Genomic DNA, 72,089 nt, shown 5'->3' with positions numbered 1-72,089 from the left:
AAAAAAGTTAAAAAGGCCAAATAAAGTACGAAGTTGAAGAGCATTGAGGACCAACATTCCTAAATGTTTTGCCAAATGCAGCTAAGATAATCTGTTCCTGAAGCAGAAAAGTCTAAGCATTTCAAAAATTCAAAAGTTTTGTAAACACTAACTGGATTTATATATATGACCATATCAATGATAATTCATGTCAGCACAGAAGTGCTGACTTCTGGGTTGGTGATACCCTCGGGGAATTAAAACTCCACCAGCAGTGGCATCGATCAAGTGGTTTTAAATAGTTTATACATATTTGTCTATGGTATCGTTACTTTTTTTTTATAATCTGGTGTTTATTTTATAACCCTTTAAACCTTTATTGATATTTTTCATGTATGAGCCTCTGGATATTTTATCATTAAGCAAGACCAAATTTTTCTTTCTGTCTCTTTTTTTTTTGGAGCTCTTATAACAAGCTTTCAGATAAAAAAAAAAAAAAAAAAAGGAAAAAAATGGGGTCACCGAAAATAAGGTGTGTTTGAGAAATTACATCCGCAATATTAATTATGATAAAACACGCAATTTTTCCATATCTACATCAAAAGTCTTACACATAAATTACATACTACTCTCAAAATTGCACATTTCATTTAAGATCTAGACCAGCGTTATCTGCTATTTCAACATCCAGGATGGTGGAAGACATCCGAGCCTCTTTAAAAGATAAATTTAACCATTTTTTTTTAACAATTTGCTCATCAATTGTGTTATAAGCAGATATTGTCAAAAAAAAAATTATCAGCAAGACAGGATCTATAAATAGTCCAACATAGCCGAAATCTTCTGTTGGCTACTTATTAGATTAATTGCCCTTTAATGACAGTATTTGTTTTTGTCTATGATCTTTAAGCTTTAATAGAGACATAGAAACTTTAATTTAGGAAAAAACTATCATCAGGATAATTTCTATAAATATATAAACATAAATAAAGACAACAGTAGTATACCGCTGTTCAAAACATGACATAGTACCGTCATAAGAATGAATTTGTTTAACATAGATTATCACTTAACTCCTAATAGAGTGATTCCCCTTTAATGTTGAGTTTTACTGTGTTGAAGATGCAGATGAAAAGTTAAATAAAAATATCAAGGAAAAGTCAAAACAGAAATTCCTTATAAAATGGAAAAATCAAAAGCTCAAACACATCAAACGAATGGAAAACAACTGCAATAGTTCTAATTGCTACAGATATTTCCTTATGTAAAAAATGGTGAATTTAATCTAGTTTTATAACTAGCTTATCCTCTGACTTTTGTGGCAGTCGCATACCATTCCATTATATTGACAACGATGTGTGAACAAAACATTCAGACAAAATTGGTAACAAATGTCAAAAATAAAGGTACTGTAGTCAACATTGTGTTGAATCTTAATTTCTATAAAAACAAACTTTCAACAAAGAAAAACAAAAAGGCATGTAGACAAAGCACACAAGTAAAACAAAAGACAAGGATACAAAAAATCACCATAGCATAACTACACAATTACCGAACCAAACCAAAATGATATTATGAAAAAGGACTAAACAGTAAAAGACAAAAAATACAAAGAAAAATAAAAGAACACTATTTGTAATTAAGGTGATAAACGACGTCAGAACTTATAATCTGTACTTCAAGACTTGTGTAGTTGATACGAAATGTCATCAACAAGGCCTTTGTTTCTTCCGATGAACTTTGTTTTAGAAAAAAGAACGAGCCGTTCTTTTACACAATCCTGGTTCATCAACCTTGTTCAGACACTGGTGACGTTTTATAACGTCTGATTAGCAGCTGCACGCCCTTTAATACCGTGACAGTTGTATCTTTAATTGGAGGATATATTCATGGAACCCAATCAGAAAAGTTAAATTGTTAGTCAGAGTTCATATTATTTTGTTCAAAGTATATTAATATATTTACTTCATAGTACTGTCATAAGAATGAATTTGTTTAATAAACGTTGGCAATATTAGAAAAAAAAACTAACATTTAAAGTCCTGTCAAACTGTTAAACTGGTTTTTTCATGAACTTTATGCAAATTATCATATTATTATATTATATAATGAAATAAAATTATGAACATTTGAATATCTCGTGAAAAACAAAGACTAAAATTTTACAGTCTAGTCAAACTGCGAAAATTTGTTTAAGTATACATGTATTATCATATTATAATATGAACTAAAACTATGGACCTTTGCATATCTCCTGAAAAACAAAGACTTTCCATTTACATTCCTGTCAAACTGCGAAAATTGGTTCTCTTGAACTTTATGTATATTATAGTATGATATAATGAAATAAAACTATCGACCTTTATTATATTTTTTTTTATTAAAACAAGCAAGATCTCTAAAAGTCACCTGTCCTCAGCTCAAAAGACTGTTTCAGTACCAGAAAGATTTGTTAATATAGGTTTATCTATTACAATGTCATTAACAAGTTTAATACATGATATTTTATTATTTAAACAATAGAGGATAAAGTGGTTGTCATCTTCTATGGTTTTCAAAATTAGACATGTTCTTTGGTTTCGTGTTCAGAAATATGCCATTTTCTACAAGTATAATAGGCCTATTTAACATATTTTGATTCGAGCTTCACTGATGAGTCTTTTGTAGACAAAACGCGCGTCTGGCGTAAACATAAAATATTAATTCTAGTACGTATGATGAGTTTATGTTCACTGATTCTGATTTTCGAAAATAAATGTCCAGTTTCAATCGGGTATCTAAGATCAAAGTTTTGGTCTTGTTTGTCCATTTAGACTTTTATAAAGGAATCATTTTTTATTTTCGTTTAAACATTTTATCATTCAATTTTCAAGTAACTCTGAAAAAGTTGATTGAAATATTCTTAATCCAAGTCTTTAGTTTTTCTACGTCTTACATATTTTAACAAGAAAACATTTTGGTATATCAATTTTCATTTCTTGTGTACAATCTTTGATTAAAAAGGTCAAATAACAAAATCTTTAAGGACAATCCATAACAGAAAGTCCCTTACCAAATGACAAAATCAAAAGCTTAAACACACGAAACGAATGGAAAGTGGACTATTTATATACTCCCAGTGTATCAAAGTGTTACTTAATGTTCACGCGTATAACTTTCTTTTAGTAATAAATTAATGTTTTCAGTATTTAATCTAGCCATATAAGGGATTGCTTGCGTTTTTCATTTATTTTTCTGGAGCATATATTAATGGAACTTAATCAGAAAAGTTTGGATTGTAAATGAGAAGACCATCATCAATATATATAAATATGAATGAAAAATTTAAATATCTTGCATCTTTGTTCTCACTTTTTTTGACAAGTGTCTGAAGGATTTCCGACTTTTTTGAAAAGAAGAAGAGATCACCAAGGAGATGTGCACAAATCTTTTAAATTTAAAGTCTTCATCCAAATTCAACAAATATGTTGTTGAAAAGAAACTACAGCATACTGAAAAGAGTAAAATCACAAGAATACTGAACACCGAGGAAAATTTGAAACGGAAAGTCCTTAATCAAATGGGCAAACATCAAAAGCTCAAACACATCAAACGAATGGATAACAACTGTCATATTCCTGACTTGGTATAAAGGCATCTATTATGTAGAAAATGGTGGATTGAACCTGGTTTTATAGCTAGCTAAACCTCTCACTTGTATGGCAGGCGCATCAAATTCCATTATATTGACAATAATGCGTGAACAAAACAAACAGACATGATAGGTAAAAATGTCAAAAAACTGAAAGGGGTACAGCAGTTTATTAATCCTAATCACAATAAAAGAAAACACATTTTTATCAAAGAAGCACAAAAAAGCATATCTCAAATTCAACAAGCTCATTTATTGCTTTCTTATTTTTGTATTTTATTGATGCATGTTAAATTCATCCATAAAGGATTGAAAAATTTGAAGTACTGGGAACGAATGATTAGATTAACATAAAAAAAAAAATCAAAAGAAATTATTTCAGAGAAAGCTCGAGATTTAAAATTATCCAAAGTATTTTAGAATCTACTTATGGTTATGAGATTACATGATATAAGGTGGTATGTGAATTTATTGAAAAGTTGCTTGAGTTTTTTTGGCTAAATCTGTTAAGCTCTCATTCAGATTTGCAGTATGTCATGTAAGGATGCCCAGAAATTTTCGTTTTTTACAGTTGAACCTATAGATCAAATATTGTTTTTCTTTGTTGTATGATCATATTTAAAAAAAAAATGGTATCCTAACATGACTGCCCTTTTTACAGTATTTTGATTAGTTATTGAATCGTCTTCATTTTCAGATAATATATGAAAATGTCATAAATGAAACGTAAACATACATATGCATTACATATAAACATGTATATAATTCATATACACGTATATGTTTATGTTCCGTTTTTATTTTATGCGACTGTCATACAAGTGAGAGGTTTAGCTAGCTTTACTACCATGCAGGTTTAATCCACCATTTTCTACATAAGAAAATACCTATACCAAGTTAGGAATGTGACAGTTGTTATCCATTTGTTTGATATATATTAGCTTTTGAGTTTGCCATTTGATTAAGAACATTACTTTTTGAGTTTTTCCTTAGAGTTCAGTATTTTTGTGATTTTACCTTTTATGACATAAGTCCAAGTTTCGGGGATTTCATTAAATATACTTCAGTTCTTGTACAATCATTTTAAGTCTTATGTAAAGGTACATTTCGTTTAATCAAAAGGAGTATCTCGTTCAATGTAAATATTACTGCAATGCCTCAAACAACAGCTTCTTGTATTTCTACACAAACCTATAAGATAACTTGAAACACAACATAAAATAATTTCAATTATGAAGATATGGTATGAAAAGAATACTAACTACAACAAGATTCGATTCTTTTTGCTCATAAAAGTTTACGATTTTTATATGATTTGTGTTATTTTTTCTTCGTGAAGTTTGATATTTTCCCACTTGTTTTGTATCCTCATTACGGTCAAATATTACAATAGAAATATATGACTTCTCTGACTAACGAGAATAGCATTTGAACTCAAAATCTTATTTTTGCTTCCTGTATATTCAAACAATCATATGCATTCCGTTAATGAGCGAGCCCGGTTAATAAAAGGGTGATTTCACATTCAGTAAAAATATAACAATTAGGAATAGGACGCAATCGATATAATTACAGATATGACAACTATGCTGGTGAGTTAAGATCAACTGCCGCGAAACCATGTCACTCGTGAATTGAAACACATTTTCGGTGAATCAATTTGTGATAATGACCGTTACATTAATGTACTCTCAATTTTAGTAGTTCTACCCCATAAGTATGTTGCAGCAGTTTTTGTACAAACCTATGCATAAACGAGGAAAGAAGGAGAGTGTTTTAGCTACAAATGAAACTTACACGTGGTCATATGTGACAACAATTTTTCGGTTGCGTTAAAAAACTTTCAAGAAACTTTCAAAGAGATGAATTAAACTTTACGAGAAGAACATTCAAGTTATTTAGTCAGTGGTTATCTGTTAACGCGATCTTTGCAGTTATCAAAAGACTAAATTTACTGCCCTTCGCTGTCGATATTAAACTTCATGGTTTAGCCAAAGTCTTCATAAGAAACTCTATGATTTGTACTTCATCAAACATTTAAATCTGTTCAGTTTTACCCACGAAATTCATGAAAGTTGGTATCCCAACACTATCGATATATCTACAATATGTGTAAATGCCGGCATAAAGCAGACAGTATTGTATTTGTAATAACAGGTCACAAAAATAGACATGATAAACAAACTTTGCATTATTCAGTAAAAAGACATTTTCCTATAGCAGATCATAAAATTCAAAGATAACTCAAATGAAAAATGGAGCTAGCTTTGACAAGTGGATGAGCATAATTGGTTTCGCCTGGGAATTGCGACTGACTTCTTGTTTTGGGTTACAATAATTCATATTTTGTGAAGAATCTAGAAAATATACTGAAGATGATATTATCAAAATGCTGGACTTTTTGATCGACAATATATTTGTTGAGTTTGGAGGATTTATATTTCAACAGACAATCGGTATTCCAATGGGTACTAATTGTGCACCCCTTCTAGCTGATTTGTTTTTGTACTCGTATGAAGCAGAATTCATTCAGAACCTTCTAAAAGACAAAATGAAAAAGCACCTTGCGAAATTCTTTAATTTTACTTTCCGATATATTGATATTCTATCATGAATAACCCATACTTCAGCCAATACTTACATCACATATATCCCAGTGAACTTGAAATTAAGGATACTACTGATACTAGAAGGACTGCTTCATACCTTGATCTTTTCCTCAATATTGATGTAGATGGACGACTTCACACGAACATCTATGACAAACGGGACGATTTCAACTTCCCAATTATCAATTTCCCATTTCTCAGCAGTAACATACCATCTGGCCCTTCGTATGGTGTTTACATATCACAATTGATACATTATTCACGTGCTTGTTCACACTATACGGACTTCATATACAGGAGTGTGCTCCTTACGCAGAAACTGCTCCAACAAAGTTATGAGGAGGACAGATTAAAATTGACACTCCGTAAATTTTATGGACACCATCACGAATTGGTGGATCCATACGACGTGTCTTTAACCAAACTAGCTAAGGATATTTTACCACATGGTAGATTGTGGTTTGTCATTATGTCGTCTAATCTTTTAATTACCAAACGTGACTTATTCCCGATTGTGACTGTTTTGCTGAGTGTGAATTCGCATTACTATAAGACGTGTTACGGTACTTGTCTATCTCGAATTCATGTATTTAATTTAAATGTTTAATGCTATATTTGTAATTCTAATCGGATTTTGTCAAATGTGTTGACGTCTTTTCTATTATATTTATGTGTTATGGAAAGAAAAAATAATCACCGCCTTCATTTATTAGATTTAATTTTGGTCAACGTAATCTGTACGATAATTTACGTTTGAAGTTGGATTCATAACAAACTGGACATATATCATATATATTATAGTTAATTGCTATTAATAAGTATTGCAATATATGCATTGTGTTTAAATGCAATATCAGTATTTAGTTCTATTATAATCTTTAATCAATCCTAATTCTATCTTACTTTGAGATATAGTTTTTCATATGTGACGTCATTTTTCTGCTGTTTCAAAATTTCATAAATTCAAATGTGACGTCATTTTTGTGCCTTTTCATCATTGTATGTGACGTCATTTTTATGATTAATGCGTTGAGGCCTGGACTGAGTCGGGTGTGTCTATTCTGTGTTGGTCTTTGCATTATGTATTCGTGTTTGTTTTCTATATATATGTATATCTGTTATATTCATTTGATAAAATTTACTGTTTGCAATAGCATTAATTGTTCTAAATAATAAGGATGTTCTTATCCCAAGCATAAAAACACAGCCGTATTTGACACAACCTTTTTCAACTTTTGATCTTCAGTGCTGTACAACTTTGTACTTTTTTTCACTTTCGATCTTTTATATCTGGGCGTCACTGGTGAGTCTTGTGTGGACGAGGCGCGTTTTTTAAACCTGATGCTTTTTGTTATCCATTAATTATGTGTTTCTTTGTCTAATACGTTCTCCTATTTATTTGTATTGTAGTCCTGTAATATTATGTTGTCATCTCAATGTTATGTTTAACATTGCCATTAAAGTGCGAGGTTTGGCATGCCACAAAACCAGGTTCAACCCACCATTGTTTCCTTTAAAAATGTCCTGTACCAAGTCAGGAATATGGCCATTATTATATTATTGTTCGTTTCTGCGTGTGTTACATTTTAACGTTGCGTCGTTTGTTTTCTCTTATTTTTGAGTGTAATTTCACATTGCGATAAGACGTGTCACGGTACTTGTCTATCCCAAATTCATGAATTTGGTTTTGATGTTATATTTGTTATTCTCGTGGAATTTTGTCTGATGCTTGGTCCGTTTCTGTGTGTTACATTTTAGTGTTGTGTCGTTGTTCTCCTCTTATATTTAATGCGTTTCCCTCGGTTTTAGTTTGTTACCCCGATTTTGTTTTCTATCCATGGATTTATGAGTTTTGAACAGCAGTATACTACTGTTGCCTTTATTTAGACAAACACGCCTTACAACAGACACAACACATACGCTGTCAATAAAACATACAATCATCTATAACCCTTTGGTAAGTTTGTAAAATTTCGAAGATTATGTGACGAACAATTTTAACGATTGACAGACAAGGACAACTACTCAAACCATACACTTCTTCATTTTTCGATGTACCAATCTGACGTTGACAAGAAAAAAATATTGATCTGACCATAAACATCTACCGGGCACCCGGAAATCATAATCAGATTTCTTCTGGACAACCCTCCATTTCTTGTGGGATCTTTTTAAGTTCCAGGTATAATTTACTTTGATCAGATCCTTGTTAAGAAAAAGTGGAAATAGCAAAGTATTGTTTTGAAAAAGAGATTTCACACTCAATAGAAACACCAAAGATTATATCATCGACATGCTGTACATTTTAATCCACAACGTATTCATCAAATTTGTTTGATAGATTGATATTTGAAAGAAGTCGATTTTCAAATGGTAAAATTTGTATTTATTCCCTTCTGTATGACTTGTTTTTTTTCTATGAAGTAGAGCTCGTACATCACCTTATCAAACATTTTAAAAGCTAGACGAACAGAAAATTGATCTCACAAAATTCTTTGGTGTACGTTCAGGTGATGATGTCCTGTTACTCATAGACCAACATTTGAGCGAATTTTTCAATATTTGATCTCGCATATTTCTATGCACTTCATATATAGGGTTTTATGGAAACAAGATGGTCTGCAACACATCGAGATAATTTTATGGGAATTGACACAGATAATAAAATTTAAACAAAGATGTCGAACGAATTAAGGCGACAGTAGTTTACAGATGTTCAAATCTTACAAACAGACAAATCTAAGTAAGAAACAGAAATGAAGAAATTGCATGGGCTCCAAAAAGACGGAGACCCGGTGCATCGACAGGGCAAGGCACTCTTGCTATGGTGTGACGTGTCAATTTTAATGATCCACTACGATTAACTTCCAATTTCCCCTTTGAAAGACGGTTGTCATACAAGTGAGAGATTTAGCTAGCTTTAAAACCAGATTTAAACCTCTTTTTTTTTCTACAAAAGAAAATACCTGTAACAAGTCAGGAATATGACAGTTGTTATCCATTTGTTTGATGTGTTTGAGATTTTGATTTTGTCATTTGACTTTCCGTTTTGAATTTTCCTTGGAGTTCAGTATTTTTGTGATTTTCTTTTTGTTGCGTGGCGTGCATGGCATTTTTCATTATACTGATTTCATTATTATCAGTTTGTCCTCTGACGAAAACACGCTTCAGATAAGATATTTGAAAGAGTGTCAAAAAGTGCTACTATACAAAAGTTTTCCGGTTCTTATGTCGGATCGGATGGTCTTTATCTCAACTCATAAACGACATATCATAGTCCTCAGGATAATCTTCCGAACAGTTCGTTATAATGCGGGAGCATATGGTCCTTTCTTTTATTTCTAAATCCAAAGCAGATTTTTCTTTTATTTTTAATTATTACAATGAATTGTTGACTGCTGCATCCCAATTTTTGACATTTTATCTGTTTTTGTTTTGCTCACGCATAATTCGTTTTCAATATGATGGAATAATATGCAACTGTCATACAAGTGAGATATTAAGCTAACAATAAAACCAGGTTTAATCCACCATTTGTTACATAACGAACTGCCTGCACCAAGTCAGGAATATGATCTTTGTTTTCCATTCGTTCGATGTTTTTGATTTTTGACATTTGATAAAGGACTTTCTGTTTTCAATTAACTTGGATTTTTTGTTATTTGTTTTTTACTATTATCCAATTTTGAAGACCAATATATTACATTCATAAATCAAAGCTTGATAAAGCTGTCAAATACAATCAACTACAGTCAGAATTTTGTCATACATGTGATAATATACTGTCTGCTAGACGGACATAGAACATCCAGAAAAATGCTTGTCTTAGGAACAACTGACAGAGTAAATGGATAAATAGGGTCCTCAATGCTCTTCAACTTTGTACTTGTTTGGCTTTATAACTATTTTGATCTGAGCGTCACTGATGAGTCTTATGTAGGCGAAACGCACGTCTGGCGTAATAAATTATAATCCCGGTATCTTTGATAACTATCTATAAGTAAGTTAGTAAGTAAGTAATTTTTATTGGTTTGAAATCCAAAATTACAGGATTGATACCAAGACAATACAAAACATACAAACACATATATCATACCAAATTCATTAACATTGTATATATATATATGAGGAGGTGGTACCACAAAGTTATTTAGTACTTAATAAAGCATTTCTTGAAATGTTCATGTCGCTTATAAATTTAACAATAATTCTAATTATATCAGTCTCACCACACGTATACAAAAGTTTAAATCTTTGCTTCATTGGTCATATTTAAAAAAGATGGAACTATTTCACTAATTTTGGAAAAGAATTGGTCTCTAATTACATTTAGTTTTGTACATTTTAAAGTGAAATGAAATTCATCTTCTACTTCTTAGAGGCACAAAGGACAAATTCTTTCTTCTACAGGGGGTTTAGTGTGACGCCCTTGTTCAATTCTAAGAACAGTATTACTAATGCGAAATTTAGCAAAATGCCCTATTACTTTTCTGTCTATATTTAACAATAAATAGGTTTCCAATTTATAATTTTCTTTAATCTGTCTATATGTTCTCAGCTTATTACCGTGTACTGATTTGTTATCACAAAATATATTTTCTATCCAATAATTAAGATATCTATCATTTGGTTTGGTATGAATTGCATATAATAAACGCCTTTTTTGAAATAGTATCATGATTTTTCCAAACATGTGAAAAATTTAATGTAGCAAGTAACTGTTCAATCTTTTTAGCAAATCCATTGGTTAATTGCAGGTTTGAACAATATACATCTTTAAGTAAACAATTGTTATTAGATTTTATTACATGCAACCAGAAGCCAATTGACAGTTTTAAAGCTTCTATAAAAACCGAATACATACCAAGTTCAGCTAGTACTGCTAAATTGACAGCTGTTTTATTTACTGCAATTAAAGTTTTTGCAAATTTAATCTGAACTTTGATGGTAGCCAATGATCAATATTTTGACTCTAGATTTGTAATATCTTTTATCATATAAAGAGACCACATTCACTACAATATAGAAGAATAGGTTTAACACAAGCATCAAAAAGTTTTATGTGAGGTAGTACATTGATATCTTCAGAAAATAACAGTTTTCTAATACAAAATATAGCTTTTGAGGCTTTTTTACAAAGAAGTCTCACTGCTTCTGTAAAACTACCAGATGGTTTAAACAGTATACCCAAATATTTATATTCTGTACAGTGTTCCAAAATATTATCACTAAAAACAAACTTGTCATTTGTAAGTTTTTTACCTGATTTGTTAAAAATCATAATTTTAGTTTTGTCAAGATTTACTGTTAAATCCCAACTAGTACAATATTAACTAAGCTTGTCAAGTCATTTTTGCAGACATTAGCAGATTTAGAAATAAGGACTAAATCATCAGTGTATAACAGACATGATATATCATTATCATTTAACTTGGATGGTTCACATATGGAGTCAAAAATATATGGTAAATCATTAATATATAAAGAAAATAATGTAGGGCTTAAAATACACCCTTGTTTTACCCCAACTGAGGAATTAAAATAATCAGTAATACCTTCCGAGACCTTTACCGATTACAAACCTCTTTATACATATCTTTTATTATACTTAAAAAGGGACCATCTATGTTGTAATAAGACAATTTGTAAAAGAGGGCATCTCTGTTAATAGTTTCAAATGCCTTCCTGATATCAATGAAACAGGCATATATCTTTTTTGATGCTTTATCAATTATGGTTTTTAGAGTTAAAACATGATCACTTGTTCGACTTCCCTTTCTGAATCCAATTTGCTCGCGACAAATAAGTTTATTTCCGACAAGATACTTTTCTAATCTGTTATATAAAACTTTAAGAAAAAAATTTCCGTAACAACTTGAAAGGGCTATACCTCGATAATTAGATGGATCATTAAAACACCCACCCTTAAAAATGGGCTTAATAAAAATTTGTCTCCATAAAGTTGGGTAGATACCAGACTTAATAATAAGATTAAACAATTTTACATAAACATCAATATTCATATGACAAGATATTTGTAACATTTCATTTGTAATACAATCTGAATTACTTGCTTTATTATTCTTGAAAGATTTTGCTGCAATAACTGTTTAAAATCTTAGTACATGTGTTACAATCTTTACTCTTTCTTATCATTACAAACATATTTATCATAATCAATATTCATTAGTTTATTAAAATATTCAAACCATTCTTTAGGTTGTATGTTAGAGCTAGGATCCTTGAAGTTCTCCTTTTTTAGTTTTTTAATTGTTTTTCAAAAAAATATTTGGACAGCTATTATTTGAATCTATAATCTGTTTTATCATTTTATATCTGAATTGTCTATATTTTTTCCTTATGAGTTTATTCAGTTCTTTTTTATGATATAATACTTTGTGTCTAAGACAGTCATTCCAGGGCTCAGTACATAATTTTCTAGTCAGACTCTTTAGGGACCTATATTTAGATTCACATTCGTTATCATAATATGCCTTTTTTTTATTTTTCTCCGTTTACTTCTCTTGTCTTTAACAGGGGTCATATTAGTATTACTTAAAAAAGCAGCATTGTATAATATTGATGATATACTGGAGACGGTGTCATTAACACTCTGAGTTACATTGGAATTAAATGTATTATTCTCATCTATTTTTGGGGTTAAATTATCTACATCAGAATTAATAGTTCCAAAGTTCACTTTCAACATATTGGACTTAAACATTTCTTCTCGTTTAGTAGTCCATTTAACTCTTCTAAGAGTAGGATTAACATAATTATCAAATGACTTCTTTACTAATTGAGAATGTATAGTTATTGAAATTGGACAGTGATCAGATATTGTTGGTTCAAATTGTCCTACACTAAAATTGACAATATTTGGCAAAAATTCAGATGAACATAAACAATAGTCATCAATAGACACCATTATGATTATAGAAAGTGATTTTACCTTTTGAATCACCGAGAGTTCTTCCATTAAGGATTCTTAATTGAGATTCTGTGCATAAGTCAAGTATTAATTTTCCATAGCCATTTGTGATGAAATCTAACTCTTTACAGTTTATATGTGCATTTAGATCTCCCATAAGGATTACATCCCCTGATTTACTATATTTTGCAATAGCTGCTTTAAGTTTCTCAAAAATTTGTTTATCAAAATTTGTTCTTTATGTGTAAGATGAGTTTGACGGAGGAATATATAAAAAAACATAAACATACATTTCTATCAAAAATGAAAAATGTCTTGTCTAGTTATCCCTTCGTAAATTTTACGGACGCCATCACGAGTTGGTTGACCGTTATGGAATAACCGTATCACAAATGATATCGGATATGTTCCTTACGTCGTAACTACAATACCCTTCCCGTTCCTGAATGTGACCTACCGAATTAGACTATTTACCGGATTTGTTATCACATAAGCAACACGACGGGTGCCGCATGTGGAGCAGGATTTGTATACCCTTCCGGAGCACCTGAGATCACCCCTAGTTTTTTGGTGGGGTTCGTGTTGTTTATTCTTTAGTTTTCTATGGTGTGTCGTGTGTGCTGTTGTTTGTTTGTCTTTTTCATTTTTAGCCATGGCGTTGTCAGTTTGTTTTAGATTTATGAGTTTGACTGTCCCTTTGGTATCTTTCGTCCCTCTTTTAAACCACATTATATCATCCATTGATTTATCCATAAACTTTACACCTGATAATATTTCCTTCTTAACAAATGTAGCTAAACCACCTCTAACTTTATTTGAATCACATGATCTACAGTTTACAAAAGATTTATAACCATCATAGTTTAAAATCCCTTTGACGGGGATATGTGTTTCTGAAAGACCTACAATGTCTGCAGTCATAATTTGACAAATATTATCATCATCTAGTTTACAAACTCTGTTGCCACTTATTCTTTTAAATAATCCATTAACACTTATTCTTTAAAATAATCCATTAACATTCCAAGAGCTGATAGATAGTTGCTTTGAAACTTTTTTACACATGATCAAAATGTAAATTTGAAATAACCTTTCAAAATACACAGGGGTTGGTGAATTGTAAAACAGATAGAGAGAGAAATTAAAAGTAAAACATAAAATAGAAAATGACTATCACTGTTTAATTATTTTCAACTCTAAAACCTCACTTGCTGCAATTCGTTTAATTATTTGCCTTTTTCCAGCTTTGACTATAATATAGAAACAAATAAAATAAACGTGCTTGCCCTCTACTAGCATACAAGCTGGAAAATTACTTTATACATGTATTTTCAAAACTATGATAAAGTATAACAATGCTGTCTTTTGCCATCCTTGGCTAAATTTATCCCTATTATTCATACTAATTTCAAATACTGAGAAATATAACTTCTGCAGATGCTTATGAAAATAATAATAATAATTAGAACCCTTAATGAATTCTTAATATATATTTACCAAAATACATATTTTAATTAGGAATACAAATAATAAATTCTGTTATAGTCTACATTTTGTACATTATGCCAAGCAGCGAAAAGGAGTGTCATCGAAAAACAATTTAATGAAATACAACATCATAATGTCATGGACGGAAACTGTTAAAAACATAGCAAGGCGTGACAAACAACAAAAGGAAAGAGAGGCGGAAGATAATAAAGTGATAGTCGAACCCGTAAGTCTAAAACGAACTTTATCTTACCCGCGCAAAGAAAAGGAAAAGAGAGGCGGAAGATAATAAAGTGATAGTCGGACCCTTAAGTCTAAAACGAACTTTATCTTACCCGCGCAAAGAAAAGGAAAGAAAGGCGGAAGATAATAAAGGGATAGTCAGACCCTTAAGTCTAAAACGAACTTTATCTTACACGCGCAAAAAAAGTCTAAAACGAACTTTATCTTACACGCGCAAAAAAAGTCTAAAACGAATTTTATCTTACACGCGCAAAAAAAGTCTAAAACGAACTTTATCTTACACGCGCAAAATAAAAGGAAAGCAAATATGAAAAACGACTAAAAGACAAATAGTCTTATTTATTTTTCGAAAAACTAAGGATTTTCTTATCCCAGGCATAGACTACCTTAGCTGTATTTGGCACACCTTTTTGGAATTTTGGATCCTCAATGCTTTTCAACTCTGTACTAGTTTGGCTTTATAAATATTTTTATATGAGCGTCACTGATGAGTCTTATGTAGACGAAACGCGCGTCTGGCATACTAAATTATAATCCTGGTACCTTTGATAACTATTATTGCGAAACAAAAACAAACAAAAAAAGACAACCAGTCCTTCGTTCATAAACAGAATATATGGAGACGGTAATCCAAAAATTACGTTATTTGAAATAACATAAATTAAGTAATTTGACTAATCAGTATCTAAGATTGCCTCTGGCGGCTATGATTTTCTTTCAATGAGACCTCAATTAAGATAATTTTAGATAAGGGCACCCAAATACATAAACACCACTGGAAAGGAAACAAACTATATTGATCAACATTGAAGTGTACACAAATAATTGCAACAGTAGTATACCGCTGTTCGAAAGTCAAAAATCGACTGACAGAAAACAAATTCGGGTTACAAACTAAAACAAAATCGAGGGAAACACTTCACCTATAAGGAGAAAACAACAGAAACACTAAAGTGCGACAAAAAAAACCGACAATGTAACACACACAGAAACTGTCATTTTCTCGACTTGGTACAGGACATTTTAAGAAAAAAAAATGGTGGGGTAAACCTGGTTTTAAACCTAGCTAAACCTCTCACTTGTATGACAGTCGCATCAAATTCCACTATCAATCACTGATTACTACAGGAGAGCACACACACGGTTGATCACCATTACAAGCCAACAGAACCGTTGGTCACCAATAGAGAGCACGCAAATCATATAACACAATGGGAGACAAACTGATACATTCTTGATCACATCTGGTGGATACATAAATAATTGATCGCCATTTGAGGGTATGCGAACCATTTATCACTACAGGTGACCACATTAACCATTAATTACTATTGGAGGGCTTCAGAAACAATATTCATCACTTGAGGACACATGAACCGTAAGTCCCCACTGTAGAGCACACAAACCATTGATCATCATTAGATGACACACACACACACCATTGATAAATATAAGAGGGCACCATGAGAAGGTAAATCAACTTTGGAGGAAGATAAAGAAACATCGATCATCATTGGCGGGCTTACACCATATTGATTACTATTGGAGGGTTTAAAACCATTGATTCCATTGGAAATTATACAAACCATTGTTCAACATTGGAATATAAAGACCATTCGTCCTGATTGGTGTATACAAACCATTGATCACCATTGGGGGGTACACAAACCATTGGTAACCATTGGGGAGTACACAAACTATTGATCACCATTGGTGGGTATAAAAATCATTGATCACCATTGGGGGGTATACAAACCATTGATCACCCTTGGAGGCTACACAAACCATTGATCACCATTGGGGTATACAAACTATTGATCACCATTTGGGTTACACAAACCATTGGTCACCATTGGAGGGTACACAAACCATTGATAACCATTGGAGGGTTTACAAACTATTGATCACCATTGGAGGGTTTACAAACCTTTGATCACCATTGGAGGATAAACAAACTATTGATCACCATTGGGGGTACACAAACTATTGATCACCATTGGGGGAACACAAACCATTGATCACCATTGGGGTACACAAACCATTGATCACCATTGTGGGGGGGGCGGGGGTAAACAAACCATTGATCCCCATTGGAGGGTACACAAACCATTGATCAGCATGGGGGGGGGGGGGGGGTTAACAAACCAAAGATCACCATTTTGGGGTACACAAACCATTTTTCATTATTTAAAATTATACAAACAATTGATCATCATTTGGAGGGGAGTAAAAAGTCACCGATAGAGGACTTACACCCTATTGGTTACTAGTGTAGGGTACACACACCATTGATCACTATTCGAAAGCACCCAAACTATTGATCTCTATTAGAAGCACAAAACCTTTTAATCACACTTGGACAATTCAGAAACCATTTATCGCCATTGCAGGGCACACACTAATTGTTCATAGTTGGAAGGCACGCAAACCATTGATCATTGTTGGAGGGCTCACATCCCATTGATCACGGGTTCACAAACAATTAATCTCCATTGACTCCCTTCGAAGGTTATACAAACACCCAATTGCTCACCTGTTGGGGTCAATCTAACCATTGCTGACCAGTGGAAAGCACCCACACAATTGAAAGGCACACAAACCATTGATCACTATTTGAAGGCACCAGAACCGTTGATTTCCAGTAGTGGGCACAGAAACCATTGTTTGTGCTTTTTTGTTACATATTTGTTTGTTTTTATATTCAATAAGATTATAACACAATATTGACTGCTGTACTCCTTTTTTTGACATTTTACCTATTATGTCCAATATAATTTGATGCTACTGTCATACAAGTGAGGCTCACTGAGAGGTATAGCTAGCTATAAAACCGGGTTTAATCCACCAGTTTCTACATAAGGAAATGTCTGTACCAAGTCAGGAATGTTTCAGTTGTTTTCCATTCGTTAAGTATGTTTGAGATTTTGGTTTCGCCATTTGATAAAGGACATGCCGTTTTGAATTTTCCTTAGAGTTTGGTGGTATTTTTATGTAGCTTTTTACTGTCCAATTTTGGAGACCAATACTAGTATATGACATTTAGAAATCAAATCTTGAAAACTGTCAAGCACAATCAACTGAAGACAAAATCACTGTCCTCTGGACGGACATTGAGTTAATTGATAAATAAAGAATTGTCGCATACTTCATAGTAACGACATTACTTAAAAAGAGGTGCGAAAGATACCAGAGGGACAGTCAAACTCATAGATCAACAAGAATGTGTCCCCAGTACACGGATGCCCCATCCGCACTATCAATTTCTATGTTCAGCGGACCGTGAAAATTTTTGGGGAATCTCTAATTTGGCATTAAAGTAAGAAAGATCATACCATAGGGAACATGTGTACTAAGTTTCAAGTTGATTGGACTTAGACTTCATCAAAAACTACCTCGACCAAAAACTTTGACCTGAAGCGGGACGAACGGACACACAGACCAGAAAACATAATGCCCATAAATGGGGCATACAAATAAATATAAAAATACAAACAGACAAATAATAGTACAAAAGACACAACATAAAAAACTAAAGTGTTACATGGGAGTTTTATCTATCGATGAGTTTGGATTTATTTTCTTTGAGCATAGCAGAATTTTATACAAATTAGAATTTGGCTTGAGGGACATTTTTCTAAAGAAAACAGTAATGTTCCACAGGTATCTGTAGTAAGGCTCCCAAAAACGTCTTATCTCGCTCTTTTGGAATATGCCTGTTCAAACTCGGGATTATGTATGTTAGTGATTATTCTTGGTTGGTGTTAGTTATTTTGTATTTATTGTTATATACCGTACTGTAAATTCTAATTAGGTCTTTCCACTTTTCGTGGAAAGACCTTTTGTTTTTCTTCTGATTATTATTGTTATCGCTATATCTCTTAAACCGTAAAAGATTTTAACAAACTGTTTTCACCAAATTGTTCGTCTACTCTTAAGAATGATTTGGTTAACTTTGACTGGAGTGATCGGAAGATATCTTATGGAATTTATTTCCCTTTGAAAATTTAAGATAGGCGATATGTTGAATCAATTCATACGTTATAAGTCGGAGAGGTCTACAGTCTTTTGATATGAAGTCCTTGGTCATTTGAAGGAAATTGAGGTCAAGGTCAAAGGTCAAGGTCATGTTCTTAATTTTAAATTTTGCTTGTTATCGTTATTCAAAAGAAACTGTTACAGCAAATGATATAATGTGTTTGCCAAATAACTGTTTACAATTAGGCGCAACTTCAACCTATTTAAGTCGAAGAGTTTTGGTTAACCCTTATAGAAGTTTTCTCCCCTTATGTATTTGAAATCAGTATTTCTCCACAACCATACATGTGATTGACCTGGGGTCTTTTGAATTGAGATCACTGACCTATGACCTCAAAATTGAGGCCAAGGTCAAAGGTCAATTTGACGTTCTAGATTTTGACCTTTGCTAAAAATTCTTTCTGGTTCATTATAAAACAATCAAGTCTTCTGCATAAACCTATTAATCTTATTTTTTTTATATCAGTTTGATTTACCACATTACATCAACATGGATTGACATTTTCTAACATGGTTTTTTTTTTAATTTCTTTCTTATTATCGAGGTTGAAAGACCTTAAACTGTTCTCTGAAGAATTGGTTTTTACTTTATTCTTATGTTTTTATTAATGTTTAAAAATGTGACAGTATCAGGTTCAAAAATAGTAAAACTGATATTCAATGATGCAATCAATGTTTCAGTAGTGATTTACTTTCATCAAATTTTTTCAATGGCATACAAATGATTTCACATTTTTGCCAGTTGTCTCGGATTCGCAAAAAATAAATGGATGCATTGATTTTTGAATTTAAATTAATCAATAAGCCTATTTTGTATGTTGGGAACTTTTAAAGCTTTTGGTACTGACCGTACTATAATGTATAGGTTATTGTCATTGTTTAAACCTTGCAGTGAACTATTGTATTTAAATATCGTTATTTGTGGGTAATTTTTTTTATTCATACCTTGATTTACTTTGTGTAAATGTATTTCATAATGCATACTTTTTATCCTTTTGTAGCATGTTGTGTATGCTTAATTTGTAAATACATTATTTTGTCTTGTCTGTTATTTCATTTTTTAATGATTTTTTTGTAGACAGCTAATTATTAAAGGTTTTAAAAAAAATTACTGATTTATAAACTCAATGCTCTTCAACTTCGTACTTTATTTGGCCTTTTTAACTTTTTTGGAATCGAGCGTCACTGATGAGTCTTTTGTAGACGAAACGCGCGTCTGGCGTATATACAAAATTTAGTCCTGGTATCTATGATGAGTTTATTTATAAGTTAAAACATATAATTGATTTGATTGCTCTGAATATTCTTATTCATACAAAGCGAAAGTATAAGTATGGTTTTCGGTTTTGGTTATCTTTAATTTTAAACTCTCAGTTTTAGTAAATGATGCCTTATTGCATATCATTCCACAAATCAAATATTTTTTTTTTTTCTTTCTAACAGCTATACAGTTTTTTTTTCATTGATCCAGCCAGAACAAGGATATTCCCTTTTTCAGAAAAACCAATAATAGGCAATGAAAAGCCATACAAGTTTTACACACAGAATTTGACATCATTTCTTATAATTCACTTTTTTGTAAAGGAATTAAGTTGTTTTAAACAGTTTACTTGAACAATTGCTGCAGATTCCTTACTGCCAAGGTAATTAATTAAATGACTAACAGACTAGCAAATGAGTAAGCTTCTTTGAGCGACATATGCAGATATTTATACAAGCTGCCTGGAGGGCGCAAAAATCATTTACCATCATTGGAGGGTTCGCAAACCATTGATCCCTTTTTAGCCTCATTCCATTGATCCCTTTTTAGCCTCATTGGAGGTTACACAAACCATTGATCCCCTTTTACCCTCATTGGAGGTTACACAAACCATTGATCCCCTTTTACCCTCATTGGAGGTTACACAAACCATTGATCCCCTTTTACACTCGTTGGAGGTTACACAAACCATTGATCCCCTTTTACCCGCATTGGAGTTTACCCAAACCATTGATCCCCTTTTACCCTCATTGGAGGTTACACAAACCATTGATCCCCTTTTACCCTCATTGGAGGTTACACAAACCATTGATCCCCTTTTACCCTCATTGGAGGTTACACAAACCATTGATCCCCTTTTACCCTCATGGAGGTTACATAAACCATTGATCCCCTTTTACTCTCATTGGAGGTTACCCAAACCATTGATCCCCTTATACCCTCATTGGAGGTTACCCAAACCATTGATCCCCTTTTACCCTCATGGAGGTTACATAAACCATTGATCTCCTTTTACCCTCATTGGAGGTTACACAAACCATTGATCCATTGTTTCCATTGTTTTTTTAGTTTTAAGTAATCAATAAGGCAAGTTTGTATGTTGGGAATTTTTATAGCTTTTAGTACTATAATGTATGGGTTTTTGTCATTGTTTGAGGCCTTGCAGAAATTGTATCTTAAATATTGTTAGTTGTGGGTAGTTTTTTCAGATAGCGATAGTATAAGTATGGTTTTCGTTTTTTTTATCTTTAATTTTAAACTCTCAGTTTTAGGAAATGCTGTCTTATTGCATATCATTTCACAAATCAAATATTTTTCGCTAAAAAGTTTTGATTCATTTACCCAGCCAAAACAAGGATATACCCATGATTTTTAGAAAAACTGACAATAAGCAATGACAAGGCATCCAAGTTCTTAAATTCCAATTAGAAAAACGACAATGACGAATCCTGTCACATTAACACAGAATGTGACATCATTACTTATAATTAACATTTTTGTAAAGGAATAAAGTTGTTTTAGACAGCTTACTTGCACAACTGTTGCCGATTCCTAACTGCCAAGGTCATTTATTAAATGGCTAACACAGACTGACAAATGAGTGAGCTTCATTGGGTGACAAATGCAGATATACTGTGAATTCATTTATTTTCGTGGATTGAAAAAAACTTGCATTTATGTGGATATTAAATTTCGTGGTTTTACCCGTCACTGCATACAAAACCTACATACATTTTTCATTCTTGAACATTTGAATTCATCTGAACTCACGAAACACACAAACATTTGTATCCATCAAACCAAAATGAATCCCCAGTATGATAATACTAAATGGCTGTTCTAGACCATGTCCTGACTACTTTATGATAATACTAAATGGCTGTTCTAGACCATGTCCTGACTACTTAATGATAATACTAAATGGCTGTTCTAGACCATGTCCTGACTACTTTATGATAATACTAAATGGCTGTTCTAGACCATGTCCTGACTACTTAACAGTTTACATTAAAGGTGCTTTAAACATCTATACTGGGAATCTGTTTAAATTTTTGTTTACCTATTTCCAGGATTGAGGAAATATGAAATTTTCAAGGAGATTTGATTTTGTGGTTTTACGTTTGTACAGAATTCTAAAGACAATGTATACCTCTATGCACTTCTAAAGATTTTTGTGTGTGGTAAAATTCTTTCATAACAACATCATGACACACCTCTTAAATGGATGCAAAATATTTGTTCTTAATGAAAACAAAACAACAGTATTTTTATTTTTATCTTTTATTGTTTAGATTTCTCCAGAGAATCTCTGGATTAACAAGTCTAACAAGAGAATGTACACATTATAAATGCTACATCTGAAAACATTAGTAATATTTCTCTACTTGTTAAAGACTCAGTCAAAGTACAATCAACAATATATATATTATTATCAATATACAATTCTCAATGAATGAAGCCAAATTGTCTCCCTTGTTTACAACATAACTTTTAACATTATCTGATTTAACCAATCACAATTGTTCATTTGTATACATTTGTAGATGAGCTGTTGGCTTAAAACTTTCAACTTTAATTAAACAGACAAACTTAAAAATGGAATGAGTTGCTTTTTCACAGCAAAAATATTTATCAAAAGGATCTAGTCATAAGAAAATATATGTACTACAATTTTAAGATCCCATTAATAACATTAAATTGAAAGTAAAAAGGCTATTTAGTATTTCTGCATCATAGAATTTTTGTGACTAGAAGATGATTGCAATTATTTTTTTTTTTCTAGGTTTTGATATCCTATAATTTTTTTAAAAAGAAAAAACTGATTTTATGAAAGAGTGCCAACAATTATTAGGTTTAATTGCTAAAATCTTGAACTACAAATTTTTTTTCTTAGATCTTTGAATATTTAGATTTTTTAGAGTTGAAATCCTTGCAAAAACTGCCAGTTTCACATCATAAATGAACTCTTCTTTCATCCTTAAACAAGCGAGATCTGACAAAATGCTCTTCAAAAAAGTCTATTTTATCATGTTGATGGCAAAAACATATAATATCAAATTAATTGTGTGAATATACATTGAAATAGACGTAAAATAATGCAAAAAAAATAATATGTAATAAAATTCTTAAATCATTATAATCTTGAAATGTTTGTGAACTCTTAAATGATACTTTCATAATAAATACACCTAAAATACACCTGATGTGTCATAAAAATGTCATCATTTCTAAAATTACATCATAAACCTTCTTAACAATCATACTTATAAAATAACAAGAAAATGTAATACATACACACACATATATATAAAATGTAATGACCCCATAAAAACATGGCACTAGTTACTGTAATATTTACATCATCTACATCACAACAAGTCAATGAGTACACATCTGATATGATCAATTGTATTTTTCTACGAGTAACACAAAAATATTTTTTTTTGAAAATGAGACTGCTTTTTATGTTTTGTAATCTAATTAGTTTCACCTTAAAATGCTTAGCTGTTAAAGCCTGCTTTAATTTGATAACTTTTTTATTATAATTTCGTATTATTTGAAGAAAAACTGTGATTTGTCAATCCTTTTAACATGTGCCTATCATAAGTCATCAAAAACCTACAATGATATCTTTTAAGGCTGTGTAGTGCACTGTCATAAAAATATTTTGAGAAGTTTCAAAATGAGTGGGATTCTTATTATATTTGTGAAAGTTTTTATGTGCTGTCACTTGTCCTTTTAAATGTCTACTTTTCCACAGAACTATTATTTTTCATGAATATTCATATAAATATACAATTGATCATAACAGATGGAAAGGTTCGATAAAAATTCACTTTTTCACAATTTATGAAGGTATGAGATCACAAGTGAATAATAAATAAACAATAAGCACTTTCCGATTATAAATAACATAAATTATACATAGACAGCAGCACACTAGAGAAATAAATGATTTTCATCCTCATCTATGCATCTGCAATCAGCTTATTTGCTCAATAATTTAAAACCTGTGTGTTAATTCATTTTAAATGATCACAATTTTCAAGATTTTTTATAACCATTATTATATTATCATGAAGAGAAATTCTAAAATTTTAACTTTAATATAATGTTGAAAATGAATCTATATGCAATTATTCCTTATTAGCAAGGAAATGCTATAAATTCACAAAAAATATATATATCATAAATATCAATTACACAGGAAAATTCATAAACATGATTTTAGTACTTATTCTGTATTAGTTTAAATGAAGCTAAAACGCTATCTAAAAATAAAAATCTAAGATAAAAAGCACTTTTCTTAGAAATAATTAACAATAGAACAAATTAAAAATATCTCTTAAAAATATAACATTTGTGATGCACTAACAAAATATGTAGCACTTTTCTATGTTCATCAGAAAGTAAATCACCAAGATTGTCTGAAAAACATCCCATATAATTTTGCAATACAAATTGCTGCCCTATTCCATAACATGGGTATATTTATCAAAATGAAAACAGAGAATGAAACAGCACTTATGTATGTAATAAGAAAATTTAATAATAGCTACAGATGTTTGGAACTAAGAGGGGTCTTCTTAAAAAGAGAAAGAACATTTTCCTTACTTTCTCCGCCTTTAAATAAATAGCACTGATTGAAAAACTACTCAATCAGTAACAATAAATTAACATACGACCTTCTTTACAATTAAATTATTCCATGATATTCATCATCAAATAAAATACTATCGATTCAGATTTACATATCACCTTAAACGTGGCTAGATCATGTAAAAAAATAAATCTGTTAAATTAAGTCTTCTCTTTAAAATTGATACTGATGAGACCTATTATATTTTTTTTTTCTTTTATTATTATTTTACATTAATTTTTTTAAGTCTTTACTGTTAAAATTTTTCATTTCTATGGACAAATAAGATATTTGCTACCTTCATATATTAAGTCACTTTCTCTCCACATGCCATATAAATATTCCCATAATAAAATAGGGGAAAAAAGGTTCATGTGGACCTCTTAAGAACAACAAACAGAGAGCATAGAAAGTATCATAGCAGTAGAGTATTTAAATTAATTGTATCTTAATAAGAATAAAAAAACCTGAAAGAACTTAAATACCATCATGGTAAACCTATGCATTGTTTTAAAGTACCATATATAGTACATTTATCTTTAATATTCAAATGAAAAAAAATAAAATCGAAATCCATCACAAATCTAAAATATTTCTTCAATGATTATGTCCTAAGATAAGGGTAAGTATTGCTTGCTTTCAATTTAAAAATCTCAATGACTATGAAATATAATATCTATATAGAAACTTCATTGACTTAAAAAGTTAAAAAAATAATACCAGCGCAACTATTTTATTTTTATACTTGGTATTCTTAGATAATACTGCTTTTAATGAGATATATATTCCTTTATTTTTTGTATTCATAGACACCTAACCTTCAACATTTCTAGCCCAAACTTAAACTTTGTTTAAATTGAAACATATGTACTGTACATATATTGCCATTTACATATTGGTAGTTCATCGTCAGTAAGTCAAGAAGACATTTACATTTGACATATGCATAATACCATAAAAATCAATAAAAGATGTTTTATTTCCATAAACTGTTGTTGCACATAAAAAAAATATATTTGAGCAAAATTTTGTATGAAAAAAAAAATGAAAAGATTTTTAAAAGCTGAACTTAATTTCAATGATTATTGATTTAAAACATTATAAAGTAACTGTATTGCCTTTTGTAATTATTTTTCCAAACAAAATCTGCAAAAAAAATTTCAAGAGTAGGCTAAGACTTAGATCAAATTCATCTTAAAGCAATCAACAGGATAGATTGGTGTAATTCTGTACTACTGTGGACTCAGTGTTATACACAGGGTTTTAATTTTCAAGGATTTCATTATAGGGGTTGAAAGTAAACTTGGCCAAATCCTAGAAATCAAGTATCAGGAATAGATTTTTTTCTTCTTCAATCTACAGGATGTGATGTAAAATGTTTCTATTTTTAGGATAATTACTTTGTTTACTTCATTACTTCTTCACACATTTATGTGACACGTGTGAAATATTCTCAAAGATGATGTCAAAGTTGACTGATATTTAGAAATATCCAAAGTTATCACGTTATTTCTTTAAAAAAGGCAACCGAAAGGTGGCACATTATTAATATTCAAACAAAATGAATCCACCGTAAAAGAAGTAAAATATTTCTATTTTTAGAATCATAACTTTGTTTACTTCATGACTTCTTCTCACATTTGAGCGACACGTGTAAAATTAGCACTAAAGATAATGTCAATGTTGACTTTGATATTTACAAATATCCGAATTAATCACATGTCCGTTCTAAAAAAAGACTTTAACATATATATATAAATTAACAAGTATTGAACAACAAACATCTGGAAACTCAAGAAAAACAGGAAACTAAAGTTATAAATAAAAATCTCTTTAAAAAGGACTTTTAATATAAGTCCCCGAAAAGGACAAAATGTGTGAAGAACTGACCAAAACGACAATCCCTCTTTCACTTTATTGATATTCAGCTGAAAATGTTAATAGTCATACATCATGTACATGAACCTTTAATGAGTGTTTTGTTTATACTTGCCAAAATAAAACCCAAATTGATATTGATAAAAAAAAATCACCTATTCTTAATTATATAAGAATTCAGACTGCATTAAATTATTTTTTTTTAGAAAAAAACATTTTTATGAGCTGTATTACAAGAGGTAGACCACAACAAAATGCATTATCTGAAATGTACAGACAAATGTGATTTTATAAGTATAATATTTGATTTGAATAACTTTTCAGGAGGGGGAATATACACATTTTGAAAGCTTATAACCAACAAACGGAAATTTACATCCCTGAATATTCATTCCATTTGTATGCATTTGCAAGAAATATCTTATGCATAAATGCACGTCAATAACAAAATATACATATATATCATAAACAATATATGTATGAATAATGGAAACGTTATATGTCTTTTGACCTGTCTAATTCAGCATTCTCACAAAAATATAACATTTTCTGACCAAGGTCAAATCAAAAGTCAAAACCTGAGCTGATCTGTATGAGGAAACCATGAAACAGTATAAAAACTTCATGTGACAAACTATACAGAAAGAATGCTATACACCAATATAAAAAGAAAAGAAATTTACAATTCAGACTGAACACAAAGTTTTCAGACATATTCAGGACAACTATAACCTTTTGGAAAATATGTAAATAGTTCACAATAATGCTTAATCTATTTGAACTAAAATCTATCCCTTATCCCTGTTTATTATTGAAAAGCTCCTTTACGTTTCTCAGACTACTGGCCATGAATATCAAATAGGCTCTAACTTCAGAAAAATACAGATGAATTGAGATGAATATTGCAAAGATTTCATTCTGAGGTCATCATCTGCACAAACCAGTTGTACATAGTACACGTTTCATTCTCTGAACATATTGCTGCCGGAGCTTCTTACCATAACCATGGTAACCAATATTCTGATTTTATAAAGAGTCACCTGTCTATGGCACAAGTTAATCTAGTTTATATATATATATTTATTTATCACTATTTTTTCTTTGAATGGAGCATTTCTATCAAAAGAGTCTGGTCCGGAATTTCATTGTTTAAATGCTTGTAGTAAAGAAATTCTTCTGCTCGAATACTTATAACCCTAACTTCTGGTAGCCGTAGAAGCACTTGGCCAAATTTGTCTTTTAAACTTGGATAAAAGTTAATACAGTATTCCATTAATGCTGCATTGATATTTTCTTGGCACTGCTCCACATGTTGTCTGTTTTCAAGTCCAGGGACATCTTAAATAAAATAATCATAAAAATATTTACTTCTCATTTCTGTTAATGTTTACTTCATTCAAGGAAACAACTTTAACATCATATATAAATATTCTTATAGAAATATACTTATAAGGCAAAAAGTACATAAATAAATGTGTTAAGGGGGCTCACGGGTCTAAATAATTTCCCCCCCCTAATATAATATTTCGCTATATTTTTTTATATATGAACTTTATCATATCCTTAATAGAAAAATGAAATACAAAAATGGGGTCACCGTTCATTTAAGCTCACAATCTGCCTCCGAAAGAAGCATACATGTCCTTTTTTTCTGTTGAACTAATATGGAAAATAAAGGTAATATCGAAATAAAAAAAGAACTAAATTACAGAAATCGCTTAAATTTTACTAATATTTAGTTTATGTACAGCTTATTTGAAAACAAGGATAAAAAGTATAGGTCACCGATTAGTTAAAAAAGATATTTCAATTTTAAAGCCAAAAAAATGGCATTTTTTCACCAAAGGGAGATAATTTGGAGCTTTGACATAAACATTTAAAAATTCATCTGGGGCCAAACCGAATCGATTTTTCTGGTTGAATTTTGCACCCTGTCATAAAGTTATAACTAATAGTGTAATAAATTAAATTTATGATGAAAAAACAAATGTTTAATTTTTTGCCAAAATTTTTGTACCCGTGAGCCTCCTTAAGGGCTATTTCATGAAAAAAATGTATGGGAAACCAGTTGAATACCAGTTTATAACTATAAGGGGTAATTGGTGTTCTCTAGTTGCAATCTTCCAATTGAGATAATGTTATACCTGGTTTTGATAAATTATGTTGCATGTTTTGATAAAACAAGTTAGCAGTTAAAAAAAATTGATCTGTTGGTGAATTGTCCTTGAAGATATCCTCATACAAAGAGGCACTGTTTGCATTTTGTCCTATGTGTATTTCCCCATGTTTTTTTCAATGTATCTTTTTGTTCATAAACATAATAAATTAAGTTAGATTTCATAGTATAAAGAATGTCAGCTGGTAGACTAACCTGGGTTAAGAAGTATCAGGTATTTCAGACAAAGATATTCGTTGACATCAATTTTCAATTCTCTCATTTTTCGTACCATGTCTCTTATCCTATCTTTACAGTCTGATAATCCTAGTTTATCTAAACAATCTATATTTAGTCGCTGACCATTTCCCTAAAATAGAAATAAAAGATCTACAATCAGTCCCATACAGACCATTTCCCAAATATGGAAAATTTTGTAGTGGATTATCCAAACGTTTGAGTATCATGTATTTGATGTAATGTTTAATTGGTCCTTGTTCATCAATTAATAATATAACCTGTTGACAAACCCAGTTCAGCTTCTTTTGAAGTTTATACAATTTCTGTTTGTTTTTCTACTCTGATTTGTATCTTCTCAATGAATTTATGAGATTTGAATAAAGGTAAATTACTGTTGCCTTTAATTCCTTACCTTTTTAAAATAATTTTATAAATGTTTTGAAATCAATACCAATTCCATCTCTTTCATTTAGTCACATTTTATACATAGTGTTAACATTATATGAGCTTCAGAAAGCGTAACTGTTTGATTGTTACCACAGTACATATGTTACTCTTTTTAACATTTTTAATGGTAAACTTCACATTAACTAAAATTGTCTCATCCAGATTATCTATTTCAGAAAGTCTTCTATAATGGTGTAAATCAGTTCACGTCAACATTAAAATCCATATGGAAAAACTAAATAATTTTTTTTGAAAACATGCTTTGAGAATGAACTTACCATTAATACCTCCCCACTCCATGTATCATGAGCAAGTCTATGTACAAAGTCTAATATTAAAATCTCACTCCAACTGTGTTGTAATAGTTTCATTTGGTCTTCAACCTAAAAATATAAACACATTCAATAAACTATGATATTATACAGAAAGAACAATAAACGTTGAGTTCAGATCTGAAAATTCAAACTGGCTACTACAGTTTTGTTTATATATTGCTTATATACTGCTTAGGGATCACAAAATTTACAGTTTCTGTTTCTAACTGTGATTTCAAAGTAGACAAACTGCCAACATCACACAAATTTACATTTTTTTGTACATAAACATTATAAACACACAAACTGTCAACAACACACAAATGTTTTAAACACATCAAATTTCCATTTCTGAATGAAATTTCTGTTCAGCATAAAACATGAAATGAGGACATCAACTAGTTCGTTCATTTTGTTTGCTTCCATGAGATATGCTACATGTAGGTTGTCATTCGTTCTATTTCTAATCTTCATGGTTATTCTGTTTCTAGAAATCTTTTTGTTTTGCTTTAGAGACAATGCAAGATTTAAATCAAGGAACAGCTATATACATGTAACTAGTTTTACTTACAGCTACATGTATGTAGAATAGAGTGAATAGAAAGTGTGTGCAATCATACCAATACATCATTTGTACATGTACAAAATGTGTATGAAAAAAAACGCTTGACAAATATTTTGTGTATTCATATTGATATGCAAATCTAAAGGTCCAGATTTTTTTGAATTTTAAATACACTGAACTCCCCAAAAACTATATTTTTTTTTATGGTACATTGTATTTGTCTTCAATCATGACAGTGACAAGTGTATTTCTAATTTATACTAAAAACAACCATTTCCATTAAAAAGTCCATAGAGCATTTAAAGTTCTTTAAAAAAAAAAGAAGACATATTATTAGTACTTTTACCCATGTACATTGTGTACAGTTGTACTTAATAGCTATATTTACTTGTACATCTTATCTATCACCTAGAGTCTGCATGCACTTTGATGTAGCACATCATTGTGTTTACAAAAAAGTATGTAATTATTTAGTTACTTGTATAACTTAATGTTTTTTTTCTACTTATGAATATTACATGTATGTAATTGTAATTTATGACAATGTATTCTTTACACAGTAAGTAGTCCCTGTACATCATGTGAATGATGGAATTTTCTTACACGACATGCAAGATGCAAGTGTTGTGACAAACATTCTTTTCATATTGGGTACTAAAACATATATATATGTCTGTTTCCTGTTTATTGCAATAAAAATTGGGGGTGGAAAAAAGTGTGATTTTTCTTTTCTTGATAGAAAATAAAGTTTTCACTGCCTTCCACTGGAAGGAACTTTAATTTTCTATCAAGAAAAATCACACTTTTTTATTGAGAATAATCTGAATTTACATTAGACATCCTATAATTTACACATCAAATCTTTTTTCAAAATCTAATGTTATGGTTATCATTTACTTCCTTTTTGTCAATTTTATTGCAAATAAATCTGATAAAAATGATGTATATGAATGACCTCCCTCCCCCCCCCCCACCCCCCCCCCCAAAAAAAAAATTAATTGTGAAAATCAAACAGACATACATTTTTTTTTATTTCAGCATATTTATATTTTATTAATTATTATCGTACATTATCATTTGGTAAAGTTGATCAGCAGTTTTAAACTTGTGTGTATTTAATTAAGGAGCTAACTACTACAGTTCTTTAATACCATATTAGCCATCTATCAAATCCACATGATATGGGATTAACAAATAAATAAAATGTTCTATATACATGTTTATCTTCTTCTTCTATGTAAATATATGTTCATATTACATTCTGAAGTGTCCGCTTACATTTTAACATCAACAGATAAGTTTGCTTCCACAACATTTCATCATGTTTACTGCAATGTCACTTTAAGGGCATACGATACAGTTTTGATCCTGTATTTACAGTGTGATGAAAATTTCCATACATTTGTATAAGCTAATTTTTGCCTGCTTAAATCAAATATGTAATAAAAAATATACCTTCATTTGCTACTTTTTGAGTTAAATGAGGTCAAAATTTTGTATATATATGTGCTCAAAATTCGTATTTGTGGCCGTATTTTCTCTGTCGAAAGAAAGCCATAACTTTTTTGTTTTAAAAGATAAACACAAATTGTTTTTTGTTAGATAATTTTTAATTTTTGTTTTTTATAAGTATCCTAAAAAAATATCCATTTTTTATTCAGAAATAACTCATATTTATCAAATGGTCATGAATTAAGAAAAATCGAATTTTTTTGCTGTACATTTATCAAAATTTAAAAAGTTCCTCTATTTAGTTTTATAAAATTTGGTCCACATAATCTCCCTGCAAAATGAAACAAAATATCGTTTTAAAAAATAGGGGTCCATGCACTCGTTTTCAAATTAAATCAGTTTGAATGATAAAAAATAGTCGAAAAATGCATCTTTTCCAGATATGTCGTAGTTTGACGTCGCGAAAATAACATTTTACGTTAGCAACGTCATTACCTCCCCTGTAACTGTATCGTATCCCCTGAATTCTTTTTATTCAAATATATGCACACATTACAAAGAAGTAAGTTGAAGTAATCAGTATGAGACTAGATCTGATTCCTTATGCAAAATGCACCAATTATAGCTGATTATCAACAGTAATATACATGTGCATTGTATATTTGTTTACAATTTAATAGACACTCTTGCAGTTGTACATCTACATACAAATGTTTGAAGTAATCTAGCTTAAGAATATTAAAGTATAAACCTAAATTGAATCCACCTTCACATGTACATGTACAAAATGTATGCCTGTATGGCCATGATTTAAATGTACATGTATGCCTGTATGGCCATGATTTAAATGTACATGTATGCCTGTATGGCCCTGATTTAAATGTATACTAACCTTAAGTTCTTTAAAATAAGTAGAAGTCCTGGCCCACTCCACCATTAGAAATAGTAGCTGATCTGACAGTTTACAAATCATCTGCAATAATTTGATTGGCTGACTAAGAATATCTTCAGCACCAAATGCATTATGAAGAAATGATAATAGTTTATGTTTGATTTCCATTTCATCAGTCATATTTGCTTTCATATTTATAATAGTCTGAGGCACAATTGGTATAACAGGTGGTGCCATCTGGTGATGATATTGATATGATGGCATGGAGTAATGGTTCCTGGGGTCATGCATCATCGAAGGTGGATGGAAGTTCTGGGTCATGGTGTATGGTGATTGTGGGTGTGACGTAATGGGTGATGGCTGGGAGGAGGACACACAGCTGATGTCAGAGTTAGGAGAATCAGGCATGGAAGGTGATGGCATGCCGGACATGTTTGAGCTGTTATATCCCATGCTGTTTGAGACCATTTGAGAAATATGTTGTAACATTGCTGGGTCTGGTTTAATATCCTCATCTGGGCTTGTCATCCCATTCTGTAGTCGTATTTGGCATTGTGCCAGCATCTGTTGCTGTTGTCTAACGGCTTGTTGCTTGAGTGCTCTGTCTCGTTTATACATTGGGCCAAATTTGTTCCTTCCACCTCTCATCCTGTCTGCCCTTACAGCTGAAAAATATTTTCAATTTAATATACAAATTCGTAAAATCACTCAAGGAAGTTAATAATTATATTAAAACATTAAAAACCTATCAAATAGTTTTTTCTTTAGCATTTCATGTACATTTAGGAACAATGAGGAATGTCTTCTAATTTTCTTTCAACATGTCTGAAGTCTGTTTACCTTTGAATACACAACATATATATAGGACTTATTTATTAAAAGTGCGTAAGCATTTATTTTTCACATTGTATTGAAGTGATGTAATTGTTTCAAAACTTACCTTCTAATTTCATACCAACATTCAAACATTTTTGAAATCTACAAAAAGGACATCTCTTTCTCTGTGCTTTGTCGATTAGACATGATCTATTATCCACACAGGAGTACACCTTTTTATTTTGAACTGTTCGTTTAAAGAAACCTGAAAATGTTAAAAGTTTATATGTAAATAAATGAACCGCATATAGACAAGTTTGGTTACAATTTTTGTTTGTTTTGAAAAATTCCCATTTTAACATTTCTTACTTCCATGACTTCATTTTAATATGTGAACAATTTGTACAATAACAGAAAAAAAGTAGGGATATCAAAGACTGCTCAATTAAAAACTAATTGAGAGATTTAATTCTTGTGTCACATGTGTCATTAGGTGTATATTGATGTACATTTTTACCTGTACAGTTTATGTCAATTTCATGTACCAAAATATCTATTTCATTCTAACACTTAACTCAGTCAAAGAGAAATGGGAGTTGTAAGTCTGCCAGTAATATATTTACCTTTACAGCTTTCACATGTGAGTAGACCGTAGTGGTATCCAGAGACCTTGTCACCACAGACTGGACAGAGCTCATCCCATCCAAACTTCAGGTCACCAGAGTACTGCATGTCATTACTAGAGGATGAAGCTAAAAATAACAAAAGTTTATCTCATTATAATTATCAATCACACTCACATTTTGTGTGAAATCATAGATTCAATGGGGGAGTGAAATTGGTCATCCAGATGTCAGATCTAGAGGATATGCATACACTTACTACAGTGGATGTGTTAACTGAACGTAAATAAATAAATCAAAACAGCAACTAAACATTACCAGTTAAAATAATAAGTCTGTATAGGCTTCCTATCATGTGAAAGCTCCCATAACATCTGACAGCATATATAAGACAACCTCCAAATTACCATTTGAAGTGATTTCAGACCTTTGACTTTGTATGGAAATAAGTCACTTAAAATGTTGATACATGTAATAAGGAAAACATTTGAAGTTCTCCATTGGAGAACAGGAATAACAGATCATGAGATGTGCAAAATGTCCATTTCACGTGGTCCATTTAATGGACTACTGAAACCCATAATGAACAAAGATTTAGTGGTAGAATTTATCTGTACTTTTATTTTTAACATGTTTAAAATTCAGCTTGATGCAAAAACAGTGAAAGAACAATATTTTCCGTACTGGCTTACAGTGTGATATGAAAAGAATTTTATTAAACCAACAGAAAATACATAATTAAAAACTTGTTGAAAGTTTAAATATTTATTTTATCGGGGTTATTGTACTCTCGAACAACCAACATAGGGCACGACCTCTGAACTACTTTGTGTAAACAGCACATTGGGGTTTCACGGAGAGGTTATCTATGATAAACGCAACTGTAAAAGCAATTCTGTATCGTTTCTACTAACTTTTCAAATTAACTGGCTCCTCTGTTTCATCCATTTTGATGAAATATTGAGTTTTTCATCTCATCAAAATAATGACAGCATCCATTTTAGTGCATAATTAGGGCACCTTCAATTTTTAAGAGTTGCACTCAAGGGAAATAATTCAAAATTGTATACCAATATAATGCCAACATTTCAATAGACCTGTTTTTAAAAGAAATACTTTAAATAAAAAGAATGGTGCATAAGATTTATTTAAAGGTTGGTTTGAAAATATATCTAATCGGAATAGTGATCAATTTCAGAGTTAAAGGGCTATATTTAACCTACAATCAAAACAAATAAAATAACCAAGAGACCGTCAATGCCACAAACTGTAAACGAGATTCATTTCAGACTGTTAAAAATGTCAAAGTTTGTTCTAATACACAGAAGATTAGTCAATTCAACAGATCAAATGATGTCATAAACTATGAACGACAAATTATACAATTCTTTTAATAAACACTAATCATGAGTAAAAATATCAAAGATTCTACATAAATATTCATTAAAAGCTAAATATCAACGAATTCCAGAAATGTATCCCCAACCAACATGACCAATATTATTATTCTTTTAGAAATTTTCTGTGTTTGAATATTTTGAATGTTCATGTCATCTATTCAAATTTTATTTATTATGTTTTTTTAACTGTATTTTCTTATATGAAATGTTTTCAAAAATAACTTCAATAAAAAAAAAATCATAAAAAAAAATGAAATCTGCATATGTGTCATGCTGATTCCGAAATAAATTTCAATCAGCTGATTCAACCCTTAGCGGACCTCGCGGAAAACCGCATGTCAAACTTATCTATGCCGGCGAACATTTGGACGCTGATAAAACCGTTTTAAAACCAATAAAATTGAATGACAACTCATGAAACAGCAAAATGTTTATACCAAAACTATTAGTTAATAGAAATAAACAGTATTTGAACTAAAAATTAAAACATATAAGGATGCCGCAATTATTTGTATTCCTGCTTACCTTCAACGTCGAGAGGCCCGTTAGTAGAGCCAGATTCAACACCATTTTCTCCATTCGATAAGGAATTTTGAGCCGAAATATCTAAATCAAGTCTTTCCGTATGTTGAATCATTTTTAGTAACGTTCATTAAATTTTAATTAGTTATTAAGACATCCAAATATTGGGAAAGAAAAACCAATCCATCTGTAAACTGTAATCCGACCTGAGGTTTTAGTACTGAACAAATAGATCTAGACACCAACGCGCATGCTCAGTCCAGAAAGTAGGACACATTTGGACAGTGAGAGTAAACAACTTAGTCAGTAAACCGAAAATAATAAATTTTGTCGCATTTAAGCATTTTATATCAAGAAATATGTATATTTTGATAAGATGTTTTAATTTTGACATGAACAATGGAAGGTGAATTATTGAAGTGCTTAGGTTTATGGATATCCAATCAAAAGGTGTAACAAGGTACGAGAAGGTACTTAACCGTTACGATAGATTGCAATATTGATCTTTATTGACAACTATAACTGCAAATTTATCTGCAGGTACAATTATAATATAATAATCTAATCACCGAAGAAGAAAAAAAAACTCGGTAACTAATTCTATACATACTTTTAATTTAAAGGGAAAATCTTGGTATTAGATTAACTAAACTTTTTTATTTAACTTTTGAAAATGATCGGAGATGCAAAGCAAAAAAGGCTGCTGCTGCTGCTAGCAAAACAAAACAAAAAGCTTAAAAAAACCCAACCCAAAAACATTTCAATCAGTGTCCCCAGCGTCTGCACAGTGAAGTGCCTACTTCATGGTTAAGAAATATTACAAGTGGCTCTTAAGGAACGACTATGCAAAAGTCAACAAAAACAAGAAATAATATTCCAGAAAGATCTGGAATATCAGAATTTTTAAAATGAAGGTAATTCAAAGCTTTATTGAAAAAAAAACTGAAGTATAAGGGTCATGTCGGTTACTACGCAATCATCATTCAAACGTTAAATTGCACTTTACATGGAGCTGAAACTTTTGCCATTCCACTTTACCATTGCATCATGGATTAAATACTTAAATTAAAGGCCTGGAAGTGAACAATTGACACTATATAAAAGTTGCATTATTTATCGCAATGAAGGTGTCTGAAGTTCATCAAAGTCTACCACCTACTACTACAAACATTTGCTTAACTGTAAGAAAACATAAGAAAGTCAATAGAAACTGAATACTGAGAGGACACGTAAAACAATAACAAAAATCTATGCTTTGGTATTAGCATTGTTACAATGTTTACAAACAACTGTTGATCCTGGATAATTTTCATTTTTCCTTCTAACTTTCTAAACTTAAAATTAAACCGGTAATATTGAACAGCTTCGTTACTTTTGGTAACTATAATAAATAAGGTTTTAACTCTCACGGACAAAGCTAGCTCTGGAAAAATGTATGATGTTTCATTGATGTCCCGTACTATCAACTATAGATGTATTGGTTTTAGTTTTAACTATAACTAAACAGCAATGAGCTATCGCGGAGAACATTTATGAGCACGTGGATGGATGCATGATACTTTATTTCTTTATTTCTTACATATAAACCATTTGCTCTATTCTTTATATATATATTATCATCCCCGTTATTCCTATTGTTTGCCTATTTTTCCTGTCCTTTTTAAAACAGGGTCATGTTTTTACTATTCTGTATTCACCATATAGATCCTCATTTATCCATGCAATAATCGACAAATAAGTATCCACATCTTTAGCTTCACCGATTTTTTGAACTGCGCATACATTTGTCACAAATTTTTCGTTTAAAGTTTATATATGACAATAAATATTTGAATTAAAAAAATAATTCCAAATACAGAATAAGTAAGAGTTGAAAACGGTTCCAATGCAACAAATCTGAAATGATTGACTTTATTTATAAAAGCCGGTACAAATATCATGCACCTCACTATTAAAGAGTCAACTAAACATTACCATTCACACTTCCAAAAATAAAAACAATAAATGTACAAAATTTGATGCAATGAAATCTGTAGTTTGATGAAAATAAAAATTATTTCCTATTCAATTTTTAGATATTCAACGAAAAAGTAAAATTTTGCCATGTCACGGGGCAGATAAAAGATACATTGTTTTGTAAATGTTGGTTGTTAATGTGTCAATGACGTAGACGTAGTTTTCAACAGTTTCTTTTAATTATAACCATATCAACAGAAAAGTCACTAGCCTATAGTAGGTAAAAACATAACTTGACTTTAGTGAAAATTATAATATTTATAAAGAAATTTTTACAAAAACTCTATGTTGACCTTAACCAGAATATTTCAGTCGTTATATTCCGCCGATCTACGATTATTACTTTAACTCCCAAAAAGGAAAGATCTGGGAGGGACTGAATTATTCGGATTATACCGCCCCATGCAGCGAAAATGACAAACTGACAAGACGAAGGAGGATAACACTGTCTGCATGTGTTACAAGTTAAAGGTCGGTTACACGTAGGATAGGAAAAGTGACTTCATCGTTGATTATCGATGAGGAAGAATTTATAACAAACAAACCACGCAAAAAAGGAAGGAAAGACAAACAAATAATCACGAAATAAACGTAATGCAAAAAATGAAAAAAACCTAAAATTGAATTTTTTTAACATTTTTTTTTATTAAACTTGATTCGTTTGATATCGCATGTTTTCAAAGAAATTTTTTTGTTAGCGTTCCGGATGTCGACATATATATATATGTATACGGTCTTTCTTGTTCTACAACCAAGTAAAGTATTTTCTTTTATACGTTGTTATTCTGATTTTTTTTTTGGAATATGACAGTTGTTTTCCATAAGTTTGATGTGTTTGAACTTGTGATTTTGCTATTTAATAACTAAGGAACCTTTTTGAATTTTACTTGGAGTTCGGTATTTTTGCTATTTAGTATTTTTTATAGTATATATTATACATGAGCCTTGTCGGGAATTGTGACATCATAATATTATCACAGATTTGAAATCGGGAAATAATCGAGCGATGATTCACCATGGGGGAATGATTGCATCCTCTTTGAATGTTAATTAGGTTAATTATTTATAATTCATTGTTATTTGTTGGTCGAAAGAGATCCCCAACAAAGATGAGAAGTGACAAGAAAATATTTTAAAGACCGTCTTCTTTTAAATTTGTGTTTCTAAAGAAGGTAAATTATAACTAAATCCCACCCCTTGTAATGCTATCTATTTTCCTCTCACTTCTCAATATAAAGCCGTGAAAATGGTGTAGAAAAGCCAACAATTTGATCAAATCTATTCTTTTCTGAACCATTGATCCTAAACATAGGTTAAAAAACAAAATTATATTTAATAAGGGTGACAAAAATGTGATAATGATCACTATGTCTTCTCACGCGAACAGACAGATTTTCCTGTAGTTATGACTCATTTGGTATCGTTCATTTTATATATTAGGCCTTAAAATACGTGTTTAACCTAATCTTATATCAGCCGTAATTGTTTGTCCATACCCCATTTCCTAAATAACACAAGTCCCTTTAAAGTATTGTTAAAAAAAAATGTCACGAATATAACTAAAACTTTTGCATTACTTAGACTTATCTCCTAATTTGCGCTTCTAATTATGAACAACACGGCGGGTGCCACATTTAGAGCTGGATCTGGTCACCCTTTCAAAGCACTTGTTATATATCCCCGATTTTTGTTTGGTTCGTGTTGCTCAGTCTTGAGTTTTCAGTGTTCTGTTTTGAAGACGATTGTTCGTCTTTTGGTCGTTTTTTAACATGACAGTCAGATCATTTCAAATTTGCACTCTTTTAATGATCAACATGTTTAATCCATATTATATGAAAATTAAGATTTTTATAACAATTCTCACCACTAGTTATTCCCCTTTGTTCACTCACAACCGAATGTTAATAATATCTTTATATTTGTAAGATTGTAAAAGCTGTTTTAACAGAACAAACGGAAAATATTCATGTGTTAAAGAAGGGAATACGAGTGTACGTAGCTGGCATCTATAAGACGAACTTTCCACAGAGTCTGCATCTATGTTGTGAAATAAAAGGAATTTTATTCATTCATTTAATCTAATAAAAAAAAAAAAAATTTTAAATCTAAATTTTTTTATTTCATAAAATCTAATTTTGTCTTATAAAAGATGTAAAAAAAACCAAGCAAACAAGTCTTCTTTCTATTAATTTTTTTTCTGTGCACACGTGGTTTGATTTAATTACATGCAATCAATTAAACAATAAGATTTATTATCTGATATTATTCCTATTTCGAACTTCTTAACCCTTGTTATCGTTTTTCTGGAGAAGCTGCATCAGCTGTTAAAATTAAATCATTATTTTTTTCAAACATAAAAAGAATGCACCGTTGTAAAATTAAATTATGCATCATTGTTAAACAACACAAATCAGGATATTCAGATTTTGAAAATATAACCAAAAGATAATATCATCAGATCATCATTTATCAATTTAAACATGAACGTGACCAATGAAAAGAATTAGGATAATGGTTTGTGGTCTTCCTTTCATTTCAATGGTTACGTCATTTGATAAAAAGATAACCATACTGTATTATTATTTAATATGAGTCTGTATAGAATTTTCCTTAATTAAAACCTGTCTCAGGCGAACATTTTACTCTGAATTAAAGAATTGTATAAACACAAACGAGTTTTAGAGGCAACTGTAGTTTACCGCTATTCAAATATCACTTAAAAGATGCATATTAATTATGGTTAAAACAAAAACAAACGGGAATCTTTAGCACACATTAAGAAGCGAGACGGGTTTCATCGACAGGATACGCGTATCCTACTATATAAATGCATACACCGCTTGTCATGTGAATCAACACTGAGTAAAAAACTTCGAAAATAATCGGTAAATTTACAGATCATTTAAAAATCTAAGACTGCGAAATAGTGTCGCTAATGAGTGAGACAAATATTATTGGTCAAACGAGTCGCGATGATAGTAACTAAAATCATTGGCGATTTGAGTCGTTTTCCCTCAGAACTCTGAAGGAGCTGTACGAGATGGCATGTTACTGCTGAGAAATAAAAAGTTGAAATCATCACGTTTGTCAAAGACTCAAAATTAAATTTATCCATCTGTGTCATAGAACATATGAAAATACAAACACAAGATCCATTTAAACCGAACGTGTACAATTAAGAAAAAAAAATATGATTCGTATTTTTTTCAGATGAGATTTGTTTACATTTCTTTTCAAAGCTATATTACTTAATTTATATCCTTGACACATATGCAGCTGGTATATCTACTTATTAAATCTATTTTATATTTATAAAAAGAGGCTTAAATTGAAAATGTCGTATCCCGCAGATATTTATAAATCGAACAAAAATATTTGTTACATTTAAAATAAAATTAGGTACAGATTCCGTCCTTGAACTTCGTAAAGTCTGATATACAAGTTATGATATTGGAATGATTAGGATGTTTGATACATTTGATATGTCTTATTAGCATATGAAACACTCAATAATAACATAGTATATGAACAACAACTCGATCAATGGAAGTGGCAAACAGCGACCCTTTTCTATAAATCTTTATAATGTCGGAAGGCGAATACGGAAGATGAAAAAAGTCCGCAGCATAAGGTTGTAAAATAAAGTTATATCCAAACAGACTTTACATATATATAAAGATATAAAAGTAAAATAACAAAAATACATAATTCACAGGAAAATTAAAAACGCAAAGCCTCTTGCCTAAAGGCAAAATCAACAGCTCAAACACATCAAACGAATGGGAAGCAACATATTCCTGACTTAGAACATGTATCATATGCAACGATATCAATATAATTTTCTTTGCTGCAAAATCAGTAGTACATAAAAACAAAAATGGCAACGTCAATACAGTTAACATCACGTCACTTATATATTTTAAAAAATAATAATGTTCAGGAAAATGGCAGTTGTTATCTAATAGTTTGTTTATGTGTGCGTTGCATTGTCGTTTGTTTTTTGTTGCACTCCAGTGTTTGTGTTGTTACATTGTTTACCTCTTATAATTGACCTTTTTCCCTCAGTTTTAATTTGTAGCCCGGATTTGTTTTCTCTTAATGAATTTATGACTTTCTAACAGCGGTATACTACTGTTGCCTTATTGGACATATCTTTATAAATTTGAAATACAGCTGACTGATACATGACATGTACATATACATATTGTACTCCCACTCTGTTGGTTTTGATTAAACCTTTTGATAAAAATAACGCTTTCATTTTTTCCTAGTTAAACGTAATGCGCACCGACAGACTTCTAATAATATTTTTTATCAGATATAAATTAAAGAAAAGGGTTTGCAATAATTATTATGGGGTCAGGTTTCGTATTGTTCCGTATTTATTTAAATTTATCATTTCGAAAAATCAAGAAACAAAATGACAAATACGATTGTCATTTTAAAAAATTCTATTTTTGACATTAAAATTATCTTAAACAAACTGTGTGGTCTGCTTTGGGTGCAATACTTTTTTTTCTAAATTCCATATTACTTTGATATCATTTTAACATTTTCTATGTGAAAAGATAAAACAAGCCCCATGTATTCTTTTGAATACAGTTTACTTTAATATTTGATATCCACTTGAAATTACACAAAAGCCATACTCTTTTTGTAAATTGAAAGGAATGAAACGGTGTTATGTTGTGATCACTGGGACACTAGCATTCAATCTTTCAATTAATAAGCAACACTGAGGCTGTAAAATATTAAACATACATGCTGTCCAATTATTTTTTCTAATATTCGTGTACATCATCTACCAACATAAATGTTTTCCTTCTTGTGAAACTGATACAAAATAAAATTTAAAAAACCCTATATAATAACCAAATTTTAACGATCATTTTCAATATGGGGAATCGCCTGTACCACGTCAGAAATATCACAGCTGCAGGTGCGGATCAATCCTTTTTAAAATTGGGTTCCAACCAGTGTCCCCTTTCAAAAGCATTGATTGACAAAAAGGTGTGGTTGAAACCCCGGATCTCTTTTGACCCGCCATCGAGTTTTTTTTTTTTACATTGGTCTGACGTGTTTGAGTTTTTGATTTTGCCGATTGTTAATGTACTGTCCGGTTTGAATTTTCCTTGGAGCTCGGTATTTTTGTGTTTTGTTATCTTACTTTTGAATTACATAAGTCAAAAATTCTAATATCATTTTTGTTGTTGAAAGGGTATAAGTTTTCACTTTTATTGTTTTTGTATAAATATATACAATGACCATTGTAAAGTTTAATGATAATAATCAAAATGAGACTGGGAATTGTGTAGAAATCAAAATGTAAATTTGATTGTTTCTAGACAAATACACAACTGTGTATGAGTAAGTATGATTTGAAAATAATAAGTAGTATTCCAATGTCTTTTAAACCTTTATATTCTCTATAACGAAAGAAGGATACACATTTATGTATTTGATGGTATTTTGAGGGAGTAAAGTCTTATTAAGATTTTTAATTTGTTTTTAACTCTACATTTGTTTTCAACCATAAAAAGCTCGAGACTATATAATTTAATTTAAAGAATACATAAAATTGAATTATATTTGATGTTTTGGACTTAAGAATTTTTTGTTCAGAATTTCCTGACTTTGTAGTGAGTTAAAGTGTATTTGGAATAGAGGATTTTAAGTACAAGTGGTAACACTTGAACACACGATATAGTCACCCTTTTGAACTGTTGCTGGTGGTCTCTCTCTGATGTTTTTACAAACCTTTTGGTAAAAAAATTGATAACACTTAAACCACGCCTACTTCACTTTTATGTGTGCCAAAGAGTAGAAAAGAAGAGCAATTGAAATTGTATTTTGTAAAGAGCAAAAGGGATACCCTGTATTACACACTGATAATTGATATATCAATACAAAACACTTTCTTTATTCTCTTTAAAACTATTTTTACAAATATGGGTCACAGACCCTACAATTTCGATGACAACATTATTATAAGTAATTAAAACTTAAAAGGAAGTATGGCTTGTTATTTTGAATCTTGAATACTGGTTATATCTTACAAAATAATAAATATAGATGAAAAAGCAAATATTGATTTAATCCATTACACCCGTTACTTTACTTCGTAAAAAGTATTTTAAAAACACAAGTCTTTCTGTACACAGAAAATCACATATTGAAAAAGTGTATTGACTAATTTTTTAAGGTAATAAACCAATAAGCTGAATACTTAAACATGGACACCATGCCATCAAGTATACCTATACATGTCAGTAAATGTATTTATTTTGTTAAAGTAGTATTTACTGATGTTCAACAGTAAAAGTATGTACATTAAAAAAGATTTTTACACTAACATAAAGGCGGAAAACTTGAAACTGGTATCAATTAAAGACTACATATGTGTTGAATTGACTTTAAATTTTACATGTGTTTTAACTTTTGATTTTGTCTTTTGATTAGGGACTTTCCGTTTTGAATTTTCTTTCGGAGTTCAGATTATTGTGACTTTACTTTTTAAAAGCTTTGTAGGAGGTTGTATACATTTTGCCCGGATACTCATTGTTTTCATGACTTTCAAGACTTTCATTTTCTTAAATCTCTTGTTTTTATCATTATTTGAAAAACAATAACATCTAAGATGTCAACAGTATCAGAATGAAGATCTCTTCCAACTTTTGTTTCCCTTTCGTATATTGGGTTACTAGTTTTCGTCGCCTGTAGTGTATGTTATAACTGACACAAAGCAGACGCACTTGATGGTCTATTAATCAACATAATTAATCAGCAGATTGTTATCAAGACATCATGTCAATAGAATGTAATTTTAAAGATAAAAACTAATTTTTAACTGTAGTTTTTATCTTTCTAAAGTCTACTTTAAGAAAGGTTTCTATTTATAGTTTTAAAATTTGTATGTTTAAAATCTAAAATCTGATAGGGTTCAATATATTTGTAATTTTAATATAGGGAAGAAGATCAGAATAAAAAACCCAGTTATTATAATGATAAAATCAACCCTAAAATAATAGTTATTTATATACATGGAATAGGGAAAGGGAGAGAAATATAAGGTATTGATATCAAACAGTATATATTTCCTTCTTAAAGATTGAGTGTAAACAAAGGTCTAACCTCTCCTTTGTTCATCATTTTTATATATTTTTTGTAATTGCATAAATCTTAATTGAAAATACGGGGTTTGGCGTATCATAATAATTTAACCGTTTCATATATAGATATATAACGTCGTGACTCCATGAATTGGGATACAAAGAATTTCTATTACTTCATTTTACAATCATTTTTGAAAACCGCAGATTACAACCCAGTTCTTTCTTATGTATAATTAAGCTTTGCTCTGACTTTGTGTTTGGAAAACCAGCATTTGACTTGTCGTATTAGGAGGAGGAAGATCTGTAGCAGATGGTTTCGAGTTATCAGATGTCTAATTGTTAACTGTACAAGATAAAGTCTTCATACATAAAAAATGGTATAATTTTCATATCAAATATCGTTAAATATGTTGGTTTGCGAATATGAGATTGAAAAAAAATGGGCAATCCGGGGGAAATATATATTCACTCTCGTTTTTATCTTTGAGGATTATAATTCCATATGCTGTTGCTAAAGAATAACAAACTTACCCCAAGATTTGCAAAGGACTTTCTTTGAACTTTCAAAGTCTGATGACAAAATTTGAACACAAAATTGCATGAAAGTATATTGGATATCAAACATTGAAAAGAGAGTTACACTGACGGGGGGAAAAGACAACAGTAGTATACCGCTGTTCGAAAGTCATAACTCGATAGAGAGAAAACAAATTCGGATTACAAACTAAAACTGAGGACAACACATCAACAATAAGAGGAAACCAACGAAACAACAGAAACCCCGAAGTGAACAAAAAAAAACAACAACCAACAACAACAATGCAACACACAGAAGCGAAATACAAGATATCAACTGCCGTTTGAAATATCATTTTCATTTGTTAGAAAAAATTGATCTAAAAATTATATTCATAATAAAGTTGCCAATAAGACAACAGCGAACACATGAACTATCAACTAAAAGGCTGTGTACGGCTTTCAACACTGCACACAATGCACACGGTATAGTTCACTTTAAAGGCTTCCGGCAATAGTAATGATTGAATATATCAACAATTTTTTATTTTTTGTATGTCGAACTTAAATATAAAAGAAATCTGCTAAAATCAGACAAGAGTTATTGATGGGGCAGCTATTTAAAAAGTTGATAAGCATTGACGTAGAAGATATAAAAGATATTGGGTCGGTCAATAATTTTTTAAAGAAAATGTTAGCGTCTTATGTGTCATATTGTCAAGCTGTTGGCATGCTACTTTTTTCAGTTTAAATTATAATTTTTATCTAAACTTGTCTTCTGATTTAAGAAATGATTTGCATTGTTGCATTATTTACCCAATAAAATAATATTTACTATTTAGATAGTAGCCTACTGTTAGCGGATCAATAAACACAAGGCTGCATATGGACAATGTAAGTCGGTCAACACACATATGGTTGGGAACATATTATTTTTGGTCTTCGATTCATCAAAATGATTTTTGAACATAATGATAAATCATTTACCTTTTCGATTCGAGTCTTTTGTAGACGAAGACGAAATGCGAGTCTGGCGTACATAATTATATCTTATTAGTTTTATCTAAAGTTAAATATGATATGAATTCTGAACGGACTGTTTTGAAAGACAAAAGTCAAAGATTGGTTGAGAGTTTTCTTCGAATCGTATCATGAATTAACAGTAATTAAATACCTATTAAAGCTTGGACGTTCGCTCACAGTAAACAAATGACAAATTGTTCGTACTGTTGAAGGTGATGACGAAAGATTATTTCGTATATTGTTCTCAATTTTAATTTAATGAATAAAGCGTTACTAAGTCATATGCACAATGTTAATTTAAGGTTTAACAGTTTTATGTTCTATCAATACATGGCCAAAACATTTAACAAATATTTTCATTCTAGTTCACTGGTTTTCATATATCAATCTGATCATGGTGTCTTTTGAGTAATCAATTCTGCGTTTAAAAGTTGATGAAAAGCGTTTCACTATGTCATTCGATACAAGTGAGTAAACGAACAGTTATTTGATATCTTAAGCTCACAGAACGCCTTTCATTCAAGACACGACTAGACTATTCAATCGAACTTCAATAATGACATTTCCATGTTGAAATATGCTTTCATTATTTTTGTATACATGTATCATATAGCAAAACAGCGAGTATATATCATTGTGTTGTTAGCATGTGTTATTATGGTACTTTCTGTTCTTTATTGATATTGATTAAAAGAAGAATAATGTCCACATTTTAATTGGATTAAAAATTGTAAGTTAAGGTGTCATTTCGCAGCAACATGCTTTTTAGCATAAAACATTGCTATTTAGCGAGTAGTTAATGTCTGTTAAATTTACAATGGTACCAGTGGAATACACACAATAGATAATAATGCAATTTTCCTGTGATCGAATGTCTAAAAACTTCGGTATAAATTGTAAAACAAGTAAGTCTACTGAAAATTGAGTAAATAATGGTCGTAATTCTGATCCATTTAACCGGAACCTTTGATACTAAAAGTAAACTTTGTTCAATTATAACAAACTTTGAAACCATTTATCGGTGATTTCTCATAATTGTAATATACAATATGTTTCAGATAAATAAATACGTGTTTTCGTACATATCTTATGTTGTAGTTGTACTTTTATTTTTTAAGTGAAAATAGACATTAGGAACTCCTTTAACATTCTTTTAAATTGCAATAAGACAAACTAGGTATAAATTGAATTAATGAAAGACTTTTGACGCTATTTCTATTACGATTTAGAAGTTGATAACCTGAAAATTGACACTCGGATAAGATAGGCAAATGATTCTTTATTAGATTGTAAATGAACGTCGGGTATGTCTATCCGCTGTCAGTTAAACCCTAGATAATATATGCAAATTTGTGAATATTTATTGCATGTTCAATCATAGTGACGTAGAGCTTTGTCATTTGTGATGATATTAGTAATGAGAATTTAATATCGTTCCGCACTTTCATAATTTTATGATTTTTTGTAAATTGTATGGAATTAATTATGATGTATGAAATCAGTTCCATCAACTATGATATGATTAACGATGTGGTATTGTCATTATTAAGAGCAATCTATCCTGTCAGAAGTCAAATTTCAAACAATATAAACGTTTATTTTTTTTCAAATTAACTTCGTAATTGGACAATGGAAGGCGCAAGATACATTAGCATATTCAAATGTTAAACAAGAACAATTTATGGAAGTTGTTTTTTAGAGTTGAATCCCCAATAATTATTAAAAATATAGTTTTTAATTGAAAACGATATAAGCACACATTTCCCTTCTTACCAAGCATGGAGGTTGCCTCAATCCGATTTCGCACGTTTTGTTTTGATCTTTTTTCAAAACTCTAATGTCATACACTTTTGTATGTTTTTTTTCTACTGATGAATCTTATAAAAACGAAACGAACGTTTGGCGTAGTAAAATATAAGGCTAAATGACTTTAACTATAGATTGCAAACTCATTCAGGCAGAGATATTTTGTGGTGCTTCCTCCAAGTATACTGATTTCTAAAAGATTCTTCCAATGGTGTGCCTTAATACCAATTATCAATCACTTAAGGCAAAATATTAAAAGAAAAAAATATGGTCTGGAAATCTTAATGTCAATTAAAAATCAAAAAGGTAATTTACAATGTCAATTTCAGTCGTTCTACCTCAAAACTGTTGGAGTATTATTTGTGTCAAAGCTTATCACATCACTGCTGTTAATAAAGATCATATGGTAAAATGAGGACGTAAACAAACATGATTGAAAAGCTGACCTGGCCTAGAGAACCGGATAAGTCAAATAAAAGAACTTAGCGATTTAGATATTCGAAGACGTATCATTAGGTAGTAGGATCCTTATTATAACTCGCAATTTAAAATAAAAACTTTTTACATTAAACACATTAAATGAAATGGAACTGTTAACGTTTTCTAATTGTAGCGTTTCTTCGTTGATTTGAGTTGAAAATTTTATGTATAAAAACAAAAATTTGATAATCAGAGAAATTAAATTAAGTGCTTGTTAAAATTGTGATAAAATTTCACTTAATAGTTTATTGAAATTAAAAAGCTATTTTTTTTTAGAACGGCAAAACCTTATAGTGCCATCAATCATTGAATGTATTCTATCCAGGCGATATCTTTATGGTGAATACAGCCCATCTATGTTTGAAGTGCGGATTTAAATGACAATTTTAGTATAAAGTAATGAAATAAATCTGTCACTGGCGTTACATAATATGACAGAGACCAGTTACTAAAGAACTTTGATCATTGGAATAAAACGTCAACTAAAAGGCAATCATATTTAACAAAACATCTCAGTTTTTAGTTATTGAAATGATATTGATTTTTGTTTCATGGTTTTGCAGAATTTTAGAAGTTCGAACATATAAATCAAGCAATTATCATCCTACAATTTGTTGAACGGCCATTAAATATTAGAACACCAACAGGCAGAATTATTATCAGATAATTCGAACAAACAGATAAATACGCTTTTTTGCAAACAATTATATTTTATGGATAAATATGGTAACATAATTTTTATAATTAATGATGTAATACAGCAGTAAATAAACGACTGCTATTGACATATCATTACATAACAATATGACGCTTGAACATAGAATTAGAATTGACATTGCAGTGCTTTTAAGTAATATAAGTCAGAACAAAAATATAATATATATATATTTTAAAGTGAACTCCTGTATATTTAGCATTTCATTTTAACACTTATTCTTCACTATTTTATTCTCATGCCTTGAACACAGATAAAAATTTGTTTTCTGACTATGATGTATATAGCGTTGGTATAATTAACCAAATATTTAAATGGCATATACAACAAGCCATAACACAAATGTAATGTATCTTGCTCTCCAAATACTTTAATATTCATAGGAATTAATTTTGGGTTTCAATGTGTTGAATATTGTTTTTACTGGAAACGATAAACATATTAGTTCAAAGGAGTAAAAGCTTCCAAAAAGAAGTATCAAATAATTAATGTTATATTTTTTTTTTATTCCTTAATTTTTCTTAGGTTTAAAAAACACCATTAGTTCTAAGTTTTCCTGATATTGATCAAGAATGTAATTGATACGAATACGATAATTCACTAAAGGCAAATTCGCTGCATGTGTGCACTGGCTGTGAATGCGCTGTCCTAACTATAAATTATCATAAACATTCTAACATTCTCTCTAAAAAAAACAATCTTAGAGAAATATTTGCGAAACATAGATTCCAAATTATTTAGGCAAAACTGTCATTGAAAGGATTTTGTTGATATGTTAAGCGATTGTAATTGGATCGCTACCTATCCATTTTCCATGACTATCGCTACTTGTAGCACTAATTATTCCCGACAAAGTTTAATCTTATGATAGTATGAAAGGAAGTGTTTTTTATGCACGCAAAATTGTATGCTTAATAACTCAGTTGAATATATTTAAATTTTTATCAATTCTGAAAATTACTTGTCGTATTATTGTTTTCACCTCTAAACTTGACCAACGCAAGGTTAACTTATACATATTTACTCTATCATTTTTTATTATTATAATCCCTTTATTAAACACAAGCGGAAGTTATTAACTGTTAGTTATCACATTGGAAATTATCATGCACTTTTGATAAAGAGACAGAAAGGGAAAGGTAAAAATAATTGAAAAGTAATTATCTGTAATTAATATGTTTTTGAAGTTGTTTTTTAGTACTCTGAATGTTTGACAAATAAAGGCAACAGTAGTATACCGCTGTTCGAAATTCATAAATCGATTGAGAACCGATCCGGGTTTCAAACTAAAACTGAGGGAAACACATCAAATATAAGAGGAGAACTACGACACAACAGAAAGACAATACTAAAATGTAACACACACAGAAACGAACTATAATGTAACAATGGCCATTTTCTTAACTTGGTACAGGACATTTTAAGATAAAAATGGTGGGTTGAACCTGGTTTTGAGAAACGTTTTCAAATCTTAGTATCTATGATGAGTTTATTTTAAGACGTTGTTACTCAGTATCTAAATTTATTGACAATTTGAAATATTCCAAAAGAGTACATATACGCATATATTTATAGAGCCATTTATTTCTTATGTCATTTATTGGTCTATAAAGACACTACAAGATTTAAATCAAGATAAATTATGGCGGCCAACGTTTAGTTGAAATGTTTATAATTAAATGGTTGCAATTTTTTACGTTAGGTCTTAACAAAAATGTTAGCAATATTTGATAATGCATTACCCCCCTTTTTAAAATTATAATAGGACAGTTTTTTGTTCAAAGCACACGTATAAGACTTACCAGACAGATGACATTTTTATTTCAATTGAGGAAAAGAATTAAAACAAAAACTGTTTTTCGATTTCAAAGAATACAAACACTTATAGGTTTTGCTTTTAAAAAGTTTTTTAGTTTTATGGCAAGCAACACCATAATAAATGTCTCTTTTAAATATAGCGTCGTACAAAATACAAAGAAAATGACCTGCAATTGAACCGATTGTTTTAACAAAGAGTGCTAAATTGAAACAATCAGTTGATTTCAATACCTTTCCTTTTAAAGTTGAAAACAACGATTTACTTGTGATATTTCAGGCAAAGTTGAATTTTGAAAATTTGGTTTATCTTGTTATGCCTTTTAAAGTTCTGATGTCTTACATATAACATTTAAAAATTATTACAAAAAACTTACTCTAAAAAAAGAGGAGAAATCGATAAAAACTGTTAAATCTGGAGTAGGATCTGTCTACCCTTTAAGAACACATGGGTTACCGACGTATGGTTTTCCAGGACGCTCATATCCCAAAACAATGACTGTCAAGGATGTGTAACTACTGCTTTATGATCCAAATTATCCCAAAAACAAACAAATGACACAAGTTTTAAATACAAGTTATGGGTTGAAAAATAAGTAGCTTCGGAAACGTATAAACCCGATGATAATTAATTCAAGGGTAAGATTTCAGACTATTATCGCTAAAACTCAAATTGTCAAATATTTTATAAATAAAGTTTGCTACACATGTGGTTGACAATCGTATATTTTGTAACGACTGAAGTATAAAAGTAAAATTGTAACTAGTACCTTTGAGAATATAGTCGACTACGACTGCGTCTTCTTCTTTGCACGCTATAGCATCCAGTGTCAATGACGTCATGGGATAATTCGTCAAATATTCCGGCATATTATCGGCTGCTGTTGAAAAGAAAACATTTAAATACAATGTGGGAAATTGGTCAATTCTTGTCTTTTTATTGACTTTGAAAGGTGCTAATTTGTTAAACGAATTTTTTGAAACGTGTGATATAGACATACGATCTCCCATAGTCACCCGAGCTATCAAGGGAGTTTTAACTGATGCAAATTTTAGCGTCTAAAAGAGTTGCAATGTGGTACGCTAGACGATGGGTCGAAACAAAATTCTGCATTTTCATTTTTCTCAAATAACTGTTTTTATGTAGTCTTTGTTTGTGTTATAGAAGTTTTAGATTATAAAGTGACCGTTAGAAAAAAAATCACTGCTTTTATTAACTGATATTATTTGACCGATTTTCGCTTGAAAATAAATTTAAAGTCTTATATGAATGTAAAAATGCCAAGTGGTGGTAACTGGTCCTATTTATTTTCTTCATCCATTATTGTCCCAGATTGTGGAAGATTACTATAATTTGTTTGTTTCGAACTATTTATAGACGTAGAATTACTGTTATTTTTAAAAGTTAAGCTGATGAATATGTTAAGTTGAATAAAATAATTTTGTCCATATATAAAAATATACAATTGTTATGATTTTATATCATGTGATATCAAATGATATGTGGGGTTTACCTCAAGGAGACAGTTACTAAATGAAATTAACAAGTAAACGACATTTAAATGGGCAACACGCATACTTTAACAATATAAAGGTGTCTATACCATTGGTCAAACACTTAATTGTCTTAGGTATAGAAAAATTGAATTCTACTAATTTCTAAAATGTATCCAGAAACAAACAACATTAAAATATAAAATAAGACAGCAGCTGACAAATTTTTTGATTATGACAAATAGGCCTACATAGATATGTAGGTCTAACCGTATTAGATTTTAATATCGCAATCCTTAAATTATCTAAATAACAAAATATTGACACAAAAAAAAATACAATGAAAATAAATAAAGAATTACACTCATCACTATAATAACGTTATAAAAGGTATCGAAATTACAAGTACCAAAAAATTCAATAAACAGTATTGTTATTATATAGCGTAGAGCTATAATGAATCGTAAGTTCCATAACTTTTTGAAATTGTAAGTTTTTCAAGATAAGTATCTTTAATAGACGGCTATTGAACATTATATAATATATCTAAAAATGAACAATAACTGAAACATATACACTAAATGTATTTTGATAGTAATAATTAAATGTACATTTTATATTGTATTCCGCTATACTTATGTGCATATCAGTCAGTGTTTCGTCTATATGAGAAGGGTTGTCACTTTAATTAAACTTATCCTAGATACCATGCAAGCTTTACATTTTGTATGCCAAATACGCGTTTCTTCTACACAAGACGCATTGGTGACGCTCGAATATAAAAAGAATAAAAGGTCAAATAAAATTCGGATAGGTTTTGTCAAACTCTGATGAGGTTAGCTATTTAGGAGGTGGAATATCCTTCTTATTTCGGAAAGTTTTGTAAACTGAGTTTACATTTCATATTTAGAAGATAATGAAATAACGCAAATAACTGATTTTTATTTCAAGATAACGTGGTTATAGTATAAGACCAATTTCAACACCCAATCTCTAGCGACCGAAACTATCTAATGTGCATGAACAAAAATCAAAAGATGTCCATTATATGTATTTGAATTCATTATACATATAGACACACACACTATTAAGTGATATTTGCAAATATGATATAAACGTGATACACAAGTTGTCATTGCTTTACATTAAATTTAAAAGAAGATTATACAAACAGAAAATGAATAATACAAACTACCAATACATGATGTAAGGCACAACAAGTTGTTTTAAATGTTAGTACAATGAAAATAATACTTTTGTCTCAAACGTTTCAACACTTATTCAACTTTATATCTTTATGTGGTTTTTTTTTAAATCATGATTTGTATATTCCAAATGAATAAACGAGGCTTGAACATCATTAAACTTCCATTGCTGTAAATTTGATAATATCTTAATATTATTATTAAAAAATGATTTTATTTCGAAAAGGAGTTCATTTAACTTATATTATACGCTAAGATTGAAGTTATCGTTTCTAAAAATAACACCTCAAATACAATAAACAAACACCAATTCAACGATATTGCAAAAAGTAACATGACTACTTACTTATTCTAGAGGCTCAAACTAGAACCTCGTGTCGTTGAGTGATATTTAATTTTTACGCAAATACGTTTTGTAAATACTGATTGTAATTTTATCCAATGAAAACATGGTGACTATTCAATACAAGATATTGACAAAACAGAACAAAAGTGACATCAATCTGTGCCCACCCCTCACATCATCTAAAGATATGCTTCACCGAGTTTTTCTACAAGTTGACAAAATGAATCGTTTGAAATGATATGCCAGTGATGACATGGGTAATTGAGTGTTAACGTTCAGTCAATGCACATTTAAAGCTTTAAACTTCAACCATAACATACCTTATAAGACGAGCGACACTCTCTTTTCTCTTTCTATTCATTATTTAATTTCACAATTTAAAGGGTAATGGTTTTATAGAAGTCTTATTTATTCTATTGAAGCTAATTAAATCATCTTTAACGAAGCAAATCTTCATATAGTTTGTTAAAAATTTTTGTTATCTCACCCAGAAGTTCAGTCGTTACTGATGTTATTTTTTTTCTGAATAATAATCATTTACAAACATTAATGGTCATTAATATGAACGTAAAATACTAATTTCTGATTTTTTTAAATTAAAGAAGCCTGAATTTCATTTTTAAGTTGTTTTATTTATTTCTTTGATGTATGTGCTTGTATTTTGTATGTATTTACCTCTTCTTTCACATGTCAATGTGACGGAGTGTTTTTGAAATAAAGCATATTGTACTATTGTACTAAGGACAACAACATATTGAAACAAAATGGGTAAGAAATATCAGGTCAGTTTTGACCCACAAAATAGATCATATAAAACTATATGATTTATAATCTATGAAGTTGAAAAAAAATATTTTCTCTTTTCACTTGATTGATACCAGAAAACACTAAATACATTAAAGTAATAAAAAAGTAGAATAACAAAAATACGAATGAAAAACAACTGTCTTATTTCTGACTTTGTACAGGCATTTATGCAGAAAATGATATATTAAACTCAGTTTAAGTTTAAAGGCAACGAATTAATGGAGGAATTCAGGGGAATTTTGTAAAAATCACCAGAACAATGCAAGACTTAAAACATATATATCTTCATAACTCGACCCAGTCTTACTGTTTACTTAATCTTTCGCTGCCAAAATACCAGGTGTATGATAAATTCACACGACTGCAATCTGCAAGTTGCATACTCTGTAAAGTTAAAGGGCATTAAAACCAATAAAAAAATATATTTGTCAAACTTAACTTATCAAAACATTGGAGTAGAAAAAGGTACTGTTCCGAATGATTGTAAAATTTGCAACAAATGATTGCATCACCGATGTAAATATTATTTTCATTAATGCAAGGGTTGATGTTTATATTTATGACACATACAATATACTGACGTTAAATATAAATGACAAAGTAATGATGAACATGAAAAGCACATACATAATTAATATATAAAATGATATCATAACCATAGTGATGTAAAGTAGAAAAACGCGGAAACAGTTTATTTTATTTCTTAATATATTTAATATTTTTGTCGATATACTGGTGTGCGTTTTGTTTCTGTCGGTTTTGTATTAAAAAAAACCAAAGGTAGGATTTTTTTTTATGATGACCGTCAACATTGTTTTCAAATACCCTAAAAAATGAAATGATTGTTTTCATTAAAAGAATTATTATTTAGGATCTTTTTTTAAACCGAATAAAGTCATACTAGTACTTTTTTTTACAGCAACATAGTATCTACGGCTAGCGATTTGGTATTTATTTGCCAAATTATATATTTAAAAAAAAGGAACTTGTTGTACACAATTCATGTCCTTATATTGGTCACATGCTTTTATCATGACTTCGTTTTTAATTTGGATTGAGTTATTGTGCTTTCAAAGGGACAAGGGGCTCTCATATTTTTCACTCTAGTAGTTCTAATAGGAAGATATTAAAGTTTCCAAATTGTATTTGATATTGTAGTTAATATATAGTTGTCGTACGGAAATGCAAGTGTATTGACAGTCACAAAAGGAAAGAGTTATGGCTGCTGTTTATTTTTATCTAATTCTTATCAATATAGAAATATTTTGTTGTTTACATTTTCAACAATTAGTGAGAGAACCAATTCAAACTAGCTTAAACTGTTACTGTTACTATACGATCAATTTGATATACAACCGCTGTTAGTGTTAGTACGGTCTGGAACTAGCATATTTGTTTTTCGTTCATTTTTTTTTATATAAAATAAGGCCGTTAGTTTTCTCGTTTGAATTGTTTTACATTGTCATATCGGGGACTTTTATAGCTGACTATACGGAATGGGATTTGCTCATTGTTGAAGACCGTACGGTGACCTATAGTTGTTAATGTCTCTGTCATTTTGGTCACTTGTGGACAGTTGTCTCATTGGCAATCATACCACATCTTTTTTTTAATATTTCAGTAATGCTTGTAGTCCTTTGTTAATTAATGTATCATCGGACTCGGACTTCTTTTGAACTGAATTTTACTGTGCGCATCGTAGTGTGTTCGGTTTTTCTACAATGGCTAGTGGTATAGTGGAAGGATTGAGATTTTAAAAAAAACACATGTTTAACCCCGCCGCATTTTTGCGCCTGGAAAAAGTCAGGAGCCTCTGGCCTTTGTTAGTCTTGTATGATTTTTAATTTTAATTTCTTGTGTATATTTCGGAGTTTAGTAAATCGGCAATTATCACTGAACTAGTATAGATTTTTGTTTAGGGGTCAACTAAAGAACGCCTGCGGGTGCGGGAGTTTCTTGCTACATTGAAGACCCATTGTTGGACTTCGGCTGTTGTCTGCTCTTTGGTCGGGTTTTTCATTTCAATTCTCAATTTTATGACTCCTAACATACTTCAAAGCCAAATAAATTAAAAAACATTACACATAAAGTGTTTGTCTCCCTGTAAAAGCAAAATTTCAGGGCGTAAAATTCTACAATGATTTGATGAATAAAATGATTCTGGTGACTGTTTTGGGCAAAGATGGAATCATGTTTTTAAAGGAAAAAAGCAAACTTCATCATGATACGACAGACGGACTTGCGTTAAACTTCGTCACCGAATCTCAATACCCTAGAAATGTTCAATTAATCGCAGCAATCAGGTTTTGCTTTCCACGTTTTAATTTATCATAAGATTCGTACCTTCTTACATCATTACCAATACGAATGTTGCAATGCTGCTGTCTGTCATATTTGTTTTTATTTAAAAGTTTTACGCAAGTTCATGTTCCCTTAAAACATATTTGTTGTCATGCCGGTATTAGTTTTGCTCTGTTTTGAAGATTATAAGGAGACCTATACATTCTAACATCAACGTCAATTTGTTGTCCAGTAGTTGGTTGTCTCATCAGAAATCGCACAAAGGCAAACAAATCATGAAGATAATTTTTAAATGAATGTCGATATCTACATCAACAACAGGTGAACAAGGAGAAATTAAATTTGTTATAAAGACACCTGTATCAGATGTACATTTGGTACAAAATCAAAAGATATTGTCGAAATCGACAAATGTATCAGAAGACCGTAGTGCAAAAGCAGTAACAATACAAATCAATTAAAAATTTAAAAAGTTTCGTTTGAAATCGTACAACTTATGCTAAGTTTTACACTGCTAAATATCACAATAAAAATTAAGAACATAAAATCTAGAAGATGAAATGAAATCAGAAACACATTTCTTGGAAATGTTATTGTCGATATGAAATCGTAATCGTGTCGACAAAGGAGTAGGTTCACTAAGACCCTTTTTTTGCCCCAAAATATAGCAGTTTTAGAAAAATTTTAAAATGTAATCTTTAACCTATATTTTCGAAAGTAAAATGCTTCTGCTACATAAATATGAGCTGTTTTTTACGAAACAATGCACAAATATCGCGTTCTAGCATCATTAAGTCATGCTAAATTACTGAAATCTTCAAAATTTCAGCACTTTGGTAATTTTTAGACAGTTTCCGTCTAAAATGAAAGTGGCCGCATTCGTGTTAATTCATAATATTGAAATGTAAGTTGTATTTGAGGATAATACAAAACATATATAAATGTTGAGGATGAACACGGATGCGGCCACATTCATTTTTGACAAAAACCATCTGAAAAGTGACGTTTATTGGCATATTTGATAGATTTTTCATATTTAAGCTTGAATCAGAGCGTTTTTAATGACTAAATCAGTTAAAATCTTTCACATAAACTAATCGAATCAATTGTAATAGAGACTTAAGTGTTTAAAAAGTGTCCAAAAACTTTCGTTAGATAAACCTGAAATTTGAGGCCAAAATCGGCCCTTACCGGACCTACTCCTTTGTCTTTGATCGGGATAGTATAAACTCATTAAAAGGAATGAAAAATAAGTTAAGGATAGTTTTTAAGCAGAAGAAAAACAGAGCGCTCAATTTAGAAATGTGAAGAAAAGAGGGACGAAAGATACCAAAGGGACAGTCAACATTTATATGTTTCTACCTTAGTAATGTTGAAGTCGTCATAACGTGCATAAATCGTTCTTGTAAATGATTAAAACACCAATTCAAAAAAAAGTAACTGAGTTACTGGTATTAAATGTATACGAACTTCAATATATAAATTGGATACTACTTAGTTATTTTTTAGTTATTCCCCAAAAAACTATTTTCAATTCCAAACCTTCATTTATGGAAATATATTCGGATTAAAGAATTAACGTGTACCCAAGGTTTATAAATTGTGTAATGTCTTATGGTTAGAGAAGAGATATTGCAATAAAGAAATTTATATGAAAATATCAACGGATTCTAACAAGGATAGTAGAATGGCGTCCTGAGCAAAGCCAGAATTGCTGATCATTACAGAGCATCTAAGTTCACATTTTTTTTTATCGCAATTCATTTTGATATATATATTTTATCTGTTTGATAAAATGTTACTTGTTGATGATGCAGACGATGATTACGATGGCTAGCTATGAAACCTGGTTTAATCTATTGGTGTATACAAAAAGAAATGCCTGTCCCAACTCAGGAATATGGCGGTTGGTTTCAATTCGTTTGATATATATTTGAGCATTTGATTTTACTATTTGATAAGGAACTTTCCGTTTTGAATTTCCTTGGAGTTCGGTATTGTTTTGATATTGCGTTTTTCTGTATTCGTCTCTGTATTCGTCCACTGCTGGTGGACATTTCGTCCCCGAGGGTATCACCAGCCCAGTACTCAACATTTCGGTGTTAACATGAATATCAATAATGTGGTCATTTTTATAAATTTCCTGTATACAAAACCTTGAAATTTTTGAAAAACGAAGGATTTTCTTATCCCAGGCATCGATTACCTTAGCCGTATTAGGTACAACTAAATTTTGAATCCTCAATGCTCTTAAACTTTCTTCTTGTTTGGCTTTATACATATTTTGATATGAGCGTCACTGATGAGTCTTATGTAGACGAAACGCGCGTCTGGCATACTAAATTACAATCCTGGTACCTTTGATAACTATTTCGTTAAGCCATAATGAATATTTAACTATAAATTCAAAACATTCAGAACATAAACTAATATATTCAGTATATATGTAGGACTCACATCTATGGCGGGTTCCTAATCTATGGCAAATGTGACGTTAAAAACGCCAAACAACTCAAATATATGGCAAATCTTTGTTTTCTTCAAATCTATGGCAGATCTGGAAGAAAGAGTATCATAAAACTTCACTATTGAATAACGCCATATTACATCTTCGTCACCGCTAACGATGTTGGAAATCTTAGATTTAAACACCATTCAAGATGAAGGTATTTCACTGACAAAAATTTGCGGGTAGTTTAAAGGAAGATGTGACCAACTATAACGAAGAGGCCATAGATTTGAAAAACAACATAAATCCGCCATAGATTAGGAAATTACAAAACTTGCCATAGATTAGGTTGTAAATAGTTATCAATGGTACCAGGATTATAATTTAGTACGTCAGACGCGCGTTATGTCTACATAAGACTCATTAGTGACGCTCATATCGAAATATTTATAAAGCCAAACAAGTACAAATCTGCCATAGATTTGGGATGGCATGACGTCACATTTACCATAGATTAGGAATATGCCATAGATTTGGAACCCATCATAGATTTGAGTTCTACATATATACCAGGATTAAACTTTTGTACAACCGAGATTCGTTCCGTACACAAAAGAACTCATCATTCAAGCTCGAATAAAAAAGATGCAAAAGTACGAAGATGAATAGCACCGTAGAGCTAAAATTTCGAAAAATGTTGTCTATTAAAGACAAGGCAATCTGTTCCTTGGGTAGAAAATCTTTATTTTTTCGAAAAAAATAATTTATAGATATCTAGATTAGATACCAGTGCTAACAATCATATCCACAAAGGTTTAAAACTAGATTAGAACAAGAACTATTATCAGGGACTTTCCGTTTTGAATGTTTCTCAGAGATCAGTATTTTTTGCGATTTTACTTTAGTAAAAAAACACACTGTAAGAACCTTATACATATAACACTATTTATCTTACAATAATTGAGATTAGCTAAATAAAGGCAACAGTAGTATACCACTGTTCAAACTCATAAAATCCATGGACAAAAAACAAAATCGGGGTAAAAAACTAAATTTGAGGGAAACGCATTAAGTATAAGAGGAGAACAACGACACAACACTACAATGTAACACACACAGAAACAGACCAAGCATCAGACAAAATCCCACGAGAATAACAAATATAACATCAAAACCAAATACATGAATTTGGGATAGATAAGTACCGTGACACGTCTGATCGCAATGTGAATTTACACTGAAAAATAAGAGAAAACAAACGACGCAACGTTAAAATGTAACACACACGGAAACGAACTATAATATAACAATGGCCATATTCCTGACTTGGTACAGGACATTTTTAAAGGAAAAAATGGTGGGTTGAACCTGTTTTTGTGGCATGCCAAACCTTCCTCTTTTATAGCCATGTGAAATATAACATTAAAATGACAAGTCAACACCACAGGACTACAATATAAATAAATTGGAGAACACAATTGACAAAGAAATACACGAACAACAGCCAACAAAAGGCAACAAGTTCAAAATTTTAATACGCCAGAAGTGCATTTTGTCCACACAAGATCTACTAGTGACGCCCAGATACAAAAGTTTAAAGCCGAAACAAGCACAAAGTCGAACAGCATCGAGGACCAAAAGTTGTGCCAAAAACGGCCAGGGTTTTCTGTTAGTTACCAGAACATCCCTATTATTTAGAATAATTTATACTTTTGCAAACAGTAAATTTATAAAATTATTATACAAAAGATGTACATGATAAAACTGAAGTATTAACTAATTACAGGAAACAACTGAAATATATTATATAACCAGACATTTGCAACAAAATGTAGACACATCTGAATAAGTTTAAACCTCAACGCCAAGTGACGTCATATTTGAAATTGTAAAAAATGACAAAAAAATGACGTCATTTGAACACATTCTGAAACTTCAAATTAAAAAAAAGATGATTTTACAAAGAAAAGATTAAACAAATCAAATGGAAGTTTTTATGTGAATTTATTTGCTATACTATGGTTACTTATTTATTTGTACTAGTTCGCTGCAAGGTATCCATACCATGGTCTTCAATTAAATGTAAGAAAACATTTGATTTGTCCATTCATAAATCGAGGAATATTTACAATTATTACAAACAAATTTAGAGAAACAAATCGCACTCAATGAATTCATACCAATGCACCTTGAGGTATGTTAAGAGGTTTGATAATTGACAGGAGTTATTATATAAACTAATCAAATTCTAATTCTGATATGAATTAAGAAGTGGACCACAAAGTTCAAAGTAAAAACATAAGGACTAAGATGGTAAGGCTTTCCTGTTAGTTGTGTTTATTTTCTTTAGAGATCTGAACATCTTGTCACGATTGTAATAAATCAATTTCTAATTAAACTATCATTGTATCAAAATTGCCTTTTTAAAAAGTAATATCATTGTGCACCATTGGTGCAAATTTTGCACCTTTTCATACAAATATAAGAACTTTAAATCATAAATCTGTCCACTTTGAATATAGTCAGTAGGTATCATCGAGTTTGATCTAGTCAATCGTAGTTCAACGAAATGGTTTTACGGACATCCAACGTTTATTTTCTTACGATCAAAGCATTTTATCCCGAATAATATGGCATTCATGATAAAAATAAGGTTTTCAGTGCAGTATCCAAGGCTTTTTTATTTGTAGAAATTTATTTGCAAGTCATGTTCAAACGAAGAGGTTGGTTCACTGATAAATATTCTGTTTTCGAATCCCAAATAATTTGAATAAATAGTGTTGTTGTTTGGACTGTTTTGCACTTAATGAATTTTAATGAAAAAAACAACAATAAAGGAAAAAGGAAGAAAACATATACTAACATTACGGTATGCACTTGTACACTGGTTTTTTTCAAAGCCGTTTCATTCATTTGAAACTATAAATAATATATGACAGAGAGATGAAATATACAGGGACAGTCAAACGCATTAGTAGAAAAAATTTACAATGCATTGGCAAAAAAGAAAAAAAAAACACGATCAAAAGACAATCAGCATTAAACAAAACACATAATAGAAATCTAAAGACTGGAAACACGAAATCTACAAAAACATCGGGAGTGATCCAAGGATTTCCGCAATGGTAACCAGATTCCGCTCCATATGTGGAACCCGTTGTGATGTAGTGAGGATTATGGTTACGACAATTGGTAAATATCCGTCGCTATAGGGGAGAATATTCCATAGCGGACAACCAACTCCTGATGGTGCACTGAATATAAAGAGTAAAATACAGTATAAACAAACAGAGAAAAACGAGTAATATCAAATAAACATAAAATGATAGTAAAATCGTTAAAAAAATACAAAATTTCTCTTCTTTTGTACAGAACCACATTGCCACAATCCATAACTATTACCATTCGATTATTGTTGTTTAGAAATTTCTTACAGTCCAAATTTCGAACTATGTTAAGGTGTAGGTAGCAGTGATATTCAGAATCAAATTGATATAAGAATCAGATCAGAAATAAAGCTATTACGAATTGGATGACCGATACGATTTGTCAGGGTCTTCAAACACTAGCCAGATTTTTTTAGGTCTCAGAAATGTAGATGTAAGTGTAGTCGTATGCTCTCTAATTGTGCAGATAATGTGTTCTACTTTATGAGATTTTAAAATTGGTTAACAAACCTTAATTTGATTTAAATCAGGAAAAGTAAACAATGATGTATTTAAACTATTTTCATAAAATCGAGCCCAAAAAGGCATTTTGACTTAGGCTGCTAGCAATATAAAACCTTTGTATTACAAGACTGATTCTTACAAGTTTCAAAAGCTCACATCTCATAGCAAAGTCAAGGCGGAATGAGACGCCAACACCAATATATCTTATTTACAACGTTTATCTTATATCTTATTTTGTAACAATATGTTCAAGTGCAAAGGGATTTTTTTTTATTTTGAAACATATCAGAACAAGTTAGCGATGATTTGTCGAAATACAAAAGTAAGGAAAAAATTTAATCTATAATTGAAGCATTATAATTTCCTTTTTGAACCGTTTGTTGAAAAATAACTTTTAAATTATTTGGTAAACAAAGCCGAAAATATAACATTTAAAAAGATTTGTGACATATGTAAAAGTTAGATTGATATGAATACAACTATGTCTAATCGGGATAAAATTTAAATAGAATTGAAAGTAGAAAAGATTGTTATCATGTAGAAATTATTTATCGCGCGGACATCTTATCTCGATCAAGTGAAAAGTGTCTGATGTTTGCAGAGATAACTTGTGGCAGCGTGTGCCACTTTTCTTAATGATATTTGGGTGGTACACATCGAAAGTGCGGTATTTTATCTAAACATTTTATTTTCTGTTTTTGTTGAAATTATGGGATGATTTAATGCAAGTTTTAAATTGTTGATAAATCCATATGTTTATCGAACACAATTCAACAATAAAAATTTATTGGTATACAATTATCAAGATAAGTAGCTCGCTTTGCGGAACTACGAGGAAAATTCAAAAAGGAAAGTCCTTAATCAAATGCAAAAAATTAAAAGTTTAAATACACCATACGAATGGAAAACATAGAGGGACGAAAGATACCAAAGGGACAGTCAAACTCATAAATCTAAAACAAACTGACAACGCCAACTGTCATATGCCTGACTTGGTACAGACATTTTCGTGTGTAGAAAAAGTGGATAAAACATGGTTTTAAAGCTAGCGAAACCTCTCACTTGTATAACAGTCGAATCAAATTCCATTAAAATGTAATTAATGTGTGAACAAAACAAAATGAACTTATTGGTAAAAATGTCTAAAATAAGAGTACAGCAGTCAACATTGTGTTATAATCTTAAACACTATAAAAAAAATCAAGTTGTTCGTACTTTGAAACTGAAGATGATCTACACATAAAAGTTTTATATGGATATGAGTTATTTCACACTTGTAATATTTATTGAAATAGATAGACTTAAACGAAGGTCATTTGCAGCGACAAAACTTTTTTTCTTTATATATAATATTATTTTATCTCATTCTCATTTTTTTTAAATCGATATCGACACAAGCATCTTTAGACTTGTTTTTTTGTTTGTTTCGTCATTTCAATGTGATATGATATGTATTGTTTTCTGCGTCTTGTCAAGTGTGTTTTAATGTTATCCTCTACAGGTATGTCGTACCTTCAATCCACTTCCCTTTTCATGAAAGTGACCTACCGAAAAGACTATTTACCAAGTTTGTAAAAACATGAGAAACACGACGGGTGCCACACGTGGAGCAAGATCTGTTTACCGTTCCGGAGCACCTGAGATCACCCCTAGTTTTTGGTGGGGTTCGTGTTGTTTAGTCTGTAGTGTTCCTTGTTGTGTCGTCTGTACTATTATTTGTCTGTTTGTTCTTTTTCTTTTTTATCAGTTGTCAGTTTATTTTCGATCTATGAGTTTGACTCTCCTTCTGGTATTTTTCGTCCCCTCTTTCACATAAGATAGTTTTGTCTAATCTGTTAATGTCCCAGTTGATCTCTCGTGCTCCTAATATATGATATCTAAAGGAAGCTAAAAGTATCACACACTCAATCGAGTTATTAGATTTGAGCATCATCATTAAACTACTGTTGCTAAAATGTATCTTAACAGTATCCTTTATTACTACATATAGTTCAATGAAACAAATGTTATAGCCTGCACTACATGTATTGTATATGTAAACTTAACTTGCAAAAGCTTAAGAAAGAAACATCAAGTCAACCCATGAGCAATATAACCACGGCGAGAAAATAAAATGGTATAGAATTACTACATATGAACTCAGAAATTTAAACAGCCCGTCTCGTTCATTTTTCTTCTACAAATGTTGACTTTAATTTTAAATTGTAAAGCTCTGATCTAACTTGCAAAATCTCACACTTTTCCTCCTTTGCTACATTTAAATTTTCAGAATAAGTAATTTGGACTACATTTTAAAATGGGTACTCGAGGCATCTCTTCGTCTACAACATATGCCCCCTGTGGAGTTTGTGACACTTTTAAAATTTCTTTTGATATAATCTTAAAACGAGACGATAACTTTGGCTTAACTTTTTTCTATCAGATAAAAAAAGCCACAATTAATTACAGCTGGAGACTTCCATGTCAATTGCTTAACTTTTGTTTGATTCTTCCTCGGTTGAGTAATGCCTGATATAATTGATGTACTTACTAATTAAAACCATCAATATTTACATTGAGGGATTTTTAAACTGTCGAAATTAACAAATGTACCGCTATTTAAGTGAAGAAACGGAAAAGGATAGAAATTTAAAAGGTTTACTACACTGATTTGAAAAGTTTAATGTAAGACTACAGTAAGTTGTTAATACTTTTAAGATATAAGAACATCTTCGAATATCTACAGCATTTAAAGTAGTATGGGAGTCTAAATTAAAAATGATAGAATTTGTTCATATTTTGCTTAATATAGCTTATATTGTGTGTGATATGTTCAAAAATATAATAAAATGATAGGTCACTGAGCATTTTCTCAGGCTACAGGTTGTGAAAAATGACATATTTTGTATGGAGTATACAAGAAAAAAAAACATTATTTAATTAGAAGCTAAACTAAATGATATAATTGTAAAATAAAATAAGAGAAGATAGCTTTTATGAAATGCTTTGAGGATATCAAAAGAAAAGATGTGGTCATCTTGCATTTTTTCGACTTAAATATAAAATAGCAAAATTGCATGTAGATTCCTTCAGAAATGCACTATTTCGGAGTAGTCTTCCTTTAAAATACTAATTTTAAAAACATTAACAATCAAGTAAAAATAATGTACGCTTGTAAAAGTATTATAATTGATAATGATTTTTTTTCTTTTAAATGAAAATTCAGATCAGTTATCTACATTTCTCATCAAATTTTGCTAGTTTGATTGAAAATCTAGACCTTATGTTCTCTGTTATTTACAAACCAAGATGACGAAAGACACCCATACCATCCTAATAGACAGATTGAAGATATTACCAGGATATTCATAGTCATAAGTTGATAGAAACTGATAATGCCATGATGGAAAAAACGTGCTAAACTAATGATTAATGTGAAAAGACCAGCATACAATACACAAAATAATAAACACAAAAATGAGCAGCAAAATTGTGGTGATCTTATATAACATGCATTTATACTCTTAGTATATGTTTATAGTCCTTAATGCGATTTGAGCACCAATGACCAGTCTACGTACGAAAAGTAAAAGAAAAACAAGAACACAAGCTATAGGGAAGCAAAATAGAAACAGGCAATCAATATACATAGTTTCACAAATGCACATTCTTCAAATGTATTTGCATATATATAATACAATGAAAATTAGGCGATGTCTTATAATTGCACGTCTGCCATTTGCGTAGAAACTTTACGTTTAGAATTTTCCCCAGTATTTTTATTATATTTACAACAAAGACCACAGAAGTTTACACACATCATTTCAGATCAACGTGTTACCTTCAGCATTAAATAAAGGCAACAATAGTATACCGCTGTTCGAAGTTCATAAATCAATTGAGAAAAAAGCAAAAATACCCTATAGTTTATTGAAAGCTGAAAAATTCCGATGGGCAAAACACTAAAGCGGTTTCAAAGAAAGCTAATAATTTTATTGCTTTTAACAAAAATCAATTATGACAGAAAGCAACCAACAAGAAGCATGGACTACAAGCTACTTTGGAGACACGTTATGAGAGCGGCGGGGTAATAAATGTCTGTAAGAGCCCAAACAACCCAAACATATGATGTACTTATATCATAACAATTCAAAAAAACTGGTAAACTGATATTATCCAATATTTAGGAAGCACGACTGAAAACAAATGTCTATTTCTAAAATAAGAAAAAAAAACATGATCTTTTTGTAAATTAAAGGGATTTTTTTTTCCATCACAGTTTTCAAAATGAGTTACGTTAGTCGTAATCTAATAATAAACTTTAACCAAATATTTTGTTCATGTTACCTCATCCTTTTGAAGAAATTGACAGCTGGTTTAAAATTGAAGCAGATTGTTTTGTCAAATTAGATAAGTCAGTTTAACAGCATTGTTAACGACTATTTATCACACTGAAAAACTTTTGTAATTTTCAAATGCCAACACATTCTTCAAAATGTATAAGATTTTTTCAATCAAGGTTGCTTTTTTATTACACGTGATAATTCATAGTTATCTCGAACATTTTCTAGGGTTTTTATCAAATAAGAATATATTCTACAAATAATTCAAATATCGACAGACAACAAGGAGGCCAAATAATCAACAAATCAAATAACATAGAAAATGGAGCTTGCGCAACACAATTCAAACCATATTCAGGGGGTAAAATTTCAAAAGCTAAACAACGTGTAATAGTCATGTGCAACCCTAAGATACAAATTTATAAAACTTCGGTAGTCTTATGACAACAGATACAGAAGACCATTATAGACGAGAAGTAACCATTTAACTTGAAAACGTATCCATTTATTAACAGTTTGTGCATTCATTCCGTAAATAAACTCTTTGGACATAAAAGGTATAAATAAAGACGGAGCAACATGAACACCATTAAAACTGATTGATATGACAATGACAAAATGCATAGTGTTGCTTAATCTAGAGATCACAAACGTTCTTATGAAACAAGTTTTAAATTGTTAACAAAATATTTTTAACTCCTTTGACAACTTTTTCCCCTTCTGTCACTATTTTATAAAGTACATACTCTCAAAAGAAAAAAAGTCCCAAATCCACAAAACAGGTTAAAGGCAAAAGGGATGAGTTTTAATTTTTATTTTATTCTTATAACAATTATGTTGATTTATTTGCACACTGATCTGTTTTAGCATATAGGTTAACTGGCTCATCTTGATCAAACGTGTAACTTTAACAAAAATCAGTAATTACTTATTATTTGAAAAATGCTTCCCGCTTATGAATCATTCCTATACACATTTTAAAGATTAAACCACGATGGCGGAATGAAAATCTCTGACAATAAAGACACCAATTAAAGTAAATATCTACAAATTAAGATTTTGATCATTATAATTAAACCTAATTATCACAATTCTAATAATTCATATCTTTAAATCAGCGTCATTAGGTCAAATGAGCGTTTTGTTACGCGATATATTTACACAAATTGTGTTATGACAAGAATTCGGGTCGAGACTGAAGATTTGAAAGTTATTATTTTGGATGAGTTGACAAACTAAATGCGCCAACTATCTCGTTAACGATGGTTGTATTCATGTTTTACAATATGACAAAATTTTATTATAGGCGATATAATGAATGCACATATCATAAAAGACCCCGGATAGATCTATATGTCATTATTTAACTAGTTCTTAAAACATCATGAAATTGTCAAGCACATTATCTAATTTGAAGATCGGCGTGAAATTCTGATACCTATATAGATATGTAATAGATCTTTGATTATCTATGTGTGGTATATTTTGTGTTCTTTATAAAGTTGTTGGTATCAATTTTACAACTTGAAAAGAAGCAAGCATTATCTTTTTACTTTGTGTTCCGTTATACATTTATAATATACTTTCAATGGATAAGTTAAATGTTCGATGCTTATGTGAATCACAACTATCATATTTAAATTTTTGAATTTGTTTTAAAAAAAATCGGGCGAGTCTTTTGTACATTAAATTCGAGTAAGGTGGACACAATTGTGTTACTGGTATCTTTGGTGGGTTTATATGTAACAAGTAACAACTTCTTTCACAAAATTTATAAATGTTATTTTTCTTTTTTCCAGCAATGGGTTGACCCCCCCCCCCCCCCCCCCCCGCTTGTGGCCTGCTAGTTCTTGTTTCATCAACGCGATAGTCAGTGCTTACGAACTGAATTGATTTATAACATGCGTTTTCTTTAAATTATGCGTTGTTAAGATTAAAAATTTGTTAATGAACGTTCTAACTTTCTTAGGCAAAATTGACCTTGGGTTGATTCAGCTACTGTTTTTGTGACCCTATTGTAAACATGTTTTTATTATTCAGAAAACAAAGAAGAGTTTGATGCTCAAAGTGTAAAGGGATTGGAAAAAATAATCAAACATCATCTACAAAAATATTGAAGCTGTTGACAAAGATCTACTTGTTATTATGAAATATAAGATATAATAATAATAATAAACGCACTGTGCATTGTCTACACATGTGAAATACACAACATGGGGTTTTCAAATGTATTAAATATGAATGTATGTGTATGCAAAATATCAATATTCAGGTGTCCTTGCCCTAATGGTTATATATAATTCGAACAAATAATGTGTTACTTACTAAATATAAATGTTCATTTGTGATCCTAGACTTATTAATATATCTGACATTAAGTATTTATAGTTAGTGAGTAAAAAAAAATTTATTTTCGGAAACTCTTTTCTGTAATATTTTATTTTAGACATGAACTTTTTATTTAAAGCTATTCTAATGATATTAAAGATGGGTGATAAGAGTAATGCCTTGTTGACTAATATCAACGACAATATTTTTTATTGATAAACACCAGAAACATAATGTTTAACGTGGCCATAAACTATAAATAAAACTGATAATTGAAGAAAAACAAACAAACAATAAAAAAAGAAAAAAATTGAATAAATTGAATAAAGAAATTAAACAGAAATGTGTAAGATATAAGTTATTAAATATGTTTCTGAATTTGTAAGGTATAAGTTATTAACCAGCCTAATATCGTATTGATAAATCTCTAAAAGCCAATCAAGTTTAGACAGACTTTATTGGTTGTGGCTAATTTTCCACCAAGTAGGAAATATTTAAAAAAAATAATATAAGAATAGAATGGAAATAAAGAATGTGGCAAACGACAGCAACCCGACTAAAGAGTAAAAAACAACCGAATATCACCAACAGGTCTCCAACACAGCTTCAGTATCCTAATGACATTTATCAATTTGTATGTCCTGTAGTGTGGATTGATTGGAATACAGGTCGTTTTTTTTTACTGCCACTGTAAAAATACGATTGTAATGAATATGAATCGAAATTAAGCAGGCAACTTACGGATCACTCAAAGAGTTGTTCCAATGATACTTTACATGCAGAGAAAACAACACTCTCTCTGAACGCGGATTTCTGTCCGTATTTATACACAATAATATATGAAGTATTAGAAACAAACGACGTGAGATTAAAGTTATTAGCCAGTCAAATGTATTTATGATATTGTCACCCGCTTAGAGTAAAAAAAACAATACAATTAAAAGTCAGGCAAACAAACCATCAAAGAAAGAATATGTATTTTCTCTACCATATGAAACGAAATTTAGCATTTACAATATTAACCGTCATTTCAACACTAAAATAAAAGCTCTGCAATGCGAATGTCTTTTAACAGTTCATTAACATATTTAAAAAAATCCTTTATGTCCAGTTACTATGAATCAACTGTCGATTTGTACTTTTTGTTAAACGTCTTGTCCAACAACAGGTTGTTTAATTCAATCCGATGTGCTGCTTATGTTAGAATACATAAGTGTCCCTACAAACAACGGTATATTGCTGTGTCTTCCAAGTGCTCAATGAAACCTCTTTCTAAATTATTAACTTATCACCAATCAAAAACGGGCTTCAAAGTTATTGTGAAACTGCCTATTCTAGAGGTGGCGTGAATCAAATGTGGATACTTAAGAATTCCAAAGATATTTTAGAGTACATACAATCTAGCTCTCTTTCGTCTTGCAATAGTATTAAACTTTTGACTTTTCTAAACTTGACACAAGTAGTCAACATCCCAAACTGAAAGACAAATTGAAATAGTTGCTTTTGCTTTGTTTCATAAAAAAGAATAACCAATGTAGATACAAGTATCTTGTCTTAGGGAGG

At 30.5% G+C, this 72,089-nt stretch overlaps 1 protein-coding gene across 3 annotated transcripts; it reads right to left on the bottom strand.

The window, feature by feature from the left end:
• Positions 1 to 22,441: 22,441 nt before the first annotated feature.
• Positions 22,442 to 54,845, bottom strand: LOC139511251 (nuclear receptor subfamily 5 group A member 2-like). Of its 3 annotated transcripts, XM_071297852.1 has the most exons (8): positions 54,649 to 54,845; positions 52,374 to 52,484; positions 34,199 to 34,327; positions 33,700 to 33,840; positions 32,760 to 33,424; positions 29,815 to 29,919; positions 29,066 to 29,219; positions 22,442 to 28,032 (listed from the first exon to the last, which is right to left on the bottom strand). In XM_071297852.1, exons 2-8 carry the CDS (start codon positions 52,471 to 52,473, stop codon positions 27,785 to 27,787), a joined length of 1,542 nt encoding a protein of 513 aa, XP_071153953.1. In that variant the 5' UTR covers positions 52,474 to 52,484; positions 54,649 to 54,845; the 3' UTR covers positions 22,442 to 27,784. The 3 variants fall into 3 exon arrangements, with proteins under 3 accessions (XP_071153953.1, XP_071153952.1, XP_071153954.1); XM_071297851.1 differs by lacking the exons at positions 52,374 to 52,484; positions 54,649 to 54,845 and adding an exon at positions 36,124 to 36,419; XM_071297853.1 differs by lacking the exons at positions 52,374 to 52,484; positions 54,649 to 54,845 and adding an exon at positions 35,113 to 35,239.
• Between the last annotated feature and the right edge of the window lie 17,244 nt (positions 54,846 to 72,089).

This window comes from Mytilus edulis, chromosome 2 (assembly GCF_963676685.1).
Source record: "Mytilus edulis chromosome 2, xbMytEdul2.2, whole genome shotgun sequence".
Taxonomy (NCBI): domain Eukaryota; kingdom Metazoa; phylum Mollusca; class Bivalvia; order Mytilida; family Mytilidae; genus Mytilus; species Mytilus edulis.
This window is presented reverse-complemented; position numbering and strand designations above follow the sequence as displayed.

Coding starts and splice junctions, on each gene's coding strand:
- LOC139511251 (XM_071297851.1), bottom strand. CDS start 36,235: ATGATTCAACATACGGAAAGACTTGATTTAGATATTTCGGCTCAAAAT. Junction 33,841..34,198: donor CACATGTGAAAGCTGTAAAG/GTAAATATATTA, acceptor TAACATTTTCAG/GTTTCTTTAAACGAACAGTT. Junction 29,920..32,759: donor CTTATTTTAAAGAACTTAAG/GTTAGTATACAT, acceptor TTATATTTTTAG/GTTGAAGACCAAATGAAACT.